This window comes from Cricetulus griseus, chromosome 6 (genome assembly GCF_003668045.3).
Source record: "Cricetulus griseus strain 17A/GY chromosome 6, alternate assembly CriGri-PICRH-1.0, whole genome shotgun sequence".
In the NCBI taxonomy this organism is placed as follows: Eukaryota; Metazoa; Chordata; class Mammalia; order Rodentia; family Cricetidae; genus Cricetulus; species Cricetulus griseus.
Window position 1 is genome coordinate 132,027,912 of NC_048599.1, and position 72,089 is coordinate 132,100,000.

A 72,089-nucleotide genomic window follows, 5' to 3' on the forward strand; every position below is an offset into this window, starting at 1 on the left:
TAATTATTTATGCCCTAAATGAAGATTCTGGAAAATGAATCCTCTTGCTTAGGAAGAAGCATCCCTCTTGACAGTGTTACACAGCAGTATCCCAATGTGGACATCATTTAACCTAGAAGAAATTCTTCCTGTATGCATGGGCTCAGCTATCTGTCATATGGAACAATCAGTAAACTATTGTCCTGAAACATCCCTTGTATCAGTAAGCAAAATCCCTTTCCTTGGGCAGTTTTACAGAAATATTTTTAGAGGGCTGGTCCTTTCCTATCTAGTGTCCGTCTTTTAGAGAGCTTCATATCAATCTATTTCTAGCATGTCAGGCTTTCCATGCTGCCCTGAACTTCACAGCCATAACCAGGAACTATTATGCTATCACAGTAAGTAACCCCAGAGATCAAAGGGGCAAAGCACTTGCTTCAGAAGTGAAAAATGCAGCTTCTGTTCTGTGTTCAAACGATGTTCTCAAATTGAATATTTCAGCTCCAAACCAGAAATATATTATCTGCAAATTATGTACTATTTTGGAGTAAGAACACAACTTTTCTGTATTTGATTACATGAGATTGTGCTCTTGTCTTTGATCACAAATTTACTTTAGAATACTTTTATGATTGGAATAGAACTGAGGATTTTGGACATACTTAGCTATATGCTCAACTTTCCATAATTTAATTCTGTCTGTGTTTCTGTCGCCAACAAGATGATATTTTAGTTTGAGGGGAAAACAAAAGAAAATTCTATTATTTCAAACCTAACTAAAGTTGAATGTATGAATTTCTAAATAAAGCTGTGTTGACATATCATTCAGCAGAATTATCTATGAGTCAATTATACACTAAGATTTCTAGAGACCTAGTCACCTGACAATAGTTGCTTAATTTCTTCTATCTCTAAAAATTCTTCTCTATTCCTCACAGGAATATGCTCAGCACTCAAAGAACATGGGGATATTATCTGGAGAGGGACAGAGGAGGATTGAAACAATTAAATAAGCACTGAACATGTAATGTCCTGTTAGCACCGAGTTTAACGAAGGCAATGTTACATAGACAATCACATATATGAAAATATTTCATCTACATTTAAATCTTTTTTTCTTTACATTGGAAGTTCAAAGGTTCCTCCGTCAGTCGGCCACATCAACTTTTGTCCTGAAGGTTATAATTTATGTCAAAATGTTGACCATGACACTATACTAATATTTCCTTGTGAATTTGATGCATGTTGTATTTCCAGTTGCAATGTTGGAGAATGTTTCTTTGTTTTCTTTTTTCTCGTTTTTTTGTGTGTGCATCTGTCAGGTGCCTAGTGCTCACAGAGGCCAGAATAGAGAATTGGACCCCTAGGAGTGGAGTTAGAGATGGTTGTAAGTCACTGCATAGGGGCTGAGAGTGGAACCAGGGTTCTCTATAAGGGCACTTGGTGCTCTTAACTACTGAAACCACCACTCTAGGTTTATAAATGAACTTTTGAATATATATATATATATATATATATATATATATATATATATAAAATGATATAAAAGGTAGCTAAGAAAAGTGTTGGGGGCTGCTGGTGACAGTGTGGAGAATGTTATGTTTTTGTGTGTATGTGCTATGTAAATGCTAAAGTCAATAAAATAGTCGAAAATCACCTGATATAGCTGGGTGCTGGTGTCACACGCCTGTAATCCCAGCACTCAGGAGGCAGAGGCAGAGGCAGAGGCAGGTGAATCTCTGTGAGTTTGAGGCTAGCCTTCTCTACAAAGCAAGTTCCAGGATAACCTCCAAAGCAATAAAGAGAAACCCTATCTCGAAAAACCAAAAAAGAAAAAAAGAAAATCACTTGATAAAGTCTAAAGTCAGTACAATACACATATACAAGTACACACAAAATGAAATCATTTTTATGATCTATTTTTAGTATCTTTATAATATGTGTGTGTAAGTGATAGACACATGCATGAGGGTGCTCACAAAGGCCAAAAAGCAGGCCTTGACTGTCACTTGGAGCTGGAAATGCAAACTATTGTGAGCCCCCTGCTGTACGTGCTAAGAACAGAAGCATTATCCTTTGGAAGAGAAGTAGGTGTTCTTAATCACTGAGCTGTTTCTTGGGCCTGAGACACCATTTTAGCACAGTAATGTCATTAGATGTGATTTAGAATTCCTTAATAAAAGAATTGTACTGTCATCCATTTACTTACAGATTCATCATAGTCCACAGTGTGGACTGTGGTCATGGCAACATTGCTTTAATATGGCACAATCTTCCTAAGTGCTCAGCCATGCTTTTCAAACATTAAATTTATATAGCTTTTTGTGCTACATGCAGCTGTCTCTATCAATGAGACTTCTTGACATTAGGAGTAACAAGAAATGATTTGAAGCCCTGAACATGTTATCAAAGTGCAAACTTTCCTTCTCCAGAGCTTGAAGGAAACAGGAAGAGGTCAGAGAAGGCTTATGGGGAGGCACTAGAAAAAAATCAATAATCATCTTTATAACTCTTCAGGTTTGTCAATCTTTACAACACCCTTTTAAAATATGTAAACAAAAAAATCCATTACAGTAACCTGTTTTCCTCAGAAAATTTTGGTCTACCGGAATTATGCCTAGATTGAGTGCACATGAGGATTTAGAAGGTTTTATTCATATTTCTCTTTCCTCAAGTGTATTCACATAGATTATTGTAATAAATGATGAGTCAACACCATTTTATATAGAAGCAAAGTTCATAAATCTAATTTTAATTATTTTTGAAATACTATAAATTTCTTTTGCTTTTCTCTTTGAAGTAAAATACCATTTTGGTATTTTTGGCTGGGCCAATGCATGAAAAACAAAATATGGGAGGCTGAGGATGTTGTTAAATATGTGAAAAAGCCCCAGTTCTGCCCTAAACATAAAACACAACATAAATTTGTAGTCTAAGATAAGAGCATAATCTCATGAAATCAAACAAATAAAGAAACTGCATTCCTACTATAAAGGAAGTACGTAATCCAGTGTTACATTTTATGTCAGTAGGTATGCATGTGTAGATGTGTATTACAATCCAGTATTTTGTTTAATATCAATAGGTATACATGTCTACATGTATATACAATCCAGTTTTCTGTTTAATAACTGTAGGTGTACACGTGTACATTTCTTTAAAACCCTGTGTCCTGTTTAATATCAGTAGGAGGACACATGTACATGTGTTTATAACTCAGTGTTCTGTTTCATATCAGTAGGTGAACACATGCTTGTGTATACAGTATATAGTGTTCCATTCAATATCAGTAGTTGTGCATGTGTACAGTTGTACATAATCCACTTTTCTGTTTAATGTCAGTAAATGTAAATGTGTACAAGGAACATCTTTATACTATGTATTGATCATCTGAAACAACATGGAGCAATATTCCCATACACTTTCCATGGGTTTTTTATGAAGGGCTAGATTGCTGTAGTTTATTCTGTGGCCATGATAATTATAATACCACACTAATGGAATATTTCTACACCTCTAATTACATTAGAATCACGTTTCCCTTTCTAAATTTTAAGAGGATAAACTTTTTGTAATATGTTCAAAGAACTATATTTTGGGGTGAATGAGCATTCATTATATAAAATTAATAGATAGAAAATATTAAACAATTCTGAAAAGTATAATGGTTCTTTGGAAACATATAATTAAGACACGTTGACATTAAATACTTGTTTTAAAATGCCTATAGAAGTTAATTTTAAGATACTTGACATAAATTCTTAGGAGTCACAGAGTCCTAAAATAATAAAGAGAAAATGTTCACAGCATTAGATATTCCACAGCTCAAAGTTGTAAGACATCATATGAATAGAAGAATTTCATATCTTCTGCAGTATTAAACTTTACTTAATACTGATTTTCTAAAATCTATAACAAATTTCAATGTGTAAAATTAATATACAAATAAAGTAAAATCCCAAACTTTCTTGTTTTAAGCTTCTTAATCTTACAGTCATCTCATGTTTTTGTTGGAAATCATTTCTCAATTGATAAATTTGCAGACCAGTCACCATCATATTCTCCTCTCTGCACTGTGATAAGTTGAGGATAAAACAAATGAAATAGCTTGTTATCAGTAAGTTGATGCCCAATTGCATTTATTGCACAATTTATAGAAAATTCAGAAATCTAAACATCGTAAAAAGTAAAGCTTCAATATAAGTAGTGTCACAGAAAGTTCACTTATTTTAGAACATGGGAATCTCCCGATAAGCTTGCATTTACATGGAGCATCAGAAACTCACCATTCCATTTACACCTATGACAATTTTCTAATGTAGATGCTATCATTATTTCTATTCTTCAATGAGATAAATGCTATACTAAGTTTTGATGACCACTAAGTAGCTATAAAAACAAATGCAAGGGTTAGTCGTCAGATCTAATGTGCTTTCCATATTAGTGCTACACATTTTTTCATAAAGTAAAAGTGAGGCCATGGGCAAGGTTTGAATTCACATTGAAAGATTATGTGGGGAAAGGAAAAAGTGAAGGTTTTCATTCTAGAATTTAGCATCACGTAAGGGAAATTCCACAAGTGAGAGTAAATATGGTGTGTAATGGGGGTGAATGTGGCACTGAATTAAGCATGAGATAAATCTCAATATTAGTCGTAAGCAAAGCTCATTATATTTCAATTAGATAGTTAAATCAAGCCAAGAATTTTGTTTAGATTTGGCCAGAAATTAAGAATCATTATAAATTGAAAGTAGACATAGGGTAACATTTCTATTAGTGGAATTTTGTCAATTAATTGTGTTAATGGGAGAAAATGTTAAGTTCTTGTATGTCAGGAAAGGAATAAAAATTAGCAGTGTTCTATACTCTGTGTTCTTTCAAACAACTGAATATCAAGTGCACAATTTGTGTCAGGAGATTGTGTCATGAAGATGAAAAAGAAATAATCACTAATACCAGATATCTCACAGTCTAATTCTAACGCAAAATGCTTGAAAATAGCAGTCATGGACCATTCGGAGTAGTGGAGTGCAATGTGGAGTAGTATGGGAAACATTTCAGGAAAAATAATGATCAAGCACCTGCTTTCCAGGCTGATGATGTTTGGGTATAGGAAGACATGTGGGAAATACATGTGAATTATGTAGGGAGACTGGAAAAATGTAGAAACAAATTCATAATCATGTGATTGAGTCCAAGAGGCAGGAGACAGACAAGTAGGGTATGCATTCAGTCAGGAAACCAGGCAAGTTTCTGAAGGGATCTGGGTCCTTCTGGTTCACTGTGAACAAAACTGCAATTTAACATTTAGGTTTACAATTTACTAATTGAGGCTCTCCCATAAATAATGCATAGTATGTCATGTTGGGCATAATTTATGTCCCCATAAGGATGACCATTTTTCCTCATTGTACTAGACCTTTTGGTTATTGCTTTTCTGTTATAGGTTAAACTTCATTCTGCTGAGGAAAAATAAATCAACAGAATGTTGAGAGAGGAACAAACAGGCATATAGCATGCACAATCTAAACCCTGAAAATATGTTCAGCAGTGTATTTTTAAGTAGAAAACAAGACTGCTATTTGAAAAAAATATTCACTTAGCAAAAGTATCTTTATTGCTTTGGACATGTTAAGAGAATTTAATTGGACTTTAGAAAGAGGACATAGAACTGCTGGAAAGGTATACATAGGAAAGAGACAAGAGTGATTCTTGGTAGGAAAAGGAGCAGAAAGTGGACTGTGACAGCAGTCTGTAGGGAGAGCCTAGCATTGGCGACTGATGCTGTTTCTGCTGCCACGTTTGTCTGTTCAACTAACCACAAAACCAACTCAGTATCTTTATTTAGACAAAACATTCGCTGTGACTTGTTTCTTCTCTTACATCTTATTAATGAACAGAGAAAAAATATTTTCTCCATATTCAAAACATAATTTAGCTTTAAAAAGAATATGGAAGAATCTCATCAGCCTAGGAGGCTTGTTTGTAAAGCAAGGCTTCATTTTACAAATTAAGTCTATTTCAACTAATTGGGCAAAGTATGTAATTTCAAGAACAAATACTGTATGGGAGTATTGCAATGGTATAAATCTTTTAAAAGGAGAATACATTTCTAACCGTTGTAGGTAAAATATTATTATACTACTTAGTAACCTAAAATTAGCTTTAGTGTATTGAAAGTTTTTAAATAATCTAGTTAGTGAAATTTTTCATTGTAGTTTTTGAAATTTCTAGTTGTTACCTTGTCCTACAGCCCATATCAGCATTTTTAACTCTTCATGATTCAGCAACTACAAAAGGCAGTGACATATGTATTAATATCCTGAAGAGTTCAAACTTGCCCTATGTTACATTTCATCCATGATATTCCTGAGGCATTGAAGAAATTATTGCATATATCGGCAATGCATCCAGGATCCATCACCATATCACCAGATGCTTCTTTTTCCACGCAGGAGAATGAGTGGAAGCTATGATCACACAGCTTTGGGTGCCCACAGCTTATATATATATATATATATATATATATATATGTGTGTGTGTGTGTGTGTGTGTGTGTGTGTATGTGTATAGATTTTGCTCTGTTCCAATTAAATAATTGTGGCAGGGATTATAGGATTTAACATATTATTTCACCCAGTTGTGGGCTTAACTCTCAAAATGAAGAGCCATTTCTATTTTTTTAATTTATTTAAATTAGAAACAAGTTCTTTTACATGTTAATCTCAGTTCTCTCTCCCTCCCCTCCTCACTGGACTCCACAGATCCCCCTATCCCAAACCCTTTCTGCTCCCCAGGAAGTGTGAGGCCTTCCATGGGCTATCTTCAATGTCTGCCATATCACTTGGAGCATGGCCTAGATCCTCCCCAGTGTGTCCAGGCTGAGAGAGTATCCCTCTATGTGGAGAGGACTCCCAAAATTCATTTGTGTATGAGGGGTAGATACTGACCCACTATCAGTGGCCCCATATATTGTCCAGACCTCCAAACTGACTTCCTCCTTCAGGTGGTCTTGAACAGTCCTATTCTGGTTCCCAGCTATCAGTCTGGGATCCATGAGCTCCCTCTTGTTCAGGTCAGTGGTTTCTATGGGTTTCTCCATCCTGGTCTTGACATCTTTGCTCATCATAGCTCCCTTTCTGCAACTGGATTCCCGAGTACAGTTCAGGATTTAGATGTGGGTGTCTGTGTCTGCTTCCATCAGCTACTGGATGAAGGCAGTAGGATGGCATACAAGGTAATCATCAATCTCATTATTGGAGAAGGGTATTTAAGGTAGCCTCTCAACTACTGCTTAGATTATTAGTTGGGATCAACCTTGTAGGTCTCTGGACATTTCCTTAGTGTCAGAATTCTCTTTAAAATTATAATGGCTCCCTCTATGATGGTATCCCTTTTCGTGATCTCCTCCATTCCTCCCCCGACTAGATTTTCCTGCTCCCTCATGTCCTCCTCTTCCCTACCCTTCTCCCCTTCTCTTTCTCCAACTCCCTCTTCCCTCCCCCCACCCATGACCCCAATTAGCTTAAGAGCTCTTCTCCCTTTCCCCTTCCCCAGGGGACTATGTGTGTCTCTCTTAGAGAAATAGACTCATTGACTGAAGAAAATCTTAAGTCCAACAAGGCCCTAATACAAAATATCCTGGAAAATTGAAAACCTTTGTTTTTATAAGATTGTCTTAATATACTTTAGTATGAGAGTCTCGGAAGGATAGAATGAAATCTAGCCAGCCAAGCTCTAGCTACACTGCAGTGTCCAAGGTAACAATGGGAAAGAAGACAAGAGTGAAGACTCCACCAGCTCCTGAAGACTCCACACATTGCCCTGCTTTTGACCAGTTTCGCTCTTGATCCTGAGTGTTAGTGCTAAGACTCTTATAATTCCATTAATTGCTTTTTATTGAGCTATGTCTATGATTCACCATCTGTCAAAACATTAGGCCAAATGTGCCTTTATTTTCTGCATTCTTCTTTATTTCCATGGACATCTTAAAATAGATTGTCCCACTCAGTCATTATTTGTCTTGGAACAATTGCAATTTTTAATTACTAATTCATTTCTATTTTTTCACTACAAAATTTAAAAAATCTCCCAAAATTATACACCCATTCATAATTACATTAACATCATTATACACCACTGACCTAAACACCATTTGTGCCTAATTTTAATTTTAGGGAAAAATGATTAATTTTAAAGAGTTCCTTTATAACTGTTAACCATAGATTTTGATAGCACCATAATTTTTGTTTTAAGTTAGTCTGTGTTGTGTTACACTTACTGCTATTACTTGGAGTACTTACTAAAATCAATGCTTCATTTACCTTTATCTTCTCTGAACTCAAACACATTTGTATTTATGAATACAGATATATCCATCCACAGACATTTGAAACAAACAGGTAGGTTTAGAATTAGTGAATAATCAAGTTAATAAAATATTACAACAAATACATTTCACAGTTTTGGTAATAGTTATAATAAAAAATTGGTAAACTTTATGGAAGATCTTATATAAACATACCTCAGAATTGCAGAGGCTAGTGGCAACATTTCAGCTAATGTACAATGTATTTATTAGTTCTTTGATAATTTGGCACAATGTGTTTTGATAATATTCATCTCTCTTCCAGATCCACTTCTCATCCCAACTTATATAATACTGTGTCTTCTTTCTTGATCAAATCAATTTATTTTGTTTCTATATTTATGGATAGGTGATCTTCCACTGGAGAATAATCAATTTCCTAGGGTCCTACCTTTAAAGAAAACTGACTCTGCTTCTCCTAGTAGCTATCAATTGCCAGTAGTTCCACAGCTGGTGGTGGGACTTCATGTCAAAAAGCTCTCTCCATCCTGGGTTTAGCTCTGGTTTGAGTTTTCACAGGAATTGTGCCTACCCATCATAATACTGTAAACTCCCATGTGCAGTTGTTGACCTGTTGTGTCTGACAGACTCTGTTTGATTATACTCATCCATCTTCTTTATATTTTACACTCTTTCTACTTCATCTTCAACAATGACTCCTGAGCCTTGGGAGAAAGGAATGGGATATAGATGCCCCAGTTAAGACTGAGTGTTCCATAGTCTCTCACTCTTTGCACCTTGCCAAAGGTCAGTCTCTGTGTTAATAATCATTTATTGAAAAAAGAAATATCTCTTATGAGTGTTGGGAGGCGTGTTAATCTGTAGTAACATACTCCCAAATGGTAAGTTATTAGGAGTCGTTTTTTTATATAAGCCAAAAAGCAAACATTTGAAGCTAAAAAGTTTTTTTTAATCAAGCAAATCACTTAGACCTATAATTTATACTTGATAGGTATTTGAAGTATATTTTACTGTTAGCAATATTAGTTTCTATTTCTTTGTGTAATATAATTTTCTTTTTTATTATTTTTTATTTTTTCCATTCATTTACTTAGCTCATAAACAAAGTCATGCACAATTATGATACATAATACAGTATGTTCACAATGGCATGGCTAAATTAAACCAATTAACATGTTATATCACACATATTCATCCCGGAAAACAGTAGAGTTCTGTTACTCTTGTGGTACTTGGCGCCATTTTTTTTTTTTTTAATTAGCTTCTCAATCATCATCTGGGAGAAAACCATTCTGAGCAAAATCATTAAAAACAGCTCTGATAAAGCATGGTCACTACTATGTATCATAAAGCAGGTCAACATATGAGTGAGTACATATCATGTTTGTCTTTTTGTGATTGGGTTATCTCGCTCAGAATGGTTTCTTCGAGTTCCATCCATTTTCCTGCAAATTTCAAGATTCCATTGTTTTTTTTCTGCTGAGTAGTACTCTGTTGTGTAAATGTACTACAATTTCTCTATCCATTCTTTGGTTGAGTGGCATGTAGGCTGCTTCCAGTTTCTGGCTATTACAAATAATGCTGCTATGAACATGGTTGAACATATGTCCTAGTTATATGAATGTGCTTTGTCGAGTCTATTTCGACCAGCAAGAGAAACATGACCACGACTCTTCTTCAAGCAGTTTATTCAGAAACCTTGTAAATCAGCTTCTCCTTCTCCCAGCCCACCCTTCTCCCCAAGCCCTTAAAAGTAAGCTCATTACCCAATTAGCTCATGCCACCTGGTGATCCTGGATAGGTCACAGCTGGAGGAGGCACACCAGATCCACTAAGGGCTTCCACATATGGCTTGTTTATAGCTAAGCTCGGTCTCCCTGGCATCCAGCCAGGTGCCATCTTGGGGCTGTGGCTCCCCACAGTTCCCCCTTTTTTATTTAAAAATAACACAACAGGCAAGGATAGAGGACTAATCCCTGAAATCAAGGGACTTTGTAATGATTCCATGCCCAGTTATCAGCCGAGCTGGTGCCACACCTGTTTGGTATCTTTTCTTAGAGATGGGAGTACGATACCAACCCATATGCAATCAGACATGCCCTTCATGAAGCCTTGGAACACTGACTTCAAGTGTAGTACTTCATCTTGAAGCCTGAGAGGGATGACTGTTTAGCTCTTTAGTACTGTTAGTCAAGCCTGAGGTGACTGCCCTGCCTCTAGGGCCTCGAAGGCTTGTGTAATCATGGCATAACTTCTCTGCTGTGTGACCCTCATCCTGTAGATACACCATAAGGCTATGAAACAAACTAGGATAAGCATTCCTCCCAGGGCACCCATTCCCGCCCACTCTTTTAGATGAATCATGGCTTGAGTGATCCATGTAGACAGTCCTTTGCCAACAGACACATCGACCCGGGTGGAATTCACATTTACAATAGAGAGCCTCAGGTTCTGCATCAATTTGTCGAAGTCACCAGACCAATTACCTAAAAGATACTGAGAAAGCTGTTTACATAATAGCTGCTAATGAATAATTACAGAGGTCACGCACAATCCGGTCATCTTCCACTCACATCCTAGTTGTGCCAACTGCCACAGGGCATCGACCTGTTCCTGAACTAGGTCAATGTGTTGGTTTAAAACCATAATACCGCCTTTTAACTGAGCATTAAGGGGAAGACTGCACATCCAAAGTGGTGGCTACATCAGCTGACAAATTATTTAAACCGTGGTGCCTCCTACAGCTGTAGCTAATCCAGAATGTGCCCTAATATGTTGAATATAAAAGGGCTGTAAACACCTCCATATCAACTCCTGCAGCTGTATTATATATGGCTGAATAGGGCTATTTACCTTCACCTTCCTGGCAACTTCCAAATCTTTCACCAAATTAACAACATAATTGGAATCTGATATTAAATTAAAGGCCTCAGGGTTGGCCATCCCTCCTCTTGATGGTCCTTCATGGCCCCATATATTTGAGGGCCCTGAGGTCGGGGGCCCCTATGCCCATTTTTTAGACGGGCTCCTCCATATCCCTGTGTCAGAGGCTGACTGTGGATATCTTTTACTGATCTACACTCATTGGCCCAATGGTTCCCCTTTTTACACTTTGGGCAGAGACCAGGTTGCTTTGGGTGGTTCCCAGTTCCTGGCTCATGCCGGCTTCCACTTTCAGGGCATTGCCTTTTAAGGTGCCCCATCTTTCCACAGAGGAAGCACGCTCCTTTACTTCCCTTTTGGGCTTGCTAATGTTGTGTGACTGAGGCTGCGAACCCCGCATTGGTCAAGGGTCCACCTAGCTCCCTGCATATCTTTATCCAGGCCTCTAATCCTTTGTTTTTATAGGGGGTGATTGCCGCCTTACATTCCTTTGTACATTGTTTAAAGACAAGCTGTTTTATCAAGGGCATGGCCAGGTCAGGATCTCCAAATACCCTTCTGGCTGCCTCAACCATTCTGGCAACAAAGTTGGAAAATGGTTCCATGGGGCCTTGAATGATCTTAGTAAGATTACCACTCACTTCTCCTTTATTGGGCAATGATTTCCAGGCTCGAGTTGCTATTATTATTAATTTGCTCAAAGACCTGTAATGGATATCCCATCTGTTGCTGAGCTAATCGGCCTTGCCCCAGGAGCATGTCCACATCCCAGGCTGCATTTCCTGCCACACGATTGACAGCAGCCTGCTCATTGGCATATTCTATTAAAAAGGCTTTCCAATCTAAATATTGTCCAGGGTATAAACAAGCTTTCACCAAGCTCATCCAGTCGCTTGGAGTCATGCAATGGCGAGATTAAGAGCTTCAACCTGTGCTGTTGTAAAAGCTGCGGTTACCCCATAAGTGAGGACAGACTCAGCAAGCGCTTTAATCGTTTTGAAATCAAGGGGCTCATAACAGCGCTGCCCCGAGTTATTCTGAAAGACAGGATAACACAACTCATGTCTCACTTCCTTCCATACCTCCGGGCAAAAGGACTGCCCCTCCCCCCCCCAGCTGCCGGGAGAGGAAGTTATTTTATATGCAGGAGGGGGTGGTCCTGAAGCAGTAGGCTCCACCTCACAGGACTCAGAGCTCTTCCACAAAGATGCCCTCTCCATTTTCTTCACTAGCAATTCTAGTTCCTCTTCCGAATCTGAACTACTATCTTCAGAACTGTCCTTTTCCGATATCATTGAGCCCTCCTCCTTCAGATGTTCTTACACCTCCTGCCCCTTTTCTAGCTTCAGCCCTTAAGACTGGCGACAGCTCTTGAACAGCAAGATAAATGGGTTTCGATGTCAAATTCCCCTTACTTTCACTTTTGTTTACTTCTACTTTGTCCTTTCCTGGAACTTTATCGCTCCTTACCGGAGACCTTATGGACTCTTTACCGAGGTCCTTAACTTGGTCCCAACTTACCTGGGACTTACCAGTTGACGTCCCTGACTGCAGGAAGTTCTGAGCCGTTCACCCACAGAGAGAGGTTCCCTGTAAGGGCCACCACTTGTTGCATCTATTTCGGCCAGCAAGAGAAACACGACCACGACCCTTCTTCAAACAGTTTATTCAGGAACCTTGTACATCAGCTTCTCCTTCTCCCAGCCCCCGCCCCCCCCACACACAAGACCTTAAAAGCAAGCTCATTACCCAATTAGCTCACGCCACCTGGCGAACCTGGATAGGTCACAGCTGGAGGAGGCACACCAGATCCACTAAGCACTTCCAAATAAGGCTTGTTTACAGCTAAGCTCGGTCTCCCTGGCATCCAGCCAGGTGCCATCTTGGAGCTGTGGCTCCCCACAGTGATTCTTTTGGGTATATGCCTAGGAGTGGAATTGCTGGATCTTGTGTTAGACTCATTCCCGTTTTCTTGAGGAGTTGCCATACTGATTTCCAAAATGGCTGTACAAGTTGGCACTCCCACCAGCAGCGGAGGAATGTTCCTCTTTCTCCACATCCTCTCCAGCATAAACTGTCATTGGTAGTTTTGATTTTTGCCATTCTGACAGGAATAAGATGGTATCTCAGAGTTGTTTTGATTTGCATTTCCCTGATGACTAAGGATGTTGAACACTTTCTCATGTGTCTTTCAGCCATTTTAGGTTCCTCTATTGAGAATTGTCTATTTAGTTCTGTAACCCATTTTTTAATTGGATTGTTTGGTGTTTTCGAGAATAGCTTCATGAGTTCTTTGTATATTTTGGAGATCAGCCCTCTGTCAGATGTGGGGTTGATGAATATCTTTTCCCAGTCTGTGGGCTGTCGTTTTGTCTTGCTGACTATGTCCTCTGCCTTACAGAAGCTTCTCAGTTTCTGTAGGAAAACCTCCTCAGTTTCTGTGGGACCTCTCAGGAGGTCCCATTTATTAATTGTTGATCTCAGTGTCTGTGCTACTGGTGTTCTGTTCAGGAAGCAGTCTCCTGTACCGATTAATTCAAGGGTATTTCCCACTTTATCTTCTAGTAGGTTCAGTGTGGCTGGGTTTATGTTGAGGTCTTTGATCCATTTTGACTTAAGTTTTGTGCAGGGTGAAAGACTTGGGTCTATCTGTAGTCTTCTACATGTTTGCATCCAGTTATACCAGCACCATTTGTTGAAGATGTTCTCTTTTTTCCAGCGTATATATTTGGATTGTTTCTCAAATATCAGGTGTTCATGGGTGTGTGGGTTAATATCAGGGTTTTCAATTCTATTCTATTGTTCTACCTGTCTATTTTTGTGCTAATACCAAACTGTTTTCAGGACTATAGCTCTGTAATAGAGCTTAAAGTTAGGGATGGTGATGCCTCCAGAAGTTCCTCTATTGTACAGGGTTGTTTTGGCTATCCCGGGTCTTTTGTTTCACCATATAAAGTTGAGAATTGTTTTTTCAAGGTCAATGAAGAATTGTGTTGGGATTTTGATGGGGATTGCATTGAATCTGTAGATTGCTTTTGGTAAGATTGCCATTTTTACTATGTTGATCCTGCCTATCCAAGAGCATAGGAGATCTTTCCATTTTCGGGTATCTTCTTTAATTTCTTTCTATAGAGACTCAAAATTCTTATGGTACAGGTCTTTCACTTTTTTGGTTAGTGTTACTCCAAGGTATTTTATGTTGTTTGTGGCATATATTTTTCATATTCTATAAAAGAACCCTCTTCTGCACTTTTCATACTTTCACATGACCCTGGTTATTTCTTCATTATCACTTTGTCTCATCTATGTGGTGAAAGTAAACTATGGCAGTGTCAGTCTTCCTCCTTTAGGAATTTACAACAGAAAAGAAGGAATTTATATAGGACAGCTCTCATTGTTAGAACATTCTTTTTTATCATTACTAGTCATTTTATTAGTACTTTGTGTTCTGTTTTTTCTCCATTTTTTATTTGAATTAGAAAGATTGTTTTAAATGTATATCCCAGTTCCCTTTCTTTTCCCTCCTCCCCTGCCCCCCACAACTAACACTCTATCTATCCCATACCCTTTCTGCTCCCCAGATAGGGTGAGGCCTTCCATAGGGGGTCTTCAGAGTCTGTCATATAATTTGAGATAGGGTCTAGGCCCACCCCCAAGTGTCAAGGCTCAGGGAGTTTCCCTCTATGTGGAATGGGCTCCCAAAGTCCATTCCTATGCTAGGGATAAGTACTGAACTACTACAAGAGGCCCCATATATTTCTGAGGTCTCCTCACTGACACCCACATTCAGAGGGTCTGGATCAGTCCCAGGCTGATTTCCCAGCTATCAGTCTGGGAACCAAGAGCTCCCCCTTGGTCATGTCAGCTGTTTCTGTGGGTTTCACCCTCCTGGTCTGGACCCCTTTGCTCATCACTCCTTCTCTTCAACTGGATTCCAGTTCAGTTCAGGTTTTAGCTGTGGGTATCTGCTTCTACTTCCACCAGCTGCTGGATGAAGACTTAGGATGCCACATAAGTTAGTCACCAATATCATTATCAGTGGAGGGCATTTAAGGTAGCCTCTCCTCTGTTGATTAGATTGTTAGTTTGTGTCATCTTTGTAGATCTCCAGACATTTCCCTAGTTCCTGATTTATCTTTAAACCTATAATATCTCCCTCTATTATGGTATCTCTTATCTTGATCTCCTCTATTATTCCCCCTTTATTTCGCTTTGATAACAGCCCTCACTTGGTACTCACATTAAAACTAAAATGACATTTTAGGGAAAATGTCATTAACCCCCTTTCACAGTTAAGGAAGTTAAGACTGAAGAAGTTTGATATCTTTATCAAATTTATTCAGGACTAAGAGATATAGAATATAAATCTTCGGGCTTGCAGTTTGTGCTGTTTTAATGGATCAGGAGCATATTTGTGTTTCAATGAATTATTTGAAAAAAATGTATACCATTTCATGTACTATAAAATTTTTTAAAACAAGTTTCTGTTCACATAGGCATTCTGAATTTTCTTGAAGTCATAGTTGTGCTCTAGTAGTATTGTGTGCAGTTGTGTTTCCTAATTAAACCTACTAATTTCTCATTCCTCTCACCTACAGGTCCTGAGGAGGTGGAGATGAAGTGCGCCTTGAATCATGTTGCTTGTCATGGAGTCAGTGCATGTGTCCATTTGTCACAACTGTGCAATGGGGTGTTAGACTGCCCTAACGGCTTTGATGAAGGAGTGCATTGCCAGGGTAAGTTTGTTACAAAACAATGCAATTGAAATACTCAAATTTGTATAGTCATAAAGATTCAAAAAGAAGTCTTACCCTCCTGTTCTTTCAACTGTAGATGTAGCCCAGAGAGAGAGAGAGAGATTTTATTGCCAGTTTCTCAGTATAAAGTTCAAATATGTAATTATCACAGTTTCTTGAAAAACATGTTAACAAACACACACCCAGACATTGAAGCTAGCATAAAAAAAAAACTATTTCACATAAAAGTGTTCTTTTGAGCAAAGCAGAATGAGAATTTATTATCACAGTAGAGTGACAGCCTACAAGCCTGTTTATTCAATCTTTGTCTTACACAAAATATTCGTAGAAATGCTCCTACAATTTTATATTTCAATCAATGTGTTTGTGGGAAGCATTTTCTTTAATACTACTTCTGTCCTATTATATTATTAACTTTCTTGCAATTTCAAAGTGTTTTTAAATATCAGGCTATCACTCTACAAAGACATGAGAGAAAGTAAAATATAAGTGGAACTGGGACACTCTAGAAATTGGAGATGGGTTGCAAGGAATGAAACATGAGACTAAGAAGCCTAAGAGCTTGTGAAGTTAAGGAGCATCAGGCCAGTTCTGGGTAAAAGAAGAAACCTTCCACACCCACACATCTTATTGCTCTCACTCCAGTTGATAGAGGGCTAAGTCAGGGCTAGGTCAGACTGTGGATGCCTGTACCTATGGGGAATTGTTCCAAATGTCATATTATCTGTACTTGTGTTTGAACACCAGTCCCCTTCCCCAGGTTTTCACAACCTGTCTCTCTACCATCTGGTAGGCAGCAACACACAAGGCTAGTGACAGTCCTGAGGAGCCACCATTTCTTCTGCTGCTATATATTCACTCCTCCATGATCAGTCACAGGGAAGTACTGGAGCCCCTTGGGAGGGATTGAAAGAAGGGAAACATACATGAAAAGATCTTAACAAAATGAGTGAAGCTTTGTAAACAGATTGTAATGACATTGATTTCTACATAGAGAGATTACAAGATTGGCCCAGGAATGGAACAACAGGAGCAAACATCTCCACATTAGGTCACTGAAGTTAGGATATAAACAAGATATGTTCCTCATGTTAGGGTTAGTGAGATGCATGGAATAGAGGAGGTTTTTAAAAACTGAAGGTGTGGTGTTGCATAGACAAATTAATGGATAAGAGTGCTTGATACTCTTGGAAAGGATGTGTGTTCTGTTTCCAGAATATATGTTAGGGAGCTCATAACTGCCTGTAACTCCAGCTCCAGGTAATTTTATGGCATAAATATAAATCCACGGATATATACATGTAAGCACAGACATGAAGAGAAATATAATACAATAAAAGTGGAGAGGCAGTAACATAGAAAAAGGTACCAGTCAGCAAATTTCTAATTTTCTCAGAGGAGCTTACTATCTACATCTCTTTAGAATGTTCACATATAGAGACTGCCTTTTAGATCGTTGGACTTAGACACAACAAGTATTACAGGTAAATTTTCACTTGCTGTTTATGTCAAAAATGGTTCTCCCAATTACCTCTCTATAACATATCATTACAATCTGTTTACAAAGCTTCACTCATTTTGTTAAGATCTGTTGAATAGTAGGATCAAGGCTAAAATATATGCAATTCAAGACTGAGTGTGTAAAAATGCTTTTTATTGAGAAGATGAATTTAGAACTGTGTGTAACTAATTGTACATCAAGATGTGGACAAAACATATAAGTGAACATTAGATTTGTATCATGTATGGGGTTTGTCTTAAAGATGCAAACATGGATATTTGTCAAAACAATGGCTCTGTATGAATGAAGTCTCTCTCCCCAAATTCAGAGTGCTTCCTCCTTGCTCATTGTTGTTAAAAACATGCCTCTTGAAAGATTTCCAAGCACCAGCCCAATGAAGCATCTAGGGACCCTTCTGCTATAGACACAAAATAAGAAAAAATGGTAAAGTACACTTTGTATTGCTGTGTTGAGAACTTCTGAATTCTGTCTCCTAACTCTGCTTTCTTAAAAAAAAAAAAAAAAAAACAACAACAACAAAAAAAAAACGTTTGTTGCTTTCAGAGCATGTACTCTCATTTAAATAATTACACACAAAGCCTAAGCCATGACTCAGAAATGAATTTGGCTCTTTCTTCCAATGAGTGATTCAAAGTACATTTGGTGGGATATTTGTAGTCATTATGAAAATTAATAATAAGTAAAGCTTAAAGATTGGAACATTATGTTCTGATCTTGGGAATGCTTTTGTGTTTAGTGAATTGTTTTCTGAATGTTTCCTGGATAAATCAATTCTTTTCTAGTCAAAATAATGAAAATATATCTATTATTAATGATTTTCTATAACACAGATATTTTAATCTCCATAATTTGGTTCCAATAGATGGAAAATGGATTTTTATATGGGCATAGTTATAAGAATTTGCTTGTAAGATATTTAACAATAAGCACTGGTAAAATAACCACATTATATTTTAAAAATTTCATCTCTTCCTACACAGTATTTCAAAGTAGTAGCATTATTTCCCTGTCTAAAGTGTAGGAGCAATAAAAGGCATGTATTAAAGTTTGAGATCTATATTCAGGCACCAAGAATGCTAGAAGGAAGTAGCAAAGATGAGGCCACAACATCTATAAAAATGTAATCTTGAATTTGACCTTCTTTGGATAATTGATTATGTCAACATTTTGGTTGGTCATTTGGAAGAAGGATTCTTTACAATTCTAACATTAGTTGCACAAGGAGGCAATGCATGTGGATGCAGTACAGATGACATTATCCAGTCACAATATGCTCTTATTCTGTTAAAAATTATACCAACACTCTATAAATCACTGAGGAAAATTCTTCCACTTTCCATGTCACTACAAAAATGTAACTATGTAATCCATATAGTTTCATTTCATAAAATGGTTAGGGCTCTTTCAAACCTAAGGAGATTAAATATCTGAGGACTTGAAATCCTTCAGAAATGAAACCTTCTGACAAGAAATAATTACCTCCCAAGCACAGTGTATGCACAAAATGCCACACAAGTCTTTTGTAAGTTTTCACTTTTTTTCTGATCCTATTTCTAGGTAGCTCTGGGCCTACTATACATGTAATGAGTGTATTTATCCAGAAATACATAAAAATGTTCTCTTATATGTACATTTATTTCTTTGAAATAATAGCATTAATTTTTAATTACACTGATTCTCACTTAACAATACTAGGATTCAGCCTTAATAATATATGCTCCATCATCTTCAGTCTCTTGTCAAGAATGCGAATGCATTTACTACAAGACTAAACAGAACATTGAAAATGGATAGCTGCCCTTTTATGTTTTGCTTTATTATCCATAGAACTTAAGTCTTATGATAAAGTATTTTTTAAAACATTCTGGAGAGGTTTATTACCAAGAAACTCTTTCAAAATAAAACAAGGTAAATTGTAGCATTTATTCTTTTATAATGATTTACTATTGTAATTTTAGCAGTCTTTTTACTTCCTTGTTTAAGTGTCATATATATTTCAATTTTTCTAAAACAGAATTAATCTAAAAAAATAAACAAGGAGCCCAAATATTCCCTCCCCATATATCAGAATGGAAAAAAATATCTTGGTTTGTTGTTTTGTCAGTCATTGCTTTTTAATAGGCTTAGTTTTAGGAAAATTTTCATATATAGATCAGGGCATTTTAGAGCTAATGTTAGGATTAGAATTGGGCTAGCATTCAGACTGGGATTAGAGTTAGGATAAAGGCTGAGGTTGTGGTTAGGATAAGTGCTACAGTTAGAAATAGGGATAAGAGTAGGTTTAAAATTAGGTCAGTGACTACTTGAGGCTAGGGCTAAGTTAGCATTCTTAATAATTCAAACATTAACTTCAATCTGTTAAGATTTAGTTTAAGCCTACTAGAAAGAATGGGAGGTGGGGTAGCAAGGAAGGAGACAAGAGAGAGGAAAGGGAAGAAACTAATAATCTGGTGAAGACCTTAGAGTTTTTTTTTAATGTTTACTCTTGCATCAATCCATTTTTAACTAAAATTTTAATAAAATTATGGAATATAATATATGGGGAAATAATTTTAGAGAAGAGAGCCATATTGGCTTCTACCACAGGAGATAGGGGTGGAAAATCACTATTGTCTGCTGAAGTGACATGTACTATTCAAAAACTTGCAGATTAATAGTCATGGTAACATAGATATATAATCACAAACAGGGGAGGTAGAGCTACTGGTGTATTTGTGGCCAGCCTGGTCTACAGAGAAGATTATGTTTACAAACCTATGGTTAACTGATCAACAAAGCAAGCAGACACACACAAATAAAAGACTTTTATGAAGAAAGAAATGGAACCTGGCATAAAGATCTGGGAATGTGTGGACAGACTACTTCAGATTCAGAAAGGTTTTCTGTATTTGGTGCTCAGTTATGAGAAAGTGGTAAGATTGCCTACAGCCTGTCTCAAGTTAAGTGTTTCTTCTTAGAAATTATTTTTTAGCAATTGAATTAGATAAAAAGGCTCTGACATTTGACCCTTGTGGATTTCCACAACAACTTTAGTCCAAGCAATAAAACAATAATCCTTAGAAAGTGCCTGGGAAATGGCTTAGCCTGCAGGATGTTTGCTGCCACACAAGGACCTTTCCATACAAGGCCCAGCAACCTAGAAAATCTTGAAATACAGTGATGTATAGCTGTAGTCTCAGCACTGGGGAGGAAGAAACCCCAGGTTTCATAGCTTTTCCTGGCTAAAGAGTCTAACTTAATCAATGATCTTGAAGTTCAATAAAAGACCCCAAAACAAAAACATAAAGTGGAGAATGGCTGAGGAAGACATTCAAAAATGATGTCTGACCTCCATACTAATTCATGACCAAGAATGTGTATGCACATAAAAACACATGTACACAATCCCTAGAAAGAATGACTACTTTTTCAATAAATCATCCTTTTTGAAAAATGTCAATTGGTCCATAAGATTTTCATGTTAATGGATTTTTGTATTATTTCACAGATTTAACTAATACTTAGTCTTCAAAAGGTGGTAATATTGTATATACTGGAAAATGATGAATACATGAAATTTATGATTGTATACAATTGAAAGTCTGCTAGGATATAGTCACTTTGTGCATGGACATACATAGAAACATATGCATATCCATTTATTTATAGAAGTATACATACTTATTTTAGAGTCAAAATTGCATAAATACTATTTAATTTAAAATATGCTTTTATGCTGCTTATATGAAAAATGCAGCTCTCACCTTAAATGGAATAAGAGGAAATTTATTCTAGAGCTACATTTGAGTGCCCATGGCCCTGGATTATAGATTTATATACCCATACATTCTATGTTCCCAAATGGAAGCAGTTTCATAAAATTTTTACAGTAACAAAACAAAGAAGGCATAAATACATATTTTAAATACATTGGTGGAAACACCAGAAAAGCATATGCATCAAGATGCAGGAAGCTCTCCTATAAAACTCAGATGCCATCTGATGACATTCTTAGAATTCAGGAATACAGAAGATAGTGCTCTGTTAAGTTAAGAGCTTCCAAAATGTTTTCCTCTGCTAGTCATAGGATGGTAGTGCTAACAAAAGAAGTATGCAAGGGATAATGAGCTATTTTGGGGACCAAAGTTAGATGAACATAAAGCAACTAGACCCTGGACTTGTAGTAATCCAACCTCTCCATATAACTTCAGTTGTTATGAGTCAATCAATCCAGGAATATGCATTGGTAATACCTATATCTGACCTTGGAATATGTATTTATCAGGTGTAGTTACTAAGCTAACAGTCTATGTGAGGCATCATGGTGCAAGATTTAGAAATAAATTAGGCTCTCTTTTCCTACCATTTTGGGCCTATGGGTTATCTTTGATCTTTAGGCTTTGCAGAAAGCATATTCTATTTTTGAAACATATTGCCTATCTGGCATTCAAATTACACCAATCTATTTGAATATGTTGACTTTTTGCGACAACTGGCTAGTGAATTATCTCAGTGCTGTGAAATAGTGGCTAAATACCTTACACTGTAATTCATAATTTAAAGGATAATTAAGCATTCTTTAGTGTTCATCAACAGGAATTCTTTTTGATAAATTTACATCTTCTGTTAACATTGATGCTATACTAAATTCATAATCTCTCTCCAAGCAGACAAATCTTGAAGACTAATTATTTAAATAAAATTAGTCATTAAAAAAGAGGTATCAATATAATAATTGTTTTTAAATGATCTAAAATAAAAGGCAGAGCTATAGAGATGGCTCAGTTAAGTGAAAGCAGATGACCAGGGTTCAAGTTCAGCACCCCACATGGTGGTTCACAACCATTAACCTTTCCAGATCAAAGGAATCTAATGCCCTTGTCTGACCTCCTTAGGAATCAGGCACACATGGGGTGCCCACACATACTTGCAACACACTTAGAGGGAAATAATTTATATCCATTAAATTAATTTTATAAAAATTTATTTATAAAATAGATAAACTCATTAAAACATTTTAACATAAGGTGATTTACTTGTCTATATATATATGTCTTTGTTTAATTTTTTGCTTCCACCTCACTACCTTAGATCTCCAGATATTCCAGGCTGGGTTATTAGGAATGGTCTTCTCTAGCTCCTTTCTTCAATCCTGGAGATTAGCCTGTTGCTGTATCAAATAAACTACAACCTCAGACCCAAACAAGATCTTTATGCGCCAAACATTTCAGATTCTACCTTTCTCTTAAAATAGTATTTTCAAATTAGTAATAAAAGCATATTTCTATGTTTTGATCCAGTTTTTACCTTATATAAGAATCTGGATGTATCATTTACTTCCATTATTGTTGAATTGTCTCTATTTATGATTTAATATATACAAATGAGAAATGTGTCACAGCTACTCCAGTGAAATGTACATTATATGTGTTATCTCATATCTGTACGGTAGAATTAATAATGACTTTGGTGTGAACCTTTGGTCCCTGGGTAAAGAATATATCATTATGAGTATTTTCCAAATATACAAAATTCCTTAAATAGAAGACTTTTGTAGTGCTTAGATGAAACCCTTGCCCAGTATTTCTGAGGCTCTGTATTTGATCCTTATATGGAAAATAAGAAAAGAAGTGATACATGTGGAAACTAAATCAGATAAATCAAGTTCCTCACCCATGTAAACTTTCCTCAATAGAAGAGAAATATTAGTTTTCAACATTTTAAAAAGAGTTAATTAATGTTAATATTAGTAAGCTTTTGGGGTAATTATTATCTTTATACTTCTGTCATGTATCCCTTCCTGATATGATATAAAAAAAAGTTGTAACATATAATAATTTATATATGGACAAAATGAAGTTTTAAAATGTGCCAGTAAAAAAGTGAAAGTTTCCCTTTAGCTGCTTCATTAACTATGTTAAACTTTTATTAAGCACTAACAATATTCCAGACATTTATCTGAGCTGGGAACATAGAATGTTCTATCTTTATGTAGCTTATGTGGTATAATGGTGAGAAGTAAACACTGCTGAGGAAGAATACAATGAGTAATATCTAATCTTGTTTGCAGGATGCAAAGAGATTTCCCAATAGAGCTGATGGCTGATCTGCATGTCACTCCAGGAATTGTATATGCCAAGGAATAAAATATGAACATTCAAAACCAGAGGTCTATTTGTTGCAAATGAATGTATGACTGAGCACTGGATGCTCAGGAGAGCTATGAGTTCTTTGGAAAGAATGAAGGATGAAGGGATAAAAATGAAAACCTATGACCTTCAAGCTGGAAGGAAATGTTAGGAGACAAAGAGTAATTATATGCGAATAAGGATGCATACTGCACAGCCCATTTAAAATGCATTGCATAAAACAGAAAAGGGCAAGTGAGTAAAAAGCAATACTAGAAGGTATGCACAATGGAATTAGAAGGGTGCTATCCCATTGTATTTAAAAACTGAGCAGATGGAGGCTAGAATGTTCACATCTTTGCAGCAAGTCAAGTTGATTATTCTTAGAAAATAATTATGTTTTGTAGCCTCAAAGGCAAGGAGCTGAATGGTCCTCTGTTCTGATTTTGCTCAGCGTCCACATTATGTCTTTTTGTTTAATGTGTCACTTAGATGGAGAATACCTAAGTGAAGGTCACAGAGGGAGCCCTGGGCTGACCTGTTCAGGGAATCCTCTTTCATGTAAAAGTTGATGACTTGAAAGACATGCTTACAATTTATAGCCACCAGAGTCCCAGCCTTGGTGAGCTACTAAAGTATTAATTTATTAAATTATGATGCTTATATTTCCTCTACATTGGAAAATAATTGGCTGTTTCAATATTATTCAAAAGTATGAATTGAAAGAAACTGTCACTCAACTCAACTCACAATGTGAGGCCAAATCCCCTATGATTCCGTATTGTGTTTCTAACACACAAAGCATGCTATTTCTAAAGAGCAAGGAGTTCAATCAGGATGCTGAGATTCAACTGTATCCTCAGGAGTCACACAGAACACCACTTAAGAGCAGGGATTTAGCTATGACCTTGAATTTTCATTTCATAGTTGTCTCTAGTGGAAAGTACATAAAATCTCCATGCTTCAGCATCCTTCATGACCCAGTCTCCAATCAGCAAGGTGATGGAGAGGACATCATCTGAGTGACAATTTTGAACTAATTCCACATTCCCTGTTTTATTAATTGAAGGAAAAGGAAAAAATGTGCTGAGTGAACAACAACTGAACAATTTTATAACAAGCTTCCATAATCCAATGTCACCATCTTACTCAGTATTCTAGCCCCTTGAGAAAATCAGTGATTCCATAAACTTAGGAATTTAGTGTTCATAGAAAGATCTGGAAAAAAATAATTCTCCAAAGAATGTTTTAAAATTGGAATTTAAAATTGCATGATGTCATCCTGACAAGAATTGACCTATAATTACTTAAAAGGAATTATAATTTGCTGAGCCAAAGCATTGGTTATAGATTTTTAAAGATTTTGAGAATGAGTTAATGTCCCTGTTGCTGTGGCTAAACACCATGGCTATAGAAACTTAAGGGTCAAGGATTTATTTTGGCTTCCAGCTGTAGGGTACTGTCCATTGTGGCAGGGAAGGCAAGGTGTGAGGCAGCTGGCATATTTCATCTCCCTTCAAGAAGAAGGTGCTGATAAATGTGCATGTTCAAATACCTTCCTCCCTGTTCAGGCAATGGTACTGCCCTATTTAGGGTAGGTCTTCTAACCTCCACTAAGCTAATCAAGATAACATCTCCCAGACTTGTGCAGAAACTCACATTATCTAAGCAAGTCTTCAAGGTATGCCCAGAGGCATGTCTTCTAGGTGACTAGATCCTGTCAACAGTAAATAATTATCTTTGAAGCTTCACCTCTTGTCATGTTAACACTCCAAAAAAAAACAACTCTGTTAAGCATATGCTTTGTTTCTGTAATTAAGTGACTATCTTATAAAATAAGATGCATCCTAAGAAACTTCAAAAGTCCTCAGTAGTCTTTAACAGATTTGACCATTTACAAAAAAGAAGTCTAAGGCTCATCTGAAACTCAAGACAATCTCTTAACTGTAAGTACATATAAAATGAAATCCAAGTGACCTACTTCTAACATGCCATGGGAACATAACACATATCTCCATTCCAAGTGATGAAAATAGGAGTATAGAAAATAATGATCAAACCAAAACCAAACTGAAAACTAGCAGAGCAAATACCAAGCCCAGAAGCTCCATTTCTGACAACTGTGACTTGGTTTGTTTGTTTATTTGCTTTTCAAATTAATTTTTGCCTGAATTAAAAAGTCTTATTTTACATACCAATCCCAGTTCCTTTTCCCTCCCATTCTCCCAATCCCCGCCACCATCCCCCTCCCACTGTCCATTCATTTCCCGGTGAGGGTGAGGCCTCCCATGGGGAATCATCAGTCTGTCACATGATTTGGGACAGGAAATAGGCCCTCCCCTGTGTATCTAGGCTGAGAGAGTGTCCCTCCATAGGTAATGGGATCCCAAAGCTCATTCTTGAACTAGGGATAAATGCTGGTTCCATTGCCAGAGGACCCCATAGACTGCCCAAGCCCTCCAACTGACACCCAAATTCTGGGGTCATGTTTTGGTCTTATGCTGGTTCCCCAGCTGTCAGATTGGGGGCCAAGAGCTCCCACTTGCTCAGATTAGCTGTTTCTGTTTGTTTTCCTAAGCATAATCTTGACACCTTTGCTCATCCCTCCTCCCTCTCTACAACTAGATACCAGGAGTTTGGGTCTGTGCATAACTGTGAATCTGCCTCTGCTTCCATCAGCTACTGGATGAAGGCTCTAGGATGGCATTTAAGGAGTCATCAATTTCATTATAGAGGAAGGGCATTTAAGGTAGCCTCTCCACTATTGCTTAGATTCTTAGTTGGGGACATCCATGCTGATTACTGGAGGTTTACCTAGTGCCAGGCTTCTTGTTAAGCCCAAACAGCTCTATTAAGATATGTCCTTTCTTACTCTCTTTCTCTGTTCTTCACCCAACTCGACCTTCCTGATCCCTCATGTTCTCCTCCCCACTCCTATTCTTCCCTCCTCTCTCTCCTACCCCCCTTCCCACATGCTCCCAATTTATTCAGGAGAACTTTTTGCTTTTCCTTTCTGGGGGAGTCCATATATGTTTTCTCTTAGGGTCCTCCTTGTTTCCTACCTCCTCTGGGGTTGTGGATTGTAGGCTGCTTATCCTTTGCTCTATATCTAATACCCATATATGAGTGAGTACATAGCATGATTATCTTTCTGTGTCTGGGTTACCACCTCAGGATAGTTTCTTTTGTTTGTTTGGTTTTTTGTTTTGTTTTGTTTTTTGACACAGGGTTTCTCTGTGGCTTTGGAGGCTCCTGGAACTAGCTCTTGTAGACCATGCTGGTCTCGAACTCACAGAGATCTGCCTGCCCCTGCCTCCCTAGTGCTGGGATTAAAGGTGTGCACCACCAAAGACCGGCCTAGAATGGTTTCTTCTAGTTCCATTCATTTGCCTGTGAATTCCATTGTTTAATTATTTACCACTGATTATTACTCCATTGTGTAAATATACCACATTTTCTTTATTCATTCTTTAGTTGAAGGACATCTAGTTTTCTATTACAAATAATGTTGTTATGAACATAACTGAACAAATGTTTTATGGTATGAATATACATCATTTGGGTACATCTCTTACAGGATCTTGAGGTAGACTGTTTCCTACTTTCCTGAGGAACTTTCATACTGATTGTGAAAGTGGCCATACAAATTTGCATTCCCACCAGCAATGGAAGAGTATTCCCCTTTATCCACATTCTCTCCAGCATAGACTGTCATTGGTGTTTTTGATTTTAGCCATCCTGACACACATAAAATGGTATCTTAGACTTGTTTTGACTTGAATTTCCCTGATATCAAAGGATCTTGAGTATTTTCTTATGTGTTCTTCAGTATTTGGAATCCTGTACTGAGAATTCTCTATTTAGGTCTTTAGGTCTGTACCTCACTTTTTTTTTTTTTTTTTTTTTTTTGTGAGGCAGGGTTTCTCTGTGGCTTTGGAGGCTGTCCTGGAACTAGCTCTTGTAGACCATGCTGGTCTCGAGCTCACAGAGATCCTTTTCCTCTGCCTCCCGAGTACTGGGATTAAAGGCATGAGCCACCACTGCCTGGCCTATACCTCATTTTTAAATTGTATTATTTGATGTTTTGGTGAGTAACTTCTTAAGTTCTTTGTGTATTTTGGAAATAAGGCCCCTGTCAGAGATGGGGTTGGTGAAGATGTTTTCCCATTGTGTAGGCTGCCAATTTGTCTTGCTGACAGTGTCCTTTGCCTTACAGAAGCTTCTCAGTTTCCAGAGTTGCCATTTATTAATTGTAGATCTTAGTGTCTGTGCTACTGGTGTTATGTTGAGAAATTTGAGTCCTGTGCTAATGTGTTCAAGGATCTTTCCCATTTTCACTTCTATAAGGTTCAGTGTGGCTGAGTTTATGTTGAGGTCTTTGATCCATTTGGACTTAAGTTTTGTGCATGGAGATAGACATGGATCTATCTGCAGTCTTCTACAGACCAGCATCCAGTTATGCCAGCACCATTTGTTGAAGATGCTTGCTTTTTTGCATTGTATAATTTTAGCTCCTTTGTCAAAAATCAGGTGTTCATAGATGTGTGGGTTTTCCCAGCATGGACTTGACCACATTGTTCATCACTTCTTCCTCTCTACAACTGGATTCCTGATTTTAGAGGAATTACATGGAGTTTCTCTCCATTTAATTGATGTTGGCTATTGGCTTGCTGTATATTGCCTTTATCGTGTTTAGGTATGTTCCTTTTATGCCTGATATCTCCTAGTCCTTTCCATGAAAAGGTAATGGATTTTGTGGAAGGCAAGTTGTGATGAAATTATGTGGCATCCTAAGGTCTTCGGAAGCCCCATTCTTCCAGTTTTGCCATATTCAGTACACAAAGCCTTGGTAAACATCCCATGGTTTTGGTATTTCCAATAGCCTGGGATCTCCACTACTGTGTAAGCTTCACTCAACAGCCTTTAAGAACCTCTCTCTGTGAGTTTGAGTAAAGCCTGGTCTACAGAGTAAGTTCCAGAACAGTCTCCAAAGCTACACAGAGAAACCCTGTCTGAAAAAAAAAAAAAGAAAAGAAACAAACCAAAAACAAAACAAAACAAAACAAAAAAACACAAAAACAACAACAACAAAAAAAAAAAAAACCAAAGAAGAGCCTCTTTTCAAGCACTCTGACACTGTCATGCACTGCCTGGCCTCAGCTACTCTGTGAATTTGTTGGCCAAATTCCATGCTTCCCTCTGAAACTCCTATTTTTTATGACTACAGCCCAGGGTACCTTTGCTGCTGCCCAGGTTGATGCAGGTTGCTATTTTGAGCAGTTGCAGGCTCCCTTCTGTGGGGAAGTTTAACTTGCTCATGTTCCTGCCCTGCACAGAGAACGCCATGTGTTTTTTTTTTTTTTTTTTTTTTTACTTTCTTTCAATCACTTCACTCTTTTCACAGTCTCAGTGGTCTTCTCTTTTGAATTGTCCCCCACCAAAAAAATAGTTCATTATCTTTGAGAAACTCCACTCAGCTTCTCATGCAATGGGTAAAATGAAACCAAATTCTTGACTAAAATATTATATTAATGGCCTTTAGCCTAATTCCTGGGAGAATCCAATTCCTCTTGGAAACCTCGGGACTTAGGCCTTCATTGTCAATGTGCCCTAAACATTCTACTTTTTCATGTTCCCATCATCGTACTAATGGTGTTCTCTGTTTTTTCTAGAGCAAAATTTCAAGTTCTTCTACCTTCCTCCCCAAAACAACTTTTGAAAGCTTAAGAGTCATATATAATTTTTTTTCCATAACAAGTGCCTTACTCTCTGGAATCTGATTTAGTTACCTTTTCTGTTGCTGTGGTAAAAAGGCTTTGCAAATTATCTAAGGGTGTGTAGGCAGTGATGGGTTACTAACCTTGTAAAAAGGGATCGAGTTATTTTGTTTCCTCTGATACATGAAAATGGAGCCTCAACAGCTTCTATGGACCCTCAAATAGTGCTGTAATATAAGTGTTTTTATAGGAAGTTGGCTTTCTCAGGTATATTTCCATTTTTTGTTGTTTGTTTGTTTGTTTGTTTGTAGCTCAGACAGTACTATAGCTTCTTGATAGGATGTCATTACAATTGAACACTCCAACGTATTAACTGATGGTGAGAAAGGAAACAAATGAAGAACATTTGTGAGTCTAGGGACTGACTTCTGAACTCAAGAATCAGTTGCTTCAGTTTCATTAAAGTTTTGTTTTATTTGCTGTAGAGTTAAAGTGGCATATCCATTGCTTCCCAGCCTTCCTAAATGTAGTTGCATATTTGCATTTAAGACTCAATAAGCTTCATTTAAAAGTAATGTTTTGATGAAAGCAAATCATCTAGGTTTGGATTTTGTGAAGAATTGAAATGGTTTCCTCCATTACACTTTCGATTAGGAAAGACTGGAAATCAAGTGATTGGTATTTTCTTGCCACAGGGACTGGTAGGCATGTTCTCACATCTTCATTGTTGCAGAAAGAAGTCTTTCTTGAGCTGTCTCTAGATTAGGACCCCGTGCCAGCTAAGTGTCAGCTACAAAGAAGACAGGCCCTAACAAGCACTTTGTAGCTGCATGAGCTTAAATGTGGCATGTTCCCACTTAAGGTTCAGTTATGAAGCTGGAGAGTACCAGGGAAAAATCTATGCAGTTCAATAAACGGCTCCTGCTCTCCAATATTCTCAGAACAGAAGCTCTAACTGGACTGATCTTCAGTCAGATTACTTTAAAGGCATCTTGCAGAGCTTAAATGAAGTCTGACATGAATGTGAAAGCTTTGGTCTCCATTCTATCTATCTATCTATCTATCTATCTATCTATCTATCTATCTATCCAGAAAGGAATAATTTAATGACTGAAAAGAAAATAACAAACCACCAATACTCTTCACTCTGTGGGATGGAACATTAACATAATTAGGCCAAATGGGACTTTCAGAAGTGGTCCAGTTCACAAACCAGCCTATAGGCTGACTCAGCCCAGGATTGCCTCCACAACCTGCCATCTCTCCACTATTTGGACTGTCTCCAGAGAGACAACTTATAATGATCATCTTTAGAAATGTGGGCAGTGTGAAGCAGTTTGTACTTCGTATAAATACTTGCATTTTGTATTGCAAATTCACCATGCTTTGTGTTTCTGCAGATGCCTCCTAACTAGTTCTGTATCTCTGCTGCTTAATCATGTTTGCTCACGTCTCCACATAGCCAGAAATTGTCCATGCCTCTGAAGCTGTGAACTATGCCTCCCAGATACTTAGAAATGGCTTATTAACTAGTATGATGGGTAGTTAGCTGTCGCAGCTTGAATTCTGTAACATTTTGTACTTGTTGCTCCTAAATTCAGTATTGTTTACTTGGGTCACATCAGTTAGGAATTGTGTTTGACTTCAAATAATAGATTTAATAATCTAATAACAAAGCAAGGTTTATTTCCTGTTTACCACAAGGGTCCAAAGGATTACACTACCCAGGTTGTCCCTAGGTAATTCTGTGCCCCAGACTCACTCCTGCTTTCTGTTCTATCATCCCATTCACTATTTTTTCCATCTACAAGAAAGCCTTGTGGTACAATATGGTCATTGCAGATGAAAACATCAGATTAATATTCGAAGAGGATGGAGTCACACTAAAATATCACTACCATCAAAGCTGTTTCCCTTAGAAATATGTCCAGAAACCCAGTGGGGAATATTTACATTTGTTTCCTATATCTGAATGTTAAATCAGACACACATTCTCATATCAAAGCCTAAATTATGAAATGTTAAAGTACATAGAATCTGCTTTGTTAGGAGAAGGTTTGTGTACTGATAAAACCTATGTTGTCTACTGGACACATACTAGAGTCAAAAAGGAAGAGGGAACCTCAAGTGAGGAGTTGCCTCCATCAGATTTTCCTATGGACAAATCTGTGGATATTTTCTTAAATAATGATTCATGTGAGAGGGCCCAGTCCACTGTGTTTGATGTTACCTTTAAGCAGGTGGTTCTAGATTGTATTAAAAGCAATAAAGATGTACAAGCTTTAAATATGCCAAGACCTATATTTTGGTTTTATTTTCCTTCTAATGTTAAATTTCCTATTTCACTTTGTGTTTTCATGTTGATGGATTTTTCTCCAAATATACTGTACAAATAGATTTCATTGCTTTTTATTTCTGTTTTATGGCTTTGGGGGTGTTGAAAATCTAATACATGCCAAATGCACAAACATTGATATATACCTTTAATTCTAATTTGCTTTGATTTGAAAGGTTCTTTAGTTCCCTTTGCCTTTCAGTTTCCTCCTAATTATTTATTTACTTGGTACACTATACATATATGATTATCTGCAAAACCCAGTTAACTAAGCTGTTTTTAACCCACGATTCAAAGAGTGACAAGAACTACATTGCAAATGGACCAGGTCCTAATAAAATGTTACACGGAAAACAAAGTGTCAGAAGGACAGACAGTATCACTTAACACACAAGTAGATTTGATGTCTGTGATGGCAATGTAGGAAGAATAATGAAGAATTAGAGAGTTACAGGGAAACTCTTTATGATGTCACATTCCTAGATTCAAATGCCTCACTCAGACTTATTTCTCCTCAGGAATTTTCTGAGTAAATTCACCTCCAGATGCCTTGCATAGATGTTCTATAATTATAAAATTCTTGGCCAATGGCTAGGGCTTCTTATTGGCTCTCTCTGTCTTAATTATTAACCCATAACTACTAATCCATATATGTCCACGTGGTCTTGGCTTACCAAAGAATGCTAGACCTGCAAATGGTTTGCCTGCTACATGAGGACTGTTAAACATCTCCACGGAGAACAAAGTGATTTGTCCCTGCATATATCCTGATTCTGCCCAGCAACTACATCACTTCCTTTCTGTCTATAGAGACTTCCAAACGTCTATGGTTAGCAAGTGGCAAGTTTATGTCCAGCTACATCACTTCCTGTCTGGCCAATCATCCAATCAGTGTTTTTATTCATTAACTAATAAGAGAAATGTATATACTGAAGAACATTCCCCATCAGTGCAGACATGGGCCTTTTGGACCCTTAATAGCCTGAAATTAAGGGAAAATGTTCCCCAAAGGCAGTCCACAATACCTGCCATACATCAATTACTGTCTTTTAGTATCATTCTTAAGATTTTACAGCACACCCAAATCAGGAAAAAACAAAAAACAAAAAAGCAAGTCAAAGAATCAAGAACATAATGGGAACCCAGATGCAATTTTAAACTGCTGGTGTAATATCATCCTCATGCAAAAAGAAAGCAATTACTTGGAGAGGGAGAAAGTCAAAGACTGTCTGCATTTGTTTATTTCTTAGGTAACCATCCTCCCAGAAATCTAAGCTTTCACTATTTGATTGCTAAAACTTTCCTAGTTTATTTAGTAAACAACATATTTTCTTCTTTTTATCTATGATTTTCCCTATTTTCATTTATTATTATTATGATTTGAGGCCTATGCAAGTTTCAGTGAGAAATAATTCCCAAAGCATACACATATCTTAACAGTGCTCTAAATTGCAACAATATTTCCTATTCAAATGCAGTTGGAGTATGTAATCATTCTTTGGAAGAGGCAATTATTAGTTAGAAGTTGACTAAGGACCCTAAACTCTCTTATGTTCTCTTGCATTTTTCCAGGTGTGTACAACACACTAACACTAATATACACAAGGGCTGAGGACTTTGATGTCAGTTTGCTAGTAAAAAATATGTTTACAGGCTATGTGACTCTTTTTATGGGGTCAGAAAAGTGAGTTCATTATTATGGACTCTATAAAGATTGGTTTTCAACTCTATTTCAATCTACATAGTCATGAATGGAAAATCATGACAGGTTTTCTAAATCCTTAAATTATCAGACACTTTTATGTCATAGATGTAATAACTACTAATACTTAGGCTCATATTCAAGCACAATATTCTATTCAGTATGTTATTTTCTATTGGCAATTGGTCCTTTTATTAGTTAGAGGCAACTGGCTACTACAAAAACAAGAAGTAATCCATGACACAGAAATTTAAACTTTATTTCTGTTTGTTAAGACTCATGCATTTGAGAAATATATGGGAGAAATATGGTGTTTTGGTCGGTTCTTCTTATATAATGGGAGAATTTATTTTAAATAAGAACAAAAAAATACTATCATTGAAGTGATGTGTTTAAAACTCACATAAATGCTTGGCTTTAGACAGTGCTGTTAAGTTAGAATTGTTTTAAAACTCCCTCTGTGAAGGACTGATTTAGTAATACAGAGCATACTAGGTGGTGTTTATCAAATCACAATTGATAAACAGATAAGAAATAGCTCGAATACAGATAGATGAAGGGCCTGGAAAATTAAAGATAGCATCTTGTCCATTTAAGAGGAAAAGTTGAAGGGCAAAATTCATACAAACCTTATTGAAATAGATTTGAAGCCTGAAAAATGAGTCCTGAGTTCTTGCACTGGAGTGTAGTTAACAGCTAAAGGGCAGGAAAAAAATTGGACAAGATGAGACCTTTTGTGCTCTTTGGGAACCAATGCAAAATCCACAGCTCTAATTTCAAAGGAAATAAAAGATTAAATTTTGGAGCCATTTTGAGTGACAATGGCCCTGTAACACAGACTTAGGTTACTCCAAATTCCATGCTACAACATAGAAGCAGTTTCATGAACTTTTATAGTTTCACAGAACAGAGACATTTATATATCAAGGAAAGTTTAAAATAGATTGATGGGTACATGAGAGAGACAGGTACAGAGAGATGGGAGATATTTCCTATAGGCTTAAGACATTATCTGAGCTTTGGAGTTAATAACGACCTACTACCATAATAGATTTTAATAGGTCTAATAGATAATTTAGATAGTAGGTAATAATAGTTTATCTATTAATAAAAAGATGTTAGTTCCTACACAACAGAGAGATGGGCAAGAAATGGCTATTTCAGATACCTAGAACCAGCCTAAGATAAGGTAATTAGCCTCTGGCCCTACATCTTTTCAACCTCTCTACACTACAGTACTTCTAATCAGTCAATCACTCTCTGCAGGCACAGCTTTCTTTTTGGGAGTTCCCATTTACACCAGAGTCACCCTGAATTAAGTAAAGAAAAAGAGGTTGATAAAAATGACTTCCAACAAAAAAAATGAAAAAAAAGACTTCCAAAATTGATTCAATTTATATCAATTATGTTGTATTATGATAACTCAATTGTTTGCTCCAAACTCTCTTACTTCATATTAGTAGTTAAATGATAAAAACTGTTTTAAGAGAAATTAAAACATGAATGGAAAAAATGCTATCATGTCTTCTAAGGGGCTGTGGATGTTTTTATGTTTCAGAGAGTTGTTTCCTTTGACTTGCAATATTCATGCTAGTTTCAAGCCCTTCATATGTAATTTTAAAATACAGTTACTTTTATATTATTTTGTTTACCAATGGGATAAATACATGCAGGGAATAGTCACTATGGCCCATTTAAGACACTGAGGTCTGGGGATGTCAGGGATTCTCCACCTTTAGGGCAGTTACTTCCTAGAATGTGAAATGCAGCTCTAGAGCAAGTAGCATGGGCCCATGTTTATCTGTACATAGAGAAACATAAATGGGATATCTAGTTTAACTTCCCTAGAGGAATAGTAAAAAAGGCAGAAGATAAATCCCTGAAAGGAGCAAAAGTCTATAAGGACTAATTATGTTTAAAATAACACAGAACTAGTTTGACTATCCATAGCAGACCAAAACAATGACTAACACTGGACATCCAGGGGACTATGAATGAGCAAGTGATGACTGACATTGGACACCTGAGGAACACAAAATAAGCAATGATGCATTATCTTTTATAATCATTCCATTCAAAATGTTGCTCTATGCCAAGTTTTATTAGTATGCCCTTGAGATCAAGAGAAGGACCTATGGCAGGCATATATCTTGGCCTTTGGCAGAATTTACATGTGTGTGCTACTCTGTAGGTATTCGTGTGTCAGCCTTCACAAGTGTGTGACAGCCTGTAGATGTCAATGTGTCAGCTTTCACATCTATGTCCCAACATGCATGTGTTGATGTGTCAGCCTTCCCCTGTGTGTGCTAGGATGTATGTACTGAAGTGCCTGTGATGTGAGTGTGTATCTCATTCAGCTATAGTCATTCATGTCTTTCTCAACCTCTGGCCTTCCGCAATCCTCCATCCCTTACTAGAGTAGACCTCACAATCACATTAGTATGTACTTTAATTGTAGCATTAATAATAGGTCCATGGTGAGCTTTGCAAAGTTGTAATTATCATATTTCTTTCTATCATAATTGATCATCAACCCTTCAATATTAATGAAAAGTCAAAGATTGTGAGCTCAGATAACAATTTTTGGGAAAGTCCAAGGGAAAGGAAGCTATCTCTATAGAATTGTGCAAACCCATCTACACCTTCCATAGCACTCACTAGAAACTAAGTATATTAGAGTTGCAAAGTTATCTATTTCTAATGTCTGTCACTTTCCTTCTATTTATTAAGTTAATTTTATTTGAATTAAAAACAAACTTATTTTACATGCCAATACCAGTTCCCTTTCTCTCCTGGCCCATTCTCCTCCCCATCCCCCCACCCAGTCCTCAGAGAGGGTGAGGCCTCCCATGAGGGATCATCAAACTCAGTCACATCATTTGGGACAGGACCTAGGATATGTATCTGGGCTGAGAGAGTATCCTTCCATAGGGAATGGGCTCCCAAAGCCATTCATGCACTAGGTACAAATACTGAATGTGGGTGTCATTTGGGGAGCTTGGACAGTCTTTGGGGCCTCTGGCAGTGGAGCCAGTATTTATCACTAATGCACATCTGTAACTTTCAATTAAACAGAGCACACCTTGTAATATATTTTATTCCAGGTTTGGGCATTATCATAGAATTCTAAACATCATATAAAATCTACAACATTCCACCTTTCCTCAGTCTTCTCTTCTGCTCATGGTCCATTTTTTTTAAAACTGGTATTCACCTCTTGATCTCTCAAATATCTCAACAATAAGCCTCTGGGGAAAGAGTGATTTACATCCCTGCCTCCTCAGCTCATATCTAAAAGTACCTTTTAATCTTTTTCTAGCATTTTATAATTATTTATCTTGAAGCCAGAATTATTTCTTTTTATTGTATCATTGAAGTATTCTGATTTCCCCCATGAAGATTTCATGAGCTTCATAGCTCACACCATTATACTACTTCATACAATGCTCTTACTGTTATTATCATTGACTGTCACTCAAGATGTCTCCTCTTATTACTCAGTTATTAAAGTTTGATCTTTCCATTACTACTTCTGTATTGTTACATATTAACTTCTATAAGCTTTCAGATAATGTTTCTAATACCTCAGTCATTGGTTTTCTCTATGCAACCTCAACTAAATACACTACTTGTCTTCTTCATAATTAAGGTAAATTGGCCATTGTCTCACTTAATTTTACATTATACTATGTCTACACTACTATCCCAACAATGCATAGTATAAAAATGTCCTACCCGTGTATGCCTTTTTCCATCTATTCTGTTTCCTCCACAGCTGTACAATTGCCTTGACAAATACATGTCAGGAACAACTTAAGGGAGGAATTAACTGTTTATACTTGTGACTTCAGAGGATATCACTCCACTATAACAGAAATAACAAAACAGAACTTATGTTGCGTGAGGTGACTTGTCAATTGGTAGAAAAACAGGAAGCAGGGATGTGTGGTAGGAACAATGATTAGTAACATCCTCAAAGCCACTTCCTAATGAACAATTCCTGTCCCCTAAGTACATGTCCAAAGGCTCTACAACTTCTCAAAATAACACTATCAGCTGGAGGTCAAATGTCAAATATATGAACCTGTGGGGAACATTTCACACTCACACTATGGTGGGAGCTGTAGACAAATAGAGGAAAGCCATACTGATTAGTATTACTGTCATTTCTTTTTCTGTCACAAAGTTATTTAACAATGCAAGAATTTATATTGACTCCTAGTTGAATGATCGTGCCCAGCATGTTAGGGAAGAAAGATATGACATCAAGAGTGTGAGGCCACTGGTCACAATATGCTCACATTTCCTTCTATTCCATTGTTATTCAGTGAAATATGTGAGCTCATAACATGGTGCCAACCATTTTCAACCACTTTCCATTCTCTAATGAACACTCTTGAAAGTCCCTCATAAGCACACAAATAGGTATGTCTCCTAAAAGTGATTTCAAATCATCCAAGTTACCAATGAAGTATAATCACCACACTTACTTAATTGGACTTTAAATTAAAAATACTCTCTCATATCTGAGAAACTGAATCAGAAGAAAATATTCTGACACCACTAACTGTGTGTTTCTACTGCTGACATCTATATCTACATACACCCCACATGTCTATCAATGTGAGTTCTGACTTGTTACTATAAATGAACTGTTATTGTTATATGGCCAAAGAGTAGATAGCATGCTTTGTGCTCTCATTAAATATCACTTTGATTTTGTATCATCCATCTTTTACTTTCACTGGGTAATTTTTTAGCTACAATGTCTTTTTCCCCTAGCAGACTTGCATGAAGAACAGAACCAAACACATGGACACAGACCCAGAGTCTGCTGGGGGACATCCATGAACACATACATGGACACATACATGCATCCAGGAACACATACGAAAAAATACACACAGACACACAGACATCCATGAGTACACATGGACACATATAGAAGGAGGGATGCAGGGATAAGGAGAGAGGTAGATGGAGAGAGAGAGAGAGAGAGAGAGAGAGAGAGAGAGAGAGAGAGAGAGAGAGAGAGAGAGAGAGATGACAACAATATGCTCATGGGATCAAAGTAAATAGTTCTATGAATTACCATTTTAAAGACAGAGTTCCAATGAAGTTACCAGTACAGAACATTACCAGTTCAGTGAAAATCTAAAGAGTTTAGAACAGAAAAATTATCAAAATATTTTTGTGTAATTCAATAAAATCAACTGTGCTCATTCATAGTCTCAGTTCAAAGGCACAAGAGTCATTAGTGATGACAGTGTGAGTCCCAGTCTGACAACTTAGAAAACTATTTTCCAGCAGAACATAAGTGCATCTCCACATCTCTGTTGTTTTGTTCTCATGCCCTCAACCCATTTGGTAATTCCCACATACACTGAAGAGGATATTCTGTTATTCATAGTTTACCAGTTTAGTTTAAAATCTTTCCTTTTATAAATATGTCCTTTGTAGATTTTGACCACATGTTCTCTTTGTTTCATGTCTGTCACTTTCTTTTTAGAAAATGTAGACCTATTTGGCCTGAAAATAACTTATGTAGTCCAGTATGCCCCCAAGCTTGTAGTAATTTTCCTGCCTCTGCCTTCTAATTCTGTGATTTGAGGCATGTCCCAACATACTTGCTGTTTATCTTAAATAAGTGTATTTTGTAATCTGAAATGCACTCACAATTTCTTTCTTTGTATTTTCTTCTTTGGTTCTGGAATGCCTAAGTCTATCTTAAATCCTGACATTTTTGGTAAATGGCCTGCATCAGTGCTGTTTGTGCCTTTTGTTTCTAACAATGGATTCCACTCCTCTTATTCTAGAATGCAAATACATGAAACGCCTGCCCAAAATACATCTGCATTATCAGAACATTGGCCTTTCAGCATTCCTGGATTCCAATGCTCTGTGACTTCCCACATTCTGCTGACATACGTAATCTTAAGCAATTTCCCAGTGTAAATGGAAATTTTAGATGTATGATTAAGAAGATAAATCAAAATACTTCAAAGCTCACACTGTATATGGCAATTTTCTACATTTATTTATCTTCATTCATTTCTATCAAAGCTAATGCTATGGGACCTGGTCTAAAGTCATCCCTCATATGCTAAGAAAACCTTTACGCTCTTGAAACAACTCTCTTACTTTGCTAGGCAAGTTCCTTGCAAGAAAAAGATATTCATGGTGGATACTTTTCAGTTTTATCATTTGTCCAAACCAGAGGATTTTGATTTCTAGACTGTCTTCTGGATTTCTTCGAGGTTTACAGATGCCTAAAAATTTTAAATCACAAAACTTTCCATCCATCACCCCAGCAACTCTCTAACATTTGTGCTTCTCTGGGCCTCTTCTACTTTCCTTTTTTTACTTTATCAAGATTCTGAGTCACCTAGGCACTTAGCTGCCACCCACTTGCCCGTGGCTCCCATGCCCACTTTCACTGCCTTCTGTCTGGTGCTGTTGTCACTGCTCCACATCTTTCCCACAACCTCACAGGATGACCCATGGGCATCTCAAGTTTTTGTTCAAATGTGGGCTCATCATATTTTAAACTCACAAGGTATGCTCTTGATCCTGTTCAGTTGTGTCACCACCCACATAGTGACCATATCAAGGTGCCTAAAGCCATACATCATTGTTTCTTTTCCCTTATCTGTACTAAACCAGTTAAATTCTGTTTTCCTTTTCAACTAACTTCAGATTATACTTGTTTCACTATCTCATCTATTTCTGATTAAATTTTGACCATAAAAATTCAATAATGTTAAGATAATAACTTCATCATTATGTGTTATCCCATTCTAATCAATTTGTGAATCTGTCGTGAACTTTATTAATTATCTCCATGTTTAAGCCTACTGGGCAAACCACAAACTCCTCATAGAAAGATAGGCTGTTCCTATTCTTTTCATCTTCATCTTCCTGTCTTTGTTTTCATTCCAACTTCTTTTCAGTTAAAACACAATTGTTGGATTATCCTTAATTGCTCAATGGGTATTTGGGTTTTCTGTTTCTGTTTCCAGTACTTAAAACGCTTTACAATAAGATAATTGTATCCATCATCAAAATAGACCATAATTCCAGGAAAGACCCTAATGATGCTTGACTGAAATAAATTATGATTTTTCACACTGATTATTTATAACTTGCTTTTATTCATTTAATGAAGAAATAGTTTTCAAATTTCTGTAATATTGTGACTATGTGTTAGACTTATGAGAATCATATATACCATGTTATAACATGTAAAATCAAGAGGTCCTCATTTAAGGGAAAAACAGTCACAAAATATTTTAGAGCTGCAGAAAGATGGCACAGATGTTAAAGCCATATAGAGTTCTACTGAAGGACCTGAGTTTGATTCGTAGCACCCACACTTGGTTAAGTAAAATTTCCTGTAATATTAGTTACAGAGAAACCAACACTGCCTTCTACCCTTAATGAAAACTGAACTGCTGTTTAGAAAGCCAGACCCAAGCACATGCATAAGCACATAATTTAAAAAATGAGAAAAACTGAGATATTAGAAAAGTATACAGTGATATTAAGGAGTTTATAATTGTGTTTGGGATTGTATGACCTGAATGGCAGATCACAGGGTCCATACAGACAAATGCCTCTCTTAGTCAACAAATACAGAAAATTTAAGGCAGGAAAGTCTTACTCATCTGATGGAAAATCCTTATAAGTTAAAAATATGTTGAGTGAGGTATAAACTACTGCAGCACATCATGCTCAACTAGGCATAGGAAAGAATTCTGAGGTCAAACTGTACAGAGCTTGCTAGATCCCTTATAGATATCCCATTTTCCAGACCCCACTGTTGATCTTCTGAATCTGGGCAGGTAGCTGGATGTTACAATCTGGAAACACAGTTTTAATCCTTGATATTTTTCCATTCACTGCATGAGACAGTAATGCTACCTTGATTAAGTAGTCAGCTAATTAGTGATAATGTGGATGAAAGAGCTTCTCTCGTACTGGGAAAACTGTTCTCATAATGACAGATAGCACACTTAACTTCATGTAGAAAAGTGGTTTCAAAGCAGTACTTACTGCTCCACCCCATTGCCTTTATAGAATATCCGGAGGACCACGTCCTTCATAATAATATTAACTTATTTTCTTGGTTTTCAATATAGTTTGCAGCCATGGCTTCTGTACTACATATGTGAGTACACTATCAGTCTTGGATTTGGTGTGCTCTTAGATTACTTGGAAGCCTATCACTGTCATCTCTTTTGTCTATCTACAATTTCAGTGATTTCCTACCAGCACACAGATTACAAAATGTTCACTGCACTATGAATAAAAGGCAGTATCTGTTGTTCCTTAGCAAAGCCAAGCTCTCTTGGCCAGAATGCTTCTACTGAGCTCTAATATGATACTAACAGTGTGACAGGCAGCAGCCACAACTGTACCATGGGCTTCCCATTAGTTAAAGAGGAATAATGAAGCTTGGAGATATGCTTTTAGAGAGATATGGAAATTGGTAAGGACAGGTAAATTTGTCTTTGTTCCTTCCTTTTTCTTAATGGTCCCTTTAAGGTAATTATTCAAATAGGTGGACATCAGGTACATTTTGTACTGGATTAAATGGGTCAGTCTTTTAAAAGGGTTGTGACCAGGCAGACATTTGTAGGGACACAGACATTTTTCTCTCCTAAAACAAGAGACAGTTTAAATTTATATTCATAAAAAATGCTTGGCAATTTTATTTCTGCAATGTACAGTGCACTGATCATTTGTTACTAGCCATTTTCTGTTTCATTTTAAATGCAAATCTGTACAGACAATTTTAAAGAAAGACAGATTTCAAATTTCTGTTTGACTTTATTGAGTACTTTATATAAAATGGTGACACATAAAGATTTATCTAACCTATTTTCTCTTGGACAAGGGTCCCTTTAAGGACAGGAAGGAACTCCTGTCAAGTGGAATTGATTAGCCAGCATGTATTCCCAAGAGTAGCAATATTCCTCATAGTTGAAATACTGACAGTTTCAAAATATCTGAGTTCAAGCTAGATTGAGAAATTTGACAGCAACTGATGTTTGCTTAAGGAGATATCTAAAAGCTGAATTTAGCTTGCAAGAACAAGGAGCTCAGTTTTCCTGTAATGGACCAGAAAAGGTACTGGAAAAGACACAGCAGTAGTCCAACATTATATTGGCAAGGAGCACTACTGTCATTATGAAGGATTCTAAGTACTGGGCCTTCAGACTTAATAAATATGCTGTATATGATGAGAAAAATCTATCTGATAGGAAAACTTTCTCTTAAAAAGTCATCTTAATCAGGGCACACAATCACATAATAAATTAAATTAGCTTCCCAGAAATGAATATTTACATGAGGATATATTTTCTTAAATGTTTAAATTAACATTGTAAGTATATTAATTTTATTAGTGTTACTTGGAAATCATTAACATTTAATCTTTTTTGTTTTTGCATGTATTTATACACATATACACATATATCATTTCTTCTAAATAGAATTCTTGCTCATAAGCAGTGGTGTGGATGCCCAGATATGAATCAATTTTAAATCTTACTAAGCATTTTGTATGCATGATTTCATTTTGAGCTATAATACTACACACTATTAGAAACTCCTGCTTACAAGGAAGAACCAACCAGGAAACCAGTGCTCTTGTTCATGTTTAACTCTTGAATGCAAGAACTTATTATGTGTTAGGGAAGAACTGATAAGAATTATGGCAGTACATGGAACTATCAAATTAGTTCTGGCAAGATCACACTCCCTATCACTCTCTGCCCTTTTATTTCTGCACCATTACTCTTAATATCTTCATCCTCTTTTCATTTTTTTAATTTATATTTTACATTCCAATCCCAGTTCCTCCTTCCTCCTCTCCTCCAGCTCCCCCATCCCCCCCTTTTTAATCCTTCTTATATCTTTTACATTTCTTTTCAAGTAGAATGAATGTGTTTAGATAAAGGTACCAGGGGTCACCTATTTCTACCTATATAGCATATTCAGAATCTATACGCATTTGGCATGGCCATATCAAGGCAGATAGAGTGGACACCTACAAATAAAAGTTAAGGATACAGCTAATCATCCTGCAATGTACAGCACAACATAGACATCACAGAACTATTTGGTATCGAGTCTTCATGATAGCACTTGGGGCATGTTCACTCAAACCATGAAAGCTATGACATTATCTTCAAAACAACAAGAGGGTACATTTGTCCATATTGTAACAAGAAATGTACACAAAGTTATGTTTTGACCCAAATGATTCTATATGCTTGGTAATTTAGAATAAATACAGGAATAATATTTAAACTAACTTTCAATTCTCTTCTTGTCTAGATATTTTGACAAAATGATATCATGTCTTTCCCTGATTCCTGTAGTAAATGCAGTGGGAATACATATGCAAATGTAATAAGTCTTAGAAAAGTTGAGGAAAGACAAATATCATCCAGTAAAATGTTAGATTAAGGAAAGTTCTTGGTTTCCCTCAGATAGCTCTTCCACAGAAAACTTTACTCCAAAATTTGGTACCTTAATGAAGGTATGTACTCCCAAAATATACACATATGCCTGCAATTTCCCAAATGCCAAGACCATAGTCATAATATTGTAATTGAAATTCTATGTTGGCAAATACCATAAGTGTTCTATGCAATAGTGAGCTTCACACAGTTATGAAGCAAAAATGTCAGATTTTCATAGAAGATCTGTTTTAATATATTTTTGTTTACATTTCCATCTGGAAAAAAAAAGAGAAAGTAAATTTCCTAAGTAATATATGGCTGGTTTTAATGAAAAGATAATGGCTGTTAAAATTAAGGCATGGGGATTTCTCATAGCTTTTAATTACCATGTAAACGTTATAGGCAATATGACGTTTTAATCCACAGATCTTCATTAACAAAGGTTCCGCAGTAAGCATGTCACTCTGAGAAAATTTAGCTGCCACCTTTAGTAAATTTGTAATTGCAAAATTCAAAGCAGGCAAAATGTCTTGAAGTTTCTTTAAAACATGAATATTACATTTTCCTAAAAATATATGAAAATTAAAATTGCTGGAATTTTCAGAAAACTAACAAATTTTATTTTGTTCATTATTTTTTATAGTTCATCATTTTATCTTTTATGCTACAAAGATTAACTCATTTGGAGAAAAGTGAGAGCTATAAAAATCCCTAACTTTTATTTTGTGGTTACTGTATTTATTGAATATGGAATTTTGCTTTCGTATATTTGAAGTCATAGTATAAGTAGCTGTAAGTCAGATATCCATTTACTTGTGTAAGATATAAATTAACATGTGGAAGAGAAAATCATGTCCATTATTTCTCAGAAATTATAACAATGATAGAGTATTTCTACAATGTCCTTGTTCAAAGAGACCCCCATTGTTGGGCTAACGTGTGCCTGTAAAGGTAGGGTAACTGCTTACTATGTAATATTTTAAGGGCATTTTGACCTTACCATTTTTACTTACACTATCATGAATTTTATGAGTTAAATGTCATAGAAACTAAAAGAATTAACTAGGCATGGATGCCCTGACAAATAGCTTTCTTTTTTAAACATAGTGTTTACTAGAAAAGCTCTCCTTATTTTATTTTGCATTGTTGAAATTTGCTAAACTAATGACATCTGTTGCACACTGAGAGTTATGCCAAGAAGAACAACACTATTATTGTTAGCTGGTTTTCCTAACATGATCCATGTTAATTACCTCATGTGTTTTCTCCCATTAAAAAACTTGTCTAGAGTGTAAATGATGTGCATATATTAAGAAGATGGCATTTGACTATGTTTTCAAGTGCAAATTATTTTATGTTAGGTTACTTGATTTTTAGACGTTCTATTGTCTTGCATTTAAATACATAAAGTGGAGGACAAGACTAAGGTCAACATGGCCAAAGGTATTTGAATTTTGAATGTACTTTTAATTAAGTTAACAGAGAGTATCTGAAGATCAATGGAATACCCAAAACAAGTGCTCTGAAAAGCAAGGGGTTATTATAACCCTGGATCATATAGCATTCCTCACAGAGCAGTTCATTTGTCTCTGTTATGGGTAGCTTTTATCTATGCCTTATAGGAAAATATCTCTATATAACAATCCAGTTACCAATTGTGATAAGAGAACTAAATAAAGGAACAGGGGTGAGACACAGAGGAACCCCTCCTTCTGAGAAACATAGAGCAACCTGTTAAATCCTAAAGCCAACATTGAACAATTCCAGTGATTTATAGAACCAGAGATTTTTTTTTAAATAACTGCCTCTCTGTTGTTATAGATTTGTGGACACAATGTTCCAGTAACCCAGAAAGAGGTTTAATTTAGGTGCATAAAGTATATAAATATAGAGGTCAGAATGTAGACAGTGAATGGTTGCTCAGGTAAGAGTGAATATTAGAGGAAAATAAGGCTGAAGTAGCAGATATGAGTAGTAAATCAATCCCTTTGAATGAACCTTAGGTCATGCCCAAACCTAGCATTACACATGGTTTCTTGCCAGGTGTCTGGGCAGTGTTACTCAAGTGTAGATGTTGCAGTCTGCCTCTGTGTATTTATATGATTGTTGTAGTGGCTTTTTCTGTAGTTTGAAGATAAGCAGAGATAAGGACATTTTCTACCTCAACAGGCTGAGGCAAGGACAACAATAATAGCCATTTGCCAGTGCCATTCTGTCAGAGGCTAAAGGAGAAGTGAGGTCCTGTGCAGAATGGCAGCCAGTAATCACAGTAAGAAGTAACTATTTTTTTTTCTGGAACTGGATGGCTAGGCTGCACACAAATCCTACGTTTATCACAGTGGGATGTTACTGAAACAGTTTAGTCCTGCTTGGTCCCTCAGTACAATGACATTTAAAAATGAAAGATATGATAGGATCTGTAATGTGCTTTGTATGTTTCAAAACAGTGATTGGTAAACTTTGGCATTGTGTGACTAAAGTAACATGTGACTACCCATTTTAGTACAGTGAATATAGGATGATCTCTTCTGGCTTCTTATCATGCAAGTACCTTACTTTCATCTTTCACTGGCTGTCCTCCAGGGTGCTAAGTCTAGATCTCTGAACTCCTAGTATTTGTTAAGACATGGATGCATTTCCTGTATTCACTACTACCTATCAATACAACATCTGTGTATTAAGCGATTTTTTCCTTTGAATCATATCTTTCTCGATTTTTTACAGAAATCTTTTATCTTTCTTTTTCTTTTTTTTCTTTCTTTTATCTCTTTTTTTCACTGTAATAAAATTCCCTGACAAAGCAATTCAAAGGAGTACAGTTTAACTGTGTCTTACTCATTCAAAGTGTTAGGACCTGTCATGGCAGCAAACACTTGGCAGCCGGAGGGAAAGTTATGTGGCAGGAGCAAGAAGCTGAATGGCCATGCTGCAACCATACTTAGGTGGAAGATGGTGAAAATAAAAGTGGGGCTGGGAAACAAAACATCATGGCCTATCCCAGTATTCCACTTCTTACAATGAGGCGCCATTTCCTAAAGGTTCCAGAGTCTTCCCAAACAGTTTCACCAGCTGGGAAGTAAGGTTAAAACACATGACCCTCTGAAGGACATCTTATGTTCAATCTCATTTTTCCACATCTAACTCCAATAGGCATGTGACCAGACAGCTGTTCTTCATGCAAAATTCATTCAAGTGTAGTCAGTCCAACTTTAAACATTCCTGTAACTTTTAGAAGTATAAAATCTCTTTTGAGATCCAAGGCAGCTGATGATATGACAGCACAGGCTTTCAGTATTTGGGAGGCAGAGGCAGGTGGGTTTTAAGCCTATCTTGGACTACCTGGTGAGCTCCAGGTCACTTAGAATAACAGACTGAGACTGTGTCTCTAGAAGAGAAAGGGAGAGACTCAAGATAATCTCCTAACTATGGACCTCTGCAAAACCAAGAAACACATTACATAGTTCAATATAAAATGGGACAGACTTTCCATTCTGAAAGGGAAGGAAGGGTGAGAGCATAGCTTAGAAAAATTGAACCAAGTAAGACCAACACCCAGCAGAGCAAACTCCAAATCCTGCATTTCCATACCTGCCATTATAGAGTTTTACTAAAATTACCTTAGTTCCAAAGCACTTAGGTAGCCATGTCCCTCTAACACTCTTGCCTACAGCATACATATCCTCTTCCATAGGCTGGCTCCACTGAATGTCTCCAGATTTTCCCATCAAATGTCTCATAATTCTGAAACCTCAAACACTCCATGGTCTCTGTTGAAAATGGAGACAAATGGGAAAACATGGAAAAATGAAATTAAAACACTTAGTACATACACATTGTATTGATGGATAATATTGAATGCAAGAAATACATCCACATAGTAACAAAAAGTGTGAATTGAAAAATCTCTTACTGACTTGGAGGACAGTCATTTCTCCATTGAAAATGGAGAAAAATCTTCAGAGCTTGTGAACTGTCCCACCAGGGACTCTGTGAGCAAATTAATCACTAACATGCGTTGCCTGTCCTCAGTTCTCTTAAACCATTGTGATCTCTATTTCAGCACATTTATACCTCTGAAACAAGTACCATCTGAACAACACTATCAATTTCTGACATCATAGCATACAGCCAGGACTCTGCAACCAAAAATGCAACAGCCTCTCTGTAATCACATCGTGTTTACACTCAGTCAGGAAGAACAGAATGAACAGCAAGTGGGGATGGGTTACAAAACCTCAAGGAACATGCCAGTAAACCACTATCGATAGTGAGAACCTCCTCATGGTTCTACAGCCTGGGGAAACATGAGTATGAAAACACATGAGACTCTGGAAGCATTTCACATTCAAACTACAATAAGACTTAAGGAAACGTAGTTTATTAACTGCTAATCCTTCACAGCAAGTAAGTATGCCTGTATTGTTACCTGAGTTTACCGTGATCTGTATTTGTTTCCATTGATCTGTTATATACCTTAGTATTGATTCAAGTGAGTGTGAGCCTTGTTGTAGGGGAAGCTGTAGCCACACCTTCTTAGGGGCTGGCTACAGGTGTGCCTGACCATGCTTGTGAGGGCGTGGTCAGAGTGATGTAGTGTGACTGCATTTGTGCTTTCGGTTTCTCTTTGCTTCTTGCTGTACAGACCTCTACCACGCCGGCTGTAAGTAAGGCTTTTCCCTATTAAATACCCTTATATTTCTACCTGACTCCGTATTGGTAATTTCCCACTATACCTTGTAGTTAATTTAATAGAGAAAAACATGTAATTCCTCACATCGCTATGGTTTTAAGTTTCATTAATATTGTTGCAATCAGAATTTTTAAATTGCTTTTTTAATTATTAATTTGCTTCATATAGTTGATGATTCTAACTCTAAAGTGGAATTGTAAAAGATATCTACACGAATTATTAGTGAAAGATTAAATTAACTTTAGGAAAAAGTAGATTTAACATTTTTGTTGTTATTTCTGCTAAGCACAGCTTTTTTTCTGAGAACTAACTTAAAAGAGTGAACTATGGTAAGTTAAAAAATACACAATTCATTTCATAATATAGTCATATAGCCATAATAATTTATTTCATAGTATAACAAGGAAAACTGATGTAAGATGTAATTCATTTTTGTAAAATCTAAAACAACTCAAAAAAAGCCTTACATTAAATTGCTTTGTTGTATACTGGTTTCTATCATACATAGTCCCGCAGCTATTTAGTCCAAAAAACACACAGAGGCTTCTATACTATTAAATTGTTTGTCCGATGCTTCAGGCTTCTTATTCCCTAGCTCTCTATTAATTATTTATCTAATTCTGTTAATCTGTGTATCTCTATGTGGTCTTAGCTTACCATTGATGACTCTCTGAAGGGCATCTCAGCAGCTACATGGATTTTCCTTAACTCTGCCTACTACCTTTCTCTATCCCTGTTTGGATTTTCCCCCTGTCTAAATCCTGCCTCTTTACTGGATGAAACAACTTTATTCACTAACCAATAAGAGAAACATATATTCAAAACATACAGAAGGACATCTTCCCATCACTTTGCTATGTATAATTCAGGTTTAATTTTATTAACATTATATTACATACATCTCCACAAATGTATATTCCTTTTGTAATATGAGTTTATACTCATAAAATTCAATTTGAAATACTGAATGCTATTAGCACAAATTCAGGAAGGATTTGTGGAAGTCTGTCTTTCATATGAAAACACAGTCCTTCTAAGGATGAACAATATTGAGCAGGGCCTTTGTTTGTTTGTACATCTAAATACTTAGCTCCCAATTGTTCACAAGAGTAAAACCAGTTTCTTTTTTTTTTCACATTGGTTTTTCTTAGCTCTAGGTAAGCACTCACCTTATATCTATGCATATTAGTGAATTTTCATGGTGATCTTGTTCTACTGGTTCTATTCAAAGAATAGATTTGTCTTTCCCGTGGGATTCCTGTGATCATGGATGAATGCTAAGTCCTTATTATATACAAAATATTCACATTTTTTATCTACATGTTATCCATCATCTTTTCCCTATTGAGTTTCTGTTGTCACAAATATAGCAAAAGAATTGGACATCATAACATTCTTTGTAACAAATATCAGATGTTTGTTTGAATAAAAGTGAATAACTGCACATGTCCAGCTCTGGACTTGGAGGGAAATGAAATACTTTTCTGATTGGAAATTTTCTATATTAATTATTTATTAATTTATTAAATGACATGTATTCTGAATGACTGTTATGCTTCAACATGTATCTCATATGTGCATGCCACTCACCAAACAAAACGTAGTGAGAAAAAAATACCACAAGGTTTCCATGGATTTATAGATAAAGGTACTCCAGGACTGATTTATACATCCATTATTCTGAAATACTTAAAACATCGACAGTGTTCATAATATGCTGAAATGGAAGGCACCTAGCTCATTATTGAAGATCTACATTTAAATTTTAATTTAGAAATATCTTTTCTACATGCTGGGTGAAATAGTTTAATTTAGATGTTTCATTTCTAAAATGGGATACAATCAGTGCACCCCTGCCACCCAGAGTCCCTATGGTGAAAGGAATTTTATGCATGATGTATTAAGTTAGAAAATGCTCTATAATATGCAAATAATTACTTACATTTGAAATGTAAACTCATTAAGAACACTTAATAGAAAACTTAAGCTTAGTCATCCTTTCAGGAACTCTTGGGTCTAGAAGTTTGCATATAAAAGTTTGTCTAGGATTTCTATTGCACTTACTATGGCACATAGTCTTCTTCCTGCTTTTATGCTTGAAATACTTTGCAACTATCAAATGAACAATCACTGAGCCAGGATACAGGAAGAGAGTGCTACATTGGTATTTCAGGGCAACTGTTAACACTGGTACAGTCAGGGACATATTGATTCTCGAGGCTATTTGCTGTAGAATGAAACTTTGAAAAGTATCTGAGTTAGTGATAACAATTTACAACTACTTTGATATATTTAGAAATCGATTCAAAGCACTATTCAAAGAGTCAGAATATGAGTGTGATCATGTAGGTGAAGTTCTATAACAAAGGATGGTTCCACAATTTAAGTAAACTCTTACCTCTGCTTTCACTGCTGTATATAGAAGATTCTAACTACAGGAACATACAAACTTCCTCTTCCAGTTGCTTCCTGTTATTCAAGCTGCTGATATCCTTTGTAAATACTCTCAAAGAACTTTCTACTACTTAAGTACTTTCATTTGCCTATAATCCCAACTTTCTCTCCTTATGTGATTACAGAACTTCACAACAGTTTTCATATGTTGCTCTGAGTAGACTGAATGGAGGTATTCATGTACTAATGTTGATAATGTGTCCCTGTATTCATTATACATCACTGTGTGATCATTAATTTGTCTTATGCTTAGCAGGTAAGAGAGTGCCATATAGTGGGATTTAGTATTTTTCTTTAGGGATACCAGTGTATTCAGACTCAGTGAAAAGAAAAGGGGGAAACTGATGCCACTAGTGGGATTTAGTAACCACTACCCATAATGACTTAAAATCATTAGTTTCAGACAGGTGCCAAAATGGGACATGGTGGTGAAACACAGGAGATATCCTTCTCCAGAGAGCAAACTTCACTGTGTGAAGACACAGATGCCATGTTACTCTCAGGATCCTGCACAGTTCTAGTGGCTAATGTAAACAATTGAATAGGAAAGACCAGGGAGAAAAGACTTATTGTCCCTACTCCATTTGTGAACTTGAACTGTTCCTCCCAGAAGCTAAACCTTTATGTGAAAGTCTAATTGAAAATTTGTCCTACACAGTAAAACACAACTACTAGTAAATTTCAAAGTAAGTTAAGAATTCAATTGAAATAATAAATTCTAAGTGCATAATTTAGCCTGTAAGTTATTTTTCAGTTTATTCATTTGGTACTTTCAAAGAATTTAAGTTTTATAATATTTTTTGAGAATTCCATTTATGAATAATGTAGCTCTGTTATTTCAACTCCCTCATATCTCTCTCTAATTAACTATGTGTCTGCCGATTACTCAAAATATCAACAATATTATTATTGTTGATGTTTTTGTTATAATATTCTGCTGAGTCTATAGACTGAAGCTCATATGTATATATGTTGAAGGCTGGCCTCATAGAACAAGGATAACCTACCAGGAGGCTCACCCGAGGGGAAGTTTAATTCTCCCTCTCTCAGCAAACATAAATTTCTCCTCATCTCAGAATTAGGCCTTGTGAGATTTCCCCAGTCAGCCTTAATACATCAACTGGTGTTGTCATTTTGTTGGTCTTGTTTAGGAGACCATATTGTTATGATTTCATGAGTGTAGCTTTCTTGTCACACATAAAAAAAAAAAAAGTTCTGGCAGTTGATGTTGTAGTCTTCACTTCTTACAGTCTTCTCTCTCGAGATACTTCTTGAATTTTAGGTTAAGGATTGTGTTGTGGATGTAAAAATCAATGAAGACTGGCAATCTACGTGGGGCTGGTGATACCCTAGACCTTGGAGGAGTAAATACTGCAGTCATTTTCCTATAGGAAAATTATGGTATACCAGCATAATTTCTAATCATTTTAAAAAATACTTATACTTGCAGGTAAGAGTTGCTCTCACCCATCACCAAAGAAACTGTTTGTAACATATGGAGATTGTTCCTTAGACCCTCACCAAGTCTAAATGAAGAAAATAAAACTTTAAGAATCCCAGTTATAAGGAGTTTTTTTTTTTCAAGTTGCTTCAATTGCATCAGCCAAATGGAATGATGCTCATTCAGGAATATCTCTGTTAACGACAGTTGTGCTCTGGACCAACTTCTCTTCCATAAATCCCTGGCACAGCTATCATAATTTTTTACTTTTCAGACTTCTAGCTTTTGTATTATGTGTACAACTTCTTTATGTGTGTGGCATACTAGAGCTTAAGCATTTTCTTGCATGAAAACATCAATTGCATTTAAATAGTAATAGTTGTGTCAGTCCCGCTGAGGTTTATTTTAACGTGGCCTTTGCACATATTCATATGTATACAGTCACATCATCACTTTGTACATCTTACAATACTTTCACTTGCCAAATAAACTTTAAAAATTGTGACAAACTGTTCAATAAATACAAAAAAACAAAACAAATGAAAAAGAAAGAAGAAAGAAAAAAAACAACATTGAGAATGTACTGCATTTGCTCCAGGACTTGGTACTTTACCAGCAACTTTCCAACACTTTACCTGCATACAATATAAAACATACTACGAATGCACAGTCCAGAAGATTAAATGCTATCTTTTTTATTCTTGGGTCATCATTTCACTCACAGAATGAAGCTGTTAGAGTTTTCAATCCCTGCAAACCTCATTGTACATGCTGTGCTCTCGATACAAATGACCAAGAGAACAGGTCTTTCCTCTATCTGCTCTTCAGCTACCACATACATTCTACTGCAAACATAGACAGTAACAATGTTGACGGTCTGCCAGTCAACCTATCCCAAATGCCTACCTAAAGAGTAACAGTAGTAAAATAAAATAAATGTTGATCCTATCACTACTGTTTCCGTTTCTACTCAGGGAAGAGATTCTAGACTCCACAGCTGAAAACACAAAAGAAATAGACCTCTATTCCTAGGGCTGTGTGCTCAATGATAACATTCATGATAGAGATTGATGAAGAGGAACACAGTGGCTCCAAGATAGAAGCAGAACAAGCCAAAGATTGACCTGTAAGGGTTGTGTTTAAAATAATGTATTGCAGTTACTCCCTACAACACGAGTTGAACTCAAAACCATTCTCAAAGTCACACATGTGTCTTCCAGCATGGGGTAGACTTCTCACTGTTCTGAGGGACTTATTTACAGCATCTGACTGAGCAAAAAGCTGTTCCTGGAGTACCTTCTAGTAAACCCAGATTACTGTCCATTGTAGGCATTGGCATGCTCAAAACTGTACTTTTATTCCCTGACAGCACAGCTAAGCAACTATAAACTAAATCAAAAGGTAGAACTCTAAATCATAATGAAAGGACTAACATGTAACCGCTGTTCAATAAATACATGGCTTGAATAGACCCCAGAGTAACTTTAGAGTGGCCTGACTGACAGAAACACAGGGTAAACACCACAGTAGGAACATTAGATACCTCACTTTGGGAGAATAACTTCGTGCAATTGTTGTAGACAAGCCATCAAACTAATGTGAGGGCAATGATCCCTGTCACAACTATTAGTTGTCAGAGTTACCACAATCTCTGAAATGTACATAATTTTGTAAATTTTATATAATTTTGTGAAACAAGCAAAGAAACAGAGAAGCATGACACACATATACTGGGGGGAGAAACATGCTCTAAAAACTGCCTTTGAAGATGCCCTAACGGCACATTTGGAAGCATAGGCTTGAAGGCCATTATAAACATGCTTAAAATTCTAAAGGTAACAATGCCTCCAAGATCCCCTGCACTCCTATAAACACAGTCAATCCAAACACATCCATATACATACTTAAAATAAATCTATACAAGCCTAGGCATAGCTGCTCAGTCTTAAAATCCCAGTAGTTGGGGATGGAGACACAATGATCTCTTTTAGTTGATTATGCAAAAATAAAATGAACAAAATATCAGCAATATAAATATATTAATCGGGATTATTCAACATGCTAACGGGATTGTTACTAGGAAGCCATGTTGAATTGTTATTTGAAAATTAGTCAGCCAAATGAAAGAAAAGCATATGATCCCCTCTCCAGATTGAGAAAGTAATGTCTGGCAGGACTCAGATGTTTTTGTTTTTGTTCTCTCACTTAGAATGTTCAGTAACTAGATGCAGATGGAACTTTGTCAAGCTGATACTACAGCATGCTCCTTCCCTTTCTACCTCAGTGTAGTGGAAGTTTAAATCCATTATCTAAGCAAAGGCAGAAAAAACTCTGTCATAAGGACAACATTACCTACAATTTATGTGAACTGTAATGTAATTGCATGTGAAAACCTTAAAAAGCTTGTCAAAATTCTGTTAGAACTTGTAGAAGACTTAAGGATGCATACAGGATCCCAAATCTACATATCAAAGCAATCCCACTCCCTTCTATTAGGAAGGGATGTCTGGCAAATAAAACTAGGAATTTTTCAAATTAAAAGTAAAATAAGTTTTCATTAAATAAGAAATTTGAAAATCCATTGTGCTGTATGCTAACCTAAAATTAACTAAAAATAAGTATTTTGACGAATCAACTGATGAAAACCGTGGCAGATTTGAGTTGAGACTACAAAGCACTGCTGAAAGAAATCAAAGAAGGGACAAGAAAAAAGGAAATCATTCTGTGGTTCATGAGTTGGGATTTTATTTTGGTAAATAGAGAAATTGGCAGAGTATAAAATTCCTATGAATTGGCAAGGTGAGATTCTTCTGTGATCCTTCATGTGCTTGGGTGATAGAAAAATTTTGACTTTAGTTTTGAGGAAAGAAGAAATGTCTTTCCTGGCAGTTGTGTTAGCCAAGGGCCACTCTGTATATCTGGAGGCCTTTTATGGTCCCTTACATGAATCTCAACACATTTCAGAATCAGGAATGACATATAGAATGTATTTATTTTATTGCATTTCTTTCTCTGTATTCCTATTTTACTTTTTAGGTTTTTTAGGAACTATATTAGTCCCCCAGAAATGCTCTCTCTTTTTTAAAGTCTGATTTGCAGCCTACTTCCTTCTGTACAACCCCGTCCTAGATACACTTTTCATGGTATTTGGCCACTGAACCAAAAGCAAAGAGTTGTTTGACAGAGAATGTGTTTTAATATCCTTCCTGCTCTGTCATATTTTAACAGATTTAAGTGTACAAGGATCTGTATTGCAACATCCTTTAAAATGATTGGGTTACAAAAAACTATTTGAAACAATTGAGTCCTGAAAGTATTAATTTCCTATGTGGGAGAATGAAATTTCTGTATATTTCAAGGTTCCTTTCATCCACAGTAAAAGTAAATGAATAACTTAGTATGTAAGGTCCCATTGAACACAGGTTAAAATTCCTTGCTTCTTTTCTGGCTTACTTTGGTAAGAAACTGCCTGGCAATTTAAAATAGCCCATTGATTACATGAGATCTGACACATAAACCCAACCTGGGTTTGTTTCCTTAAATGACAAAGAAGGCGCAGGCCAATGCTGTGCATGCTGTCACAGCTCAGATCATGCTCATTTGGTGGGGAGAAAGTCTATAGAAGCAAGGGCTCACAAAGATCATTTCCCATCTTTGGATATTTTGCACATTTCATGAGTAGACATTAGAGGGGTACCTTCAAGCCCTGTGTATATAGATTAAAATTATAAATATTCTAAAAGATATAACACATATTTAATTCTTAAACAAATGAAGCTAATCTATGAGAGGGGAATAATTAACCAAATGTGAAGTGATATAAAGGACTGAAATGACTGTAGATCAGCAGAATACAGGCCCCCGCTGCTGGCCATTTTTCTTGATATCAGTAAATCTTTTCATTACATCTTACAATTAATCTATTCTAAAATTAACCCATTATTAATATAGTTTTCCCCTTTCACCCAAGAAAACTCAAATGCTAACCAGCAAAGATAGCCCATCCCCAAACACAACAATCTAAATTTTGTTACCCTCAAGAAAAATGTGTAATGGACCACATGAAGTTAGTTAATTTGTTGTATTTTTTTATTGACCTCATTATATAGGAACACTAGTAGAAAGTTGTATCTGTACATTTAAAAAGTAGATGTAATGAGAAATCCACGTGCATCTGTTTAAGGGGTATCAAGGGTTTACTACAATATGAAAAGCAGGAATACACTCACAAATACAGGATATGGTAAATCCAGCTTTGGAGTCCTTGGAAAGCTGGGGACCAATTATTACATATGGCTTGAAGCAGCCTGGCCCAGTCTGCACCACCCAAGAGAGAGCAGCAACCTCTCTACTTCCTTTTAAGAGGTCAAGTAGGTTGACAAGATCACCACCTCTGGCCCAGATAGCCCAATGTCATGGGCAGAGTGAAAACCCATTACAGGTAGAAGTTTTGTACTATCAGTAAAACATATTGTGTTAATATTTGTCAATAGAAACTGAAATTTAAAAACATGACATCACTTTTGTCTTAAATTGTATTAGGAACTTTTGACCCTGATTATGGATAGTTCAAAGCTCTAGCTGTTTACCAGTGGAGATTAATCAGGGCAGCAATTTTCCCATATTGTTAAACTTTGTTGACACTGTATTCAACTCCAAAATTGTAAGGAACATATTTTTATTATTTTTTCATTCTTGCCAGATTTATTCTTACCTCGTTACTTTTCTAGTGTGGCTGTTTATTGATTTATGGGCTTAGAAGTTTTTATACAGCTTACATTTTATCACTGTTATACACCTTTGGGTTAAAATTATGATAGTATGTATGCATTACAAATTTTGCTCAAGTTCACATGAAACACATAATATTTACATTTCTAAGGAAAAACATTAAGTTATAATACATTTTTATAACATTCTATGCCCAACTAGTAACTTTCACTAAGAATGAAGAATTCTTATGTTAAAAATGTATGCAATAATAGGTCTTTTCATTAAACATGAAAATAAAATATTTGAAATGATCTATAGAAGCCATATTACTTTCTGTGTTTTTATCTCCATTGTATGTTTTTAATTAAGGAAATCCAACCAAAACCTTAGTTCACTAAATACTTAAACCCATATATAAATGGAAAAGGACTGACTTCTTATTTCTCTCTGTAATGTCAAGGTACATTTCTAAAGTGTGGCTTCTCTAGTTCAACTATCCCTGTTACTTTTGTGCCATGAGGTAGTAGCTTTGTAAGTATATTTTTGTGGGGCTGTACTATAAATATACACCCCAATGCTAAAGCTGAATATGATATTTAAAACATGTAACTTGACAAACAATTTTTAGTTATTTTATTTTGTGCATTAGCAATATAGTTCCTATTTCTCTGATTTTCATATCAGGTTCATTGAACCTCACTACAAAGTTATTCTAAGTAGTTATGCTACAAAATCGTGTGAGGTATTTATATTATATTTTATTATATTAATGGCTTGTCTGACTTTTTAAGAAACAGCATAGCTTGAAGTTGTTCATATTGTTAATGAAGTAAGTGTAGTAGTACAATTGAAGAAATAAAGTATATGGAAGGTTTCAAATACATCACAGTGCATTAAACCCTAAGGTAATATGTAAAACTTATATGTCAATTACTTTTAATTTCACTGATTCAAAGAGCCTTTGAAACTAGTATGGATAGAATAAGAAAAACTCAAACACACAGTTCACTGTAGATGAAGGTGCAGTGTCTTAGACTTCAAATGTTGGATGCCACTGAAGAGGTTATTTGAAAAGATAAAATCCTGTGCTAGTTAAGCCATCAAAATGTGGAGTCTATTGCTTGTAAAACTTGAAGGTGTCATCAGACACACTGGGCAACAATTGCTGCTGTAGATGTTTTGTCTTTTGATTGAATCACTTTTTTCATTTTAATAAAAGGCAATGACATTGACACTAAAACATGCATATGTTTAATGTGAATACAGTCCTACATTTAATGCATTTTGCCTCAAAGACCAAATGTACATGTAAACCAAACAGTTTGTGTTAGCTTTATTTGTAGACAAAAGAAGTAGTCGAGGTATGAGGACTGGGTTATATCAAATATAATTTAAAGACAGAAAATTAGTGTTCAGTTAAAAGTACAGATTGACACATAATTTTCTTAAAATCCCTGCCCCTTTCTGAATTGAGACAGAGGAGGAGTGAATGGGGAGGGATTAGATGGGAGTTGGGGGAAGGAAACAGGAGGAGAGGAGGAAGGGGAAACTGTAGTCAGTATATAAAATAAATGAAAAAATATTAATAAAATAATGAATTCCAGGCACCCATCCCTAAACAAAAGTGTACTATTATCTTTTGGGATCTAATCTACTTCATCTAGCTATAACCCTTTCCTTTCATAAGGTACTGTTTTGCTATCCAAGAAACATTTGACTGTGGTAAATAAATGTATGGAGGTTTCCTTGACTGCAAGTAACAAACAGGAATGCATTGTCATGTGGGATAGGAAAGGCAGACTTATAACTGGAGAATTTTCTTGTTTCATTTTGTGCAACAGGCTATATAGTCACTGATCCCAGTAGTGATTATGGATCCAGCCTTTATGGATCCTGCTGGTCTCTACTGTTACTGCTGCTGGAACCTGCTGTCTCTATGGTGGTGGTCGACTCTGTGGGAACTCAATATTGCCACAGAGGTCACTTACAAACATCTGTCTTGTAAATGGTTGCCACAGAGTCCACATAGCAGCCAGGTCCTGCACATCCACAGAGCTCACTGCTACAGGCTCACTCATCCGCAGGGAGATGGGGTTACTGAGGGTCATGAGACTGGAAAAGAACCCAAAATTAGAACACTGAAAACATCTGTGCTCCTCAGTCCTTCACCATCCTCAGATTACACTTCCAGTCTCCATTTTTGCCGCTCATGGAGAGCAGTCCACTTTTCAACAGACAGCATTGTTTCCTACGAAATCCAATCCATTCTGAAGCAAGATAATTATTTTCATTTCTTTAATATTAATTCTATGGTTGAAAAATAGGCAGAGTTCTTCCACTCTAACTTCATCATGAATACTTTCTTTATATTCCCTGATTTATTTATAGTTGTTGTTTTGATATCATCATTTTATGCATTATTTAAACCACTTTTCTAAAGGAAATTATGATGGGAATTGTTATTTAACGAGTTCCAGTTCAGATTCCATGGATTCAACAAAATACCATTTTAAAGCCTCCCACGCTAGACACTAAGGTAGAAAATGTAATTCTATTTAGTTTGTACCAGGCCAGGAGTGAAGCCCACACCATGAGGAGAATTCCAATTCCTACTGACCCTTCAAGGAAAAAAAAAGAGTGGGTTCTGAAGTCAGTACCCTGACTTTTCAGAGTGCTGCTAACAGGAATGAAAGACAAAATGTGTAAGAAACATATTCAGTTCAACAGCAAATAGTCACAAAAAATAATCTGATTCATAATATGCTTATACATATATGCCACATAAATGAGGATGGGGAGGTGGTTATTAAATCTTGAAGCTCAAAAGAAATAGAAGTCAATGATGTTGCAATGAATTACTTCATGTGTGTTAGAATGGCCACTACAAAACACACACTCTCTCTCTATCTCACACACACACACACACACACACACACACACACACACACACACAAACACACACACACATACACACACACACACACACAGAGAGAGAGAGAGAGAGAGAGAGAGAGAGAGAGAGAGAGAGAGAGAGAGAATAATGTGTTTAATAGGATTCGTTTAGTTTGAAATCCTTGCATCCTTGCGCTTATTTTGGGCAGGATAGTAAAATGGTTCCAGCTTTTGGAAGCAAAATGTAAATGTTTCAAAAACTTAAGAGTGGAACCACCCTGTAATTTAATCATAATAGTTAAAATAAGGATCTTGAAGCAATATTTATATGCCTATGTTCATTGTAACCTTCTTCATAATAAACAAGAGGTAGAAACACTGTAAATATTCATCAACTATGAAAAGAATTTGCAGCCTACACACTTGAGATAATATTAGTCACAGAAAGAAGGAAATCAGCAGCTCTCTGAAACAACATGAATGAACCTTGAAGAGGTGCTGTTGAATGACTAAGTCCCACTGTACTTGGGCAAGTGGTTCCTGGTTCTACTTAGCAAATGAAGCCAGCGAGGAAGGTGATAGGGAAGTAGGAAACTGCTGTCCACTAGGTATACAGTGTCAATCACCCTAAATGAAGCTTTAGATATGTGCTAATGCAGAACTGAGTGCCTAGGTAACACCATGTCTGTATACACATTAAAATATATGTTTTCTAACACATTATAACCTGGTCTATTATTCTTATATGGCAAATGGACATATTTTGTCTTTAATGCATCAGCTATGTAAGATTTCTGGTTTTCCCCTTACATGAAAATGTGACTTTGATGCAATATGAATTGTATAATTGTACTAAATTCTTTGAGAACAAAAAGACACACGAAACTGTGTCTGAGCCTGAAGTTCAGTGTTATTGTTCACAGAAGGAAATAGAATGACATTAGAACTTTGATACTTACTTCATAGTGACTCCTCATCCTGCTCCCAAGTTGAAACTTCAAATTTTCCATCTGCCAAAAAGCATGAGTCAGAAAAAATTCAAGTAGCTTCCTCTTCTCAAGGTATGTATTTGTGCAGAGAGTCAGAGGTTTTGTCCTTTTGTCCTCCAGCTCCAAGATTCCACAGAGTAATTCTATGAATTGCTACTATAGAGATACAAACTCAACAGTGATAAAAATAATTGCTGTCAAGTGTTGAGAATTTACTCTGAGCCAAGAAAGGGCTAAGCAGTTTTCTTTTCTTGACTAAATTAATCCTCCCTGTGGATTTCTGAGGGAGAGTTTATTAATTTTGTCATGACAAAAATGAAAACCATAATTGATAATTAATTAGCTAAAGGTCACTTATTCTGTGAGTGGCAGGACCCAAAATTGTCATACCTTCCCCTGCCCCCAGAACAGAAGCTGTGATTCCCACTACCCTCTTGACTGCAGAAGGCAGTTGTTAAGCCTTGTTAATAAGGCTCTTGAAAGGATGCTTTTTACTGACCAATGTTTTCATTGCAGATGTTATCAGAGAGATGGGAAACATGCTAAGTTTTCTCTGCTCTCTAGGGAACACAAACATTTCATTTAACAAAGTATGCACAACTTAGGGGTCATATTTAAAGAATAATTATGTTTTAAGATTGTGTGTGTGTGTGTGTGTGTGTGTGTGTGTGTGTGTGTGTGTGTGTGTGTGTGTGTGTGTTTGCCACATGTGTGTGGACACCCATAGGGATCAGAAGAACAAATCAGATCCCTGGAAGATGGGGCTTATTGGGTTGTTAACTACCTGACATGATTGCTGCAAACTAAACTTAGATCATCTGTGAGAGCAGCAAGCATTCTTAACTGCTGGGCCAATTCCCCAGAGTCAGGTGCATTGGTTTGACATTAATTTACATGTCAGTTTCCATGTATTTTCCAGTGTTTTTAGACTCCCCTTTATCTGTTCCATATTAAAATCAAAGTATGTGTGCCAGGTGGTGGTGGTGCATGCCTTTAATCCCAGCTCTAGGGAAGCAGAGGCAAGCAGATCTCTGTGAGTTCGAGACCAGCCTGGTCTACAAGAGCTAGTTCAAGGACAGCCTCCAAAGCCACAAAGAAACCCTGTCTCAGAAAACAAAACAAAACAAACAAACAAACAAACAAACTATGTGAATGTAGGATTCCAGTTTTTATGGTCTTGGTATCTTTAGTTACAAGAGATTTGTGTATTATATGTTGGTCTTTAATATGTGTCTTGAGGTCACATATTCTCATTTATTAAATAAGAAAAAGTTTATCAAGTTAATAAAATTTGTCACAGGTAATCTTTAAAATTAAAAACAGGGAATTATGTATGCAGCTCAGTGACAAATCAACACCTAGCATGCACAAAACCCTCTATTCTCACAACAAACAAACAAAAACAATGGGATAAATGTGTGGTAAGTGACATTTATAATTATTTGATCTCCTCTAAACTTTCTGAACTGTTTCTTTGTAAGAGTAAGGAGTAACTATCATGAGACAAATAATAAAAAATACTCCTGAACATTCTGAAACATATCCAATCACTATTAGTACTATCATAGACAAGGGAAAGACATTGCCCATCAAGAATCCTCAGGCACAATGGTATACATTCTCTAATGGTCAGTAGTACCTCCTATTGGAGATATAATTCTATTTTCCTGTAGCAAGATGAATTGCAGAAAAGTCTTTTTTGATGAGAAAAATCAAAAGAAAAATATATTGAGAATGAGTCTAGATGTGTGGATTCAATCAGCTAAGAATGGTTTCTAGGAACAGAAAATCAAAAAGGTTTACACTGATCTGACTCCTCAAATTCTGCCTCCCACCCTCCCCACCTGAAATGACCAAATATGTGCATGGATATTGACTTTAAGATGCATTGAAGGTAATTCATAGTTCATTGGTTGCAAATTTTAATTGTACGTACATTATACTGTCCAGCTACCTCCACAACAGACAAGCTCCCAAGTTTAGTGTTCTTAGTCCCATGTATCTATCAACACCTACATTGCAGACAGGTACTTATTCAGCAATTACAAACTAAAGACAGGACATATTGGAAGAGTCACCATTTTTATGATCACACACCATGCCCAGTCTTTGGAAATGTGTGACTTTGGGGTCTTCAGACTGATTTTTATTTACATGTGTTTTTTCCTTAATCATTCTGCTTCAAATGATCATTTACAGCTTCCTGCTCCTAAATGTGTAGGAAAACTGTGAGACGGCAGAAGGAATGTGTTTTTGTAATATTTTCTATATGCTAGAAGTGTACCTTCAAGCTATATATATGCATGATATATTTTTTCTTGGTTATATTTCAAAATACATTGGATACAATCCACATTAAATATTTGAAAAATAAAAGAGGAGTAACACTAATATAAGTAAGTAAAATTAATTCACCTCCTTTTTATTAAATGTTGGGGGCTAAAAACCTGGCACAATGTATATTCCCCCACATAGCAAAGTTGACTTTGACTTATCACAGATACTTCTTTATGAAAATAAGTTATCTCATGAGGCCCTTCTGAAGCAAAAATAACCTGTAGGTGGGAAATGGTTCATTTGTTTGAGTTGTATTCTTGCTGCAGAATCCCCACATAGAAATCTGTTAACTTAAGAAAAATCAATTTAGAGGACCTTAGGCTATAGATTCTTTGTGGGATGAAGAGTCTTTTCTGGCCTCAAGTCATAGACTGGAATAGAATGATGGATCTCTAAATATTTAAGCCATTATTGAAAGCTGATAGTGTTATGGTTTCTAAATTAGTGCCTGTTGTGGTAAAACTGTCTGGCGTTAGAACTAATTTGGGAGGCTAATTTTGCACAACAGAAGGTAAATTTAAAAGTAATGCAGTGGTTTTATTTATAATTCAATGGAGCAGATTCTGGAAAACACAGGGAAGGTCTTATTCTACTTACATTCTGGTTCAAAATCAAATTTTTCACATGAAAAGATATTTTAAAAATTCCTCTGAAAGCATTCTGCTCATGCTTTAAATGAGTCAATCCATTAACATCCCAGTGTTCTTTTTTGGCTTTTACTGTCCTCTGGCCACATTTTGAATGATGTTTGATCAGCCTTGCTTTATACGCCATTATTTTTCTTGTCTCTGATAACAATCAATATTTGGCACTGGAAGTCTGAGAAAGTCCAATAAAAGCCAACTGAATTTGTTGGATCAACTCTATTAACAGTACTGAACACACAAGCACACACATACACATACACACAGACACACAAATGTTCAGACCCATATAGTTTCAAAGCAATATAAAAAATGTTCAAAAAAGGTTGCATCCGTAACTGTTCTATCCAAGCTTTACTAGCAAAGTACTGTAGATGGAAGTTTCTGTCCTGCCTGGTCCTGAAGCCATTTAGTCTCAAATAAGCACACAGAGGCTTATATTAATTATAAGCTATTTGGTCAATGGCTCAGGCTTCTTATTACCTCACCCTCTCTTAATTATTATCCCATTTCTATTAATCGGTGTATATCCGTGTGGTCTTGGCTTACTGGTGAAGTCCAGGCGTCTTTCTTCCTTAGCAGCTGCATAGCATCTCCCTCATGACTCATTGTCTGCTTTCCTCTCCCAAGCATTCTCCTAGTCTGGTAGCCCCTATACTTCCTGCCTGGCTACATCCTGCACATCCACCAGCCGGAACAGCTTTATTCACCAACCAATAAGAGAAACACAAATTCACGGAAGGATACGGAAGGATATCCTCCATCAAAGTACCAATTTAAATTGATTTTACGTTAATCTTCAGATATTTGTTGTGATGACAGCTGTTTTAATGGGATGAATATGGAAAAAATCAATTTTATATTTATTACAAATGAGTTTTTCGCTAAGAAGTGCCTCTTCAGCCTTTCAAATCTTACATGAAAAGTAACAAGGTGAAGGTGTTTACATCTGCCATCAGTCTGTTCTTATATTTATGCATGGAAATGTATGATTTCTTCTTTGAATTCTCAGTTGCAGGTTTTAGTGATTTTATTATTTCTTGACAGCATCACAGGATATAAATTCAATAATTAATCATCAATCTCTAGGGCTGATGCTTCATTTGAAGTAATAATAATAAATATATTGTTGTGTAAAATACGCATGTTGTCTCAAGTATATTGTAAATAATTCTTTTTTATTCGTCTTGTGTTTCTCATTTTGGTAATGAAGAAATAAAGGTTTCAACTTGTTATATAAATGACAGGCTTCCACAGAGTCACTAAGTAAGAGGACCAAGATTTATTAACTATATACTTATGTGTGGAATGTCTGCATTCTTTCTAGTATGTATAATGTGATCTCATAAATGTATACATTTTACTAAAGAACAGTTGCACAACTTGTTGTTGTCAGTGTTATTGATTATCTCACTTTAGTTAGGTTAATATTGAATCATTTGTGTGATGATAGCAAATTCTTTGAGATATCACTCCCTTGTTCTAGACCCTGACTTATGCTAGCAGACTTATATCTGGCCTATGTCATTCTGAGCTCAACTCACTTTCTTAGATTAGAAAGATGGCAGGTAGTCCAGATTTTACATAGCTTAAGTAAAATGCATAGGACAAGGAATAATTTGAATTTTGAATATTAACAAGATCTTACTATGTCTGTCAAAGCATAATGGTAGGTCTAGGAATGGAACATGTGTCAAACCTTTATTATTCATATAAAATGTTTAACTATAACATCATACAATATTTTAGATCACTTTCATTTTAAGGTGTGATCTGTCACATGAGGTCATATATAGAAATTTCTACTAGTGGCATCAATATGGCACTCAAAATATTGTAGATTTTGAAGCATTTTTGACTGAGGATGTTTAACCTGTTAAAGTTCTCCCTGGGCTCATCAATTGCTTTTCATAGTTAAGAAAAGAGTGAGTTGCTGCATTCATTAAGCACTTTTGAAAGTAAAAATAAATATTATTGGCATTATTAAAATTTAATCCATAAAGACCCTGGGTAAGAAATTCATTTTAATATATTGACTTTATATAAGTATCACAATGGAAAAGCACCAGATAGCAAATAATATGAAGATATAGTCACTGGAATAAAAAGTAGGATAAGTAAACCTTTAGAATAAAGCATTAAATATACAGCATCAAACTAAAATCTGTTTTGAGAAGTAACATGTTAATAAGTACAACTTTCACTGGTATGTGTGAAAAGTCACAGGTATGTACATGTGTATGCTATATGTTACCTCACTGAATATTTCTGAAGTGCTTCTTGTTTTGACCTCAAATTTGGACCTGGCTCATGAAATATCATGGGGAATAGTTGTAGAAGCAAGCACATGTGTTCAAGGAACTCTAATATATTGTTATCCAATTCTCTGTATTTAAGGTTAGAAACCTATAGCCCAGAAATTTCAGTGGGTCAACCCAACATCTCCCAGATGTTAAGACATGAAGCCAGTTATGCAGGTCTCACCTTAATACTAACCATTTCTTTTTTGTATGTTTGCCTGTGTGATCAAGAGTGTGAAAGACACTCTGTATTGCTGTGACTGTATTGCTGGAGGTTTTTCTGGTGATATATTTTCTACAATGAAGAATCTTTCTGACATCTACATTATAAAGTCTAATTATATGGGAAGAGAACAAATTTAGTGTTTGGTTTGTAAAATTTTCTTTGATTTATTTATTTTAATTTATGTGTATGAGTATTTTGCCTACATGCATGTATGTGTACCTGTGTCTGTTTGGTGCTTGACAAAGTCAGTATAGGTCTTTGGATCCCCTGAGATTGGAGTTATGGTTGGTTGTGAACTACCAGGTAGATTCTGGGAATCAAATCTCAATCCTCTGAAAATATGGCAATTGTGTTTAATGTCACCATCCTGATCAATTTGTAAATCATGTTCTTTACCTTGGCTTTTCCTATTATTGGGATTTTGTTTGTTTCATTATTTTAAATTGAAGTTATACAAGACGAAGTCAAGACTAAGATGTGTTTTAGGTGTTTTCTTCATTTGCATTAAATGCCTCATAATTTTCTATTTCATTATCAATAATTAATATTACTGAGACAAATATCAAATTTCAAGTGTCTAAACACTTCTAGAACTGAAGTTAATCATTGTAATATAAAACAAAACAAAACAAAAATCCCAAGAAACCAAAAAGAGGGTTTTTTTGTTTATTTATTTATTTGTTTGTTTGTTTTTTGTCCCCAGAGGGTGGATTTGCAGAGGTAAGAGATGCTGCTTACTGGTTAAAGTTCTTATGGAAAGCAAGGGGACAAGTGTTTGGATTCGCAGAGCCCCAAAAAACATAATTCCAGCATCAGAAGTTAGAGATGGAATTGCAAGAGCAAACTGACAGCCAGACTAGCAATATCAGAAAGCTCTGGGTTTCACTGAGACAACCAGCCTCAATAAGCAAAAAGAGCAATCTAGAATGATCCTTCACAACCTTTGGCTTCCATGTGCATGCACACAAAATCCATATGCCTGCCCACCCTGTCTACACAAAGAAGAAAAGGAAAATACATTTTCATTGGAAGAACTTAAAGAAAAAAGTCTCATTAATATCCATTCTGAACAACCCTTGTTTTGAACTTTATGAGGAAGATATGTTTCACTAATTTTTCTTTGAGGAAAATTTCTTGAGGAATTCCTTGAAAATGCTTCTCTGTAATCCTGACTTGGTTCTAGTCCAGAGATTTCTAATACAGGGATTTTGCACAAAAAGATTGTCTGGGAAGATGCTAGGATGGTCTCAAATGACCATAGCAAATATAAATAGCTAATAAAAATATTTATACTACATTGATGCATTCATAGGCCAAGATAACTTATAAGATACCACTAAGAAATGGAAAGACATGATCACTGAATCTACCTGTTGGGGGAGGTCCTTCTGTGTATATGTTTATCTTTTTGATTGTTGAATAAGGTATTGTTTGGCCAATGAGGAAGAAAGTTAGCTGGGACTAGGAGTCAAGGAATATTCTAGGAAATATAGTAAAGAATTCTTGAGATCCAGGCAGGAAGTGCCATAGCAGGCAGACTCAGTATATAAGCAAGGGCAAGAAGGAAGTCGTCCCTTTTGCTCTTCCTCCTGCTCTCTGCTCTGAGCCACCATGTGATCCTGGGATGAGGACACCAGTGGAAGGCATCCTACATAAGATAATTCTTATAAAATATATATATTTATGATAAATAAGAGTGAACTAGCAGATGAGAAATCTTAGTCATTGACCAAGCTGCATTTGTACCTAATATAAGTTTCTGTGTGTTACTTGGGATGTTAATGTGGTAGCAGGGGGTTGGGCATCTTGGCAGAAAAACTTATTGTTACATCTACCTATGGATTCTAAGAAAGTAAATTTATGATGATATTCTTTACTTGATTTCACCTACTTCTACTATTATAATAGACTGGAAACTGTCTATTAAATTTAAATATACCTATCTGATAAGTTATATATCTGTATATCTGTCCATCTAATTTATATATCTACTCACACATTTAAGAGTTTGTAAATTAACTTTTACTGTTTATGCAGACTCCTACCAGGAAATATAACAAATCTCCCATATTCTGACAATAAATGCTGAATATACATTACATATAATGTATAATATAATAATAAGACAGCTATATAGACAACCCCACCTGCCATTAGCATTTTAACTTTAGCTTTCACCTTCTGAGTATACTGATTATTTAATTATAATTAAGTTTTGCTCATATTACCTAAAGAAGTGAAGGCAGATACCCAGATCTTGGCTTAATCCCATGCTTATCCCTTTGAGTAAACCAGCATGTGTGATTAGAGATATAAAATTACACTTACACATGGCTGTGACTTATATGACAGTCTCTAGTGCCATAGGTTGAGTACTAAACATGGATTTCTGGATATTGTACTACTAACTTTAGATAGTGAGAACAACATTTAGCTTTTGATTTTGAGCTCTGCTATTTTGACTTCTCTTTCCTTTAACTTGTTTCCTTGTTCAGCTTCCACATGAAAAAGTCAAAACAAATATATTTTAAAGTACTTAACTGATTTGAATTAATAGTTTCATAGTTCTGTTATTTCACTGAAAATAATGAAATTAATAAAGTTAGTGGGTTGTTTTCAAATTCAAAAGTAGAGAAAAAAAGTTGGGCCAAAACTAGAATCCGAATTTAAAACATTTTATTCTGGGAAGCATATGTTTTAGGTGGTTAAGCCTCACAGTATCACACTACATGTGTGCTTACTGGAAAAATAACAGGAAAATAATTTTTCCTATTCAAATATGAGGCTAGTGATTCTTTTTGCTGAGAGAGCTTCACAGTGGTTATAAGCACAATCTTATCCTTACAGTTGCTCACATGTCAAAGAATAATACTTCATTGTTTTGATGAAACCACCAAAAGGCTTGCGATAACTAACTCCTTAGAAGATGGTGAACAGATAGAATTATGCTCATTTCTTCCTTCATTTGTTACCCAGAAACTTTATTTGATGTTATTTCAAATGGAATTTCAATAGGATAAATGGACACAAGCAGTACTGTACAAGGGGGGAAAGGATGCTAAGAATGGTCAAATTTATTTTAAAATCAGGGGATCATATATTATAGATACATCAATTGTTATCAATTTTCTACAGAGTATAATTACTAATTTTATCTGAAATGTTCTATTTTTATAACTTTGATAAAGTTACAAAGAAGTACAAACCATATGAGGTTTTCAACTTTTAATCTGATTTTATCCTACTGTCCTTCTCTATTTCCTACAATAAAATGAAGAGGAAATTTAGCTGAATATTGAAGAGTTATAATAATGTCAGTATGCTGTGGTATACACACATACACACACATACAGAGAGAGAGAGAGAGAGAGAGAGAGAGAGAGAGGGGAGAGAGCACATGTTTAAGTATGTAAGTGTAAAATTTGGAGGTTGGATGTAATCTTTGAAAACTTTGAGTGTAGTTTTAGATTGTTTGTCCATTGATATTTCTCATGGCACATACATTTAAAATACTGTGTCTTCCAAAGTGCTGAAACCCTTTGCTTAGTGATTCAAAGAAGAAAAACCTATTTTGTAATAGGTTCTATTTTCTTTTAGAAAATAACAAAGACACAATAATACTTTTCTTTTTTGGTTTTCTTCATGGTTTTAATGGTCAAAGAAATATTTGTAGTAAAATACATTCTCTAATTTATCAAAGCTGCTTTCCAAACTGAGATGATAAAAACAAGATTGTATATTTCATAGGTTGTACATCACCCATCCATGCATTTACTTATCTTAGAAGCATTCAAGTGTACTGACCCTGCGGGAAGTTGGTGTACAATTACCTGCAGTCCTAGTTACTATTTAGACTTAGACAAAAGAATGAGGAGTTCAAGGCCAGCATAGGAAAACTTCATCTCAAAAACAAACATACAAACAAACAAATGAGTGTGAACAGTATTGAGCCTGAAACAGATTCAAACTAGGCTCATTGTGATCACATTCTGTTTCTTTATATTTCAGGTCCATGATAACCTTGAATCTATGCAATCTCCTGTCACTTTTTTGACTTCCTGTCACATCTCTTACCTCAGTCTATATTTCAAGGATGAAAAACACTCCATCCTAGAAACATCACAGAAAAGCAAAATGCATAACAAATTGGAGTCTAGTTAGAACTTACTGGTCATCTTATTTACTTGTTATTTCCTTTCTCAAAAATTCATTTTTAGGACTGTTCTTCTCAGTATCAACTAACTTCTGTTAAATTCCATGAAATGCACATGGTAATTAAAAAGCAAGGAAAAGACAATTGATTATATGTACATTAACTCCTACCATGCTCACTGCATCAAAGAAAATTAAGATAATTGTCGAAATTTCTAATTATGTGCTTTATTCTGAAATCTAGCCTCAAGCCTAAGAATTAAATGCTGTTGATTGTGCTTTGAACACTTAATCACCTCTACCTTCAAATGAAATACAATTGGGTAATTGCATTGACAAGTAATTTACTATTTCTTTTTTTTCTTTTTCTTATGTGTGTGTGTATGTATGTGCATTTTCTTTTTGTTTTAGTGGTGCTGTGGATGAAATCTACAACCTTAAGCAAGGTAGACTTTGACTTTGGCAGTGAGTTACATGCTCAGCCAGTTTACAGTATTCTACCACACATTATTATGATTTAATGATTTAAGATACACCGTTTTTTAAGTTGTTTATTATGTTTATATGTGGTACAGATGACAGGCAAGATTTTGGTGATTTAAAAAGAAAGTTGTAAAATCTAAAGGATGTGTTTTTTTTATTTGTTTTGTTTCATTTTGTTTTTGGTCCTTGGAAAGATTATAAGCATAGCTGTATTCCAAGATGGGAGAGTGTGTGACAAAGGGATGGAGTCATCAGTCAAGCAGAAAAGACATGATTGCTACAGAGAGCAATTAACGAGGTGCTCATTGTCTAATACACCAAAAAGAAATGAGGGTGTATACAACCACACCCAAAGATAACCTCCAACAAACCTAAATCAATTTCCTCACAGTTTTTGTACAAACATTCAAAAATTAAAACAGTATTTTTGACACGTAATAAATTAAGATTTTAAAAGCAATTAAGTTAGGGTTGTAATAGTTTTAAGGTAAACAAAAGTGTTATCACATTTAAGCAAATTTTACTTAATTCTAGTGCTTTGGAGACAGTTAAAGAATTGTTTTAAGGCTGAGATAAAATCTCAAACTTCATTTATGTATAAAACCATTTTTGATAAAAATATAAGTTGATGTTTGTTCTCACCTCAAATTTAAGCTTAAACCCATAAAATAGCAAGAGAGCTTATATTCTTAAAATACTTAATATTAGATATATTTTAACTCTTTCTTCAAACAAATATATGGAATTTAACAATCAAAAAAGACTTATTATTGTTAATAGGTTATATTTATATAAATAATATTGATAATATAAAAATGTCATTAATAATATTCATTTTGTGCCCCATATATTACATTATTATTATTAATGATATAAAATATATTATAATATAGATATTACTTTTAAAGGCCCCTGTTAAATTAAAATAGTTGGATGCTGATAATTTTATTCTAAATTATTTTAAGCAA

At 35.9% G+C, this 72,089-nt stretch overlaps 1 long non-coding RNA gene across 2 annotated transcripts; it reads right to left on the minus strand.

Annotated features, from left to right (window-relative positions):
• Positions 1–17,585: 17,585 nt before the first annotated feature.
• On the minus strand, positions 17,586–48,317 carry LOC103162921. 2 transcript variants are annotated; one of them, XR_004770485.1, is made up of 4 exons: positions 48,227–48,317; positions 47,418–47,567; positions 33,961–34,027; positions 17,586–17,867 (listed from the first exon to the last, which is right to left on the minus strand). It is a non-coding gene; the product is annotated as an uncharacterized LOC103162921 (long non-coding RNA). The 2 variants fall into 2 exon arrangements; XR_003486689.2 differs by lacking the exon at positions 33,961–34,027.
• Between the last annotated feature and the right edge of the window lie 23,772 nt (positions 48,318–72,089).